Consider the following 72,089-nt stretch of genomic DNA (forward strand, 5'->3'; position numbering starts at 1 on the left):
CTAAGCGAGGCGGTCACGAGAGGAGGGTTAGCCGTAGAAGCGGCGTTACCCTAATTAGGTATAACCGTGGTTATTAGGGTTAGTATAGCCGTGTATATACTATTATTATCGGGCTTAGAGTCGCTATAAACTATAACCGTAGGGGGAGGGTCGTGATAGTCGGTTTATTACGGACCGTTATATTATTAAAGGGGGGGGTTAATCTATTATAGTAACAGGTTTAGGCAGATCAGGGGAATCAGGGTCTTTAAAAAAGAAAGGGTTAAGAAATAAGAAATAATCGTGTATTAAATCTATAAGTCTAAGGATAATTCCACTTAGCGATAAAGGGTAAGAGGAGCGCTTCTCTTAGGGGCCCTAAAGGATATAATATAAGTACTCTCCGCTAAGGCTTATAAGGGAACCTACTATGGTTAGACTAACGGAGATACCTATAAGGAATAGGATAAGGCATCGCTAGCCGTTATAGGAGCTTAGTTTAAGTCGTATCCGGGATCTACTAGCAGGTTTACCTAACCGCCGGGTCTATAAGGGCGCGGTATCTCGGGGCTCCTTAATAGGTTCTTCTAACCGTTAAGGCCTTTTATAACTAGATTTTCTTAAAATTTTCGGGGCTAAGGACTTACCGCCGTCTATATAGGCCCTTATTACCCTGATTATAGTAAGGTTAACCCTACGCCTTTATCGTTTTATACTTAGAGGGTTATAGTAAAGGACTTTTTAATATCTAGGCTCTACGGCCCCTAATAGCCTATATCCGTAGCTTTTCCTATTCTAGTAAGAGAGCGCGCCGTCTATGTCTATATCTATACTATATCCGGAATCTATTTTATAGTTAATCTATTCTTCGTTCTATTTATCGTAGCTTTTTCTTAACTATCTTTCGCTTTTCTATCCACCTCTACCTTATCGGCGGTAAGGGCCTATCTCTCCGTCTATAGCTCTTATCTTATTTTTAGTAGGGAGGATCCGTCCCCGTTTTCTGGTTATTAGGTTTTATTAAGGCCATATAGGGGGCAGGTTTCCTAGGCTATTATCGTAATCTCCGTCCTAATTTTAAATATTAATACTTTATTTTTTAATCTCGGCCTTTTAGCCGTATACTTCCCTCTCTATTTCTGTAATTAACATGCAGTTTGTTTAGGTAGGCCGGAACTCCCCTTAAGTATTTTCGGTTACCCTAATTAGACGATCAGGACTTCCTAGCCACCGAATAGATCCGCCTCCGAGCACTAATTAAAGAAAGGCGAAGCCGTTACTATACAGAACGGCTTAGGTAGTATAATCTCGGATAAATCTTTAATAATAGCAGTGGTTAAGACTATAAAGTGTATATAACTAAAACAACATATATAATAAGGAGACCTTTAGAACAGGTTCTTAGGAGTGCGCGCTGCTCTGATCAGGGTAACGTAGCTTAAACGAAGTGAGTATAATAAACGTGGCAAAACTTAGGGTTAAAAGGATAATAATTGTGTAGGATAATAAGCATCCTCTGTGTCTAGGTGGCGTCGCCACGTATATATAATATATAAGAAAAATAGAAAAAACAATGCGCGCGTCTTATAACGTCACGTGATGTCCCGACGACATAGCACTGGGTCTCCGATCCACCCCTTTATAGTCCTCTAGTTCCTTATTATTCTTATATCCTTTATCGGAGACCTTATCGTTAATAGGAGTATTCGTAGAGTCCCGGGATCGCTCTTAGCGGAAGTTCCTATTTCCGCGCGGTTAATTAGACGCGTTGTTATAGAGGGCTTGAAACTTATTATCGTAATAGCTTAGATATATATAAAGCGCCTGTACGATAAGAAACAGCGTAATATTCGGTTTAAGCCCGGTAACCGCGTATACGTCCGCCTTAGCCACGGATACTCGCTCCTAGGTCAGGCTAGCCATAAGCTTAGTGCCTAACGGATAGGCTCCTTTAAGATCCTTAAGTAAGTATCGCCGTTAGCGTACCGATTAGATCTGCCTAAGACTCTTAACGTGTATCCTATTATTAGTATTACTTAGCTCTAAATAGTTAGATTCGCGGAGATACCCGAGATTAGAGAACCCGTCGACGTGTAAGATAAAGACCGAGAGTGATAGCGGGACTTATATAAGCACTACGAGATTAAAGCTATCCTAGATAAACGGATTACTTATAAGGGAAGAAGTAAGCTATGTACCGAGTACCTTATTTAATAAAAGGACTAGCCGAACTAATAGAACGTATAGATACCGGTAGATATAGTAGCAGCTCTGGATTTAGTAGAAGAATTCGAAGAACGTTAAAAAGCTTTAAAGGTGCTTTGTTTAGTATTAAAGGGAATAAAAGAGGTTAAAAGACCCGAGCCCGGTAAGCTCTAAAGCACTAAAGGTATAAGCGGCTAGTTATAGGTTAATCGTACTAAGTAAGGCCGAATAATTATATTAGCTAGAATTAAGGAAAGGAAAGGGAAAGATCTATAAAGAGGTATATGATTTACTAGGTTTATACGAATCCGCGATAAGGGCAGCGCGAGGTCCGAGTATCGGACCTATATACTGATTAGCGGTTCCGGCCTTATACCGGAACTACACTTTTAAGGGGTTAACCTATAATATTACCCCCCTCCTCTCCCCCCCCGGGCCGTAATAACTAAGTGCTGAATCCGTTTTTACTTAAACGCATCGCGAGGGAGTCGTGTATCCTCCCTTATATCGGGTATATTCGAGTCGTGTATTATTCGTGGCGACTTCGCTCCTAAGTCGCTAGCGTTCCGCGTCACGCTAAGCGCTTACCCTTTATATTAAGGATACCCGGTTACTCCTTCTTCTTTATTTATAAACTATTATAATAAATAGCTTTATAGGCTTTTATCGCATTCCGTAGTTCGATATCGTAGTATAAGCATAGCTTCGCCCGGCTTTTTATTCGTAATTAATTCTTCCTTTATAAGCCTATAATATCGTTTTAGTAGTAAGCTCCGTTATCCGTTCCGTGCTAGGAGCTATACTATTCCTTACTAACTCGCGGCGTAGTTACTCTATACTTATAACTTTTTATTAATTTCCTAAATCTCGCCTTCTAACTATTATAAGTCTCCCGATAAGTCCTTGCGCTAATCTAGTTAGGTGTAATGAAAGGAAAGTCCGTAGACTTTAGTTAAGGGAAAGATATTATAGAAAAGGCTTGATAGCTTAGTATCGTAGAGTGACTGTAGTATATTCGTTAACTAAGCGCTGGCTTTAAACTAAGCCTTTAACTTAAGGGATTAAACTGATCCCTTAACGCACGTTTAGAGATAGGTTCGGATTGGTGGTCCGTGCGCGATTATCAGTCCGACTGTATGCCGATGGGTCTGTGATTATCTTATTATACAGCCCCCCCCCTGATTAGTCTGGTCCTATAGACTTATATTATCGTGATGCCTTTGACTACGCGCTTATCGCGATTAATTATCTCTTTTTATTTGGTTCTATACGAGCCCTTATTAAAAACCCGTAGGAAAAAAGAGTAGCAGCTCCTTTATTTACCTGCTTGTCGGCGTTTTATCGCCGACCCCGTGCCTTATGATTTATCCGAATATTATTATAGAAACTCTGCGATGCTTGTTATTACCTATGGTTATCTAACCTTTCGCGGATATTATGCCTAGCCTTAGGCAACCGTTCGGCGATGAGTATATAGTTCCTTATGTAATTTTCTTTATAGCTTTTAATTCTCCTCCTATAACTATCTTTAGTTATTATTATAATCGCCGACTATATATGCTTATTTTATTCTTTTATTATTATTAATATTATTCTTATTAACTGCCGACTAATCGTTATTATATCGTCTGTTAATTTATAAGTTACTATAGCTTTTCGCGAGCTATAGTATAATACCGATAATAGATAGGAATCGGTTATTAGGGATAAGGCTCCCTATTTGTTTTGTGTTTCCTGGCTAGATTTAAATATTAGTATTAACTGCCTTGATAAAGCCGGTGATAGCATAGGGGCTAGTTATTATGTTGCTTACGCCCGGGGTTATTAATAATATATCGTTATAAGTCCGCCGACCTCTTAGTGTTTTCCTATACTAATTAGTTATTAGATTCCTGATTTCTTATTAGGCGCTGCTTAGTTACTATGGAATAGTAGTAAGAGCATCTATATAATAGATAATAACCTAACGCCGATGGCTTGGCGCCGCGCCTATGAGCGTATTTCTAAGGCCTATAAGTGGTTTTATATAGTTATGGACCGCGGTAAGAAGAAGCTTACTGTTAAGGATATGAGTTCTTTTTCTTATCGCTAAGCGTTCGGCTATATTCTTAATAGTTAGTAGTCGTAGATACTGGTTTTAGACGAGATCTTATCCTTACGTTCTATAATAACGGCTAACTTTATGCACCGTTTTACTTATATTAATAATGCCGAGGCGTTAGTGTTATTAGATTAGACTCGTCCTTTTTAGGAGGGCGACCTCCGTGACGTCAAGTCGCTTATTTTATTTATTAAGGATTTAGCGATAAACGGCTACCGCCTATTTGATTATGAGGACCGTCTATATAGCCTCGAGGCCTTCCCCTTACTGGATAGGCTTACCGACCTATTAGCGATAGCTAATAACCCTCGCTGTTTTACCCTAGCGCGTTATTTTGTTAGTCGCTTAGCGGCTACTCGCTATGGTCACGCCTTTACTAATAGCGATAATCCTTTTATTAATAGTTCTGATAGGGCTATCGCGCCTATCCCTTATCCTATTACGACTTATCCTCGCTATCCCACTCGCCGAGCCTCTGCCGCTTTATTAGCTACCCCGGCGCCTCCTAAAGACGCCGAGTATACGCCGCTTATTTTCGCGTCCTCTAATAACGAAGACGTCCCTTATCGCCGTATCCGCACTCCTTATTACTGTGCCCCCGTTATAGAGCTGGCTTTTAACGACGATAATACCGCCGATAATATTATTAACGAAACCGATTTCTATAGTTTTAGTGACTAATATTTTTATTGTTATTTACTAAGTAATCGCCGGTAATAATCGCCTAAAATAGTATTAAACTTTATACGGATAGTTTTATGATTTTAGGATTAGTTAGGGCTTAACTCTATTGTATTTAGTTATCGTTAAGGAAAAGGTTATTATAACCTATAATTAAGTTCTTATATTTATATCTAATACCCCTTTAGCGCTTTATACTATCTCGTAGTCGTCCTACTTTTTATATATATGCTTTTTATGCGTCTAGTACCTTTTCTGGATCCCTAGAGCGTTTTCTAGGTAGTCCTCTGGTTCCTAGGCATTATACTTTACCGGCTAGCCTGCCTACTTTATAAGATAGAACGTTTTCCTTTATTCTTCTTTATAACTAATAATATCTTTTACCTCTTATTTATCTTACTCCTCCTTTAGAAGCGGGAGATCCTTTACCGATGGCTTTACGGCTACTTGGTCTTTTTATGGTTTTAATAAGGATACCGGGAATATATTATATATCCTTATATACTATAAAGGAAGGCGAACCCTATACGCCTACTTACTAATCCTTTTAGTTATTTATACCCGAATATATCATGGTGCTAGCTTTAACCCTTACTAGAATCGGAAGTTCCTTCTAGATAGTCTAACGATATCGCCTACCTTATATTACTATGGCTGGTGGCGTTTATTATAGTGCCGAGCCTAGTGCTTTATAGTATACGCCTAGTATTCGCGGACCTTTTACTAAACCTCCGCTAGCTTTTTAATATGTTGTTAAACACCCTATACCCGGGTATCGTCCCTGGGTGGAATATACTCTACTATACGTAGATAGTATCCGTATAAGGCTTTATACGGCGAAATACTAAGCGAGGAATACTCGCTATTATTATAGGCAAACCCTGCTTCTAATAACTAAATAGGCCACTACGTTATCGCGTTACCGGCGATTATTTATAGGTCTTAATTAGGAACTAATACGTTTATTCTATCTAACTATCCGTTTATAGGTAGTATATAGTGGATAGTCGCTAAGCGTTCGCCTGTTTACGGTAGAACTCTGTCTAAAACTAACTAGTAGATAGCTTATCCTGGTAAGTTACTATACCCTTTAGGCTACCGAATCGGTATTTAATTTCCTTATATAGTAGCGCCGCTAGCTAGGGTGCTATTAGGTCCTTCCGCGTAGGGATAAACAGGGCGTACTTTATATACGAGTCGATAATTACTAGGATAGCGTTATATATTTGCCCGTCTACCCCTTTTATAGGCGGTAGACCCGTGATAAAATCTATACTAATCTCTTAGAATAGATACGTGGGTAACGGCAGCGTTTATAGTAAACTGTGCGGCTTATATCGTGGCACCTATGCTCTTTAACACGCCGAATATACGGTGACGTAATCGCGAACGTCCGTCGCTAAGTCCACCTAGTAGAACTTTCTTGAAATTAGCTTAAGCGTCTTATTCGCTCCTACGTGCCTAGCTCTAGGGTTATTATAGTGCTATCGTAGGACCTTAGCCTTTAGGGTGCCCTATATAGGTAGTACTAACCGTCCCTTAAATAGTAGTATATCCTTATCTTTAAGAGAGTACCCTGCTTTTTTTCCAGTCCTTTAGCGAATATTCTTAATTAAGGATATATAATCCGGGTTAGTAGTCTATAGCCCTTTAACTAGATTTTTTAGTTCCTTACTAATAGTACGCTAACCTGACGTTTTATTCCTAGCTAGCCTTTAGGCTATGGAACGTGTGATATACTAATCCGGTATTATAGTAACCCTAGCCTTATTAGCCTTAGGCGTTAGCGATATCTTATTAGCGACCTTTTACTAGGTAATCGCTCTACGCCCTATATCTTATATTTAGGAGCGTGTAATAGTAGCGATAATAACACGCTAGGTACCGTTAATAAGACGCAGGGGTTATAGCCCTTTTCTATCTCTATCTTTTAAGCTAGGCAGGGCCCCCTCCTATAGAGTCTATGCCTGTTTATGTTTACTAGGCCTATATTCGGGTAGCGTTACCTAAACGGCTTAAATATATACGATCTTTACTATATTACTTATTAGGGTAAGGTGGATACTCGCGATCCGTTAGCGAACGCTTATCGGCAGGTCGCTAATTAGTCGTAACCTTTATAATAGGGTAGGAAGCACGTTATTATACGGCGTCTCGTCTACTATATAATCCGGCCGTCTTAATAGGCTATCTGCCGGGTTGGTTTTGCTTAGGCGGTGCTACACCTTAAAATCGAATAACGATAATCGGTATACCCACCTAGTAAGCCTTCCGCGAAGGTCTTATGCCGGCGCGTTTAGCTCGCCTTTAAGCGCCTAATAGTCCGTTAATACTATAGACGCTTACCCCGTGCCTTTAAGATAATAACGGTAATACTTAAGGCTCTCTACTATAGCTAATAGGTCCTGCTATCCTATACTTTATCGTTACTTTATCTTAGAAAGCTTCTATAAGAAGTAAGCGACCGGTCGCTATTTAGTCTTATACTTCTAACTTAGGATCCCGGAAATAGCCTTATTCGAGGTATCCGTCTTAACCCTTATATCTAGCACTAGGTTTTAGTGCCGTAGAATAGTCGCCGATCCGAAGGCGACCTATAGTAATTTAAACGCCCGCTTAGCGTTATCCGGGAAATTAAAGGGTCCTTTTTTCTTTGCCCGCCTAGCTGCCTTTTAATAGTATAGTTAATAGCGTTATAACTCTAGAGTACCCTTTAATAAACTTTTTATAGAAATTAGTAAAACCGAGGAAAACTTAGATATCACGAAATAACTTAGGCGCTGGCTATTCGGTGATTATACGTACACGTTCCGGGTTTATCGTAATACCCTCGCGGGTTATTATAAACCCTAAGAAATCTACTCGAGTATAGTAAATTTCGTACTTTAATAGTTTCGTGTATAGCTAGGCCCTACGAAGCTAATCTAAAACCTTTTTTAGGTCCTTTATATACTATTCCTTTAATACGTAATATATAAGGATATCGTCGAGGTAAGCGATATAATATATATTTAGTAAACCGGCGAGTGCTTAGTGAATATACGCTTAGAAAGTAGCCGGAGTATTTATTAGCCTGAATAGTATAACCATATACTCGTAGTAGCCGTATCGCGTTCTAAACGCTATCTTTTAGCGGTCCTTTTTTTTTAATCCGGATTATATAATAGGTATCCCGGATATCTACCTTAGAAAAGTACTTTACCCCGGCGAGCCTATCTAGTAGCTCGCCGATTAAAGGCAGAGGGTACCTATTCTTAATCGTTATAATATTTAACCCTTAATAATCGGCGCAGAGTCGTAAGCTACTATCCTTTTTAGGTATAAATAGTACTAGTAAGCCTATAGGGCTTATTAACTATTATATACGGCCGCTTACTATCCTTTTAGCGATATACTTTTTTAGCTCCTTTAGCTAGGCTCGAGATAAGGGATATAGCGGCCTAAATAGCGGTTCCTTCCTGTCTTATAAGTTAATCGTGTATTCGGTATCCTTTAGTAAGGGCGGCTCTTTTATAGCCTGCTCCGAAAATATATCCTAGTAGCCGGCGATTTCCGGCGGTAGCTCGACGATTAGTCCGTATATCACCTTATCGTTATTTATAGACGGAATAGTTATATCCGGCGCCCCCGGTGCGATAATAGTAGCGGTAGCGATATATATAACGTACGCCTTCGCCCGCTTTTCGATAACCTCGCGCGCCTATAGCTCGGGGTCTGTAATAGAGATCGGCCCGTATATAAACGTTTAGCGGGCCGTATCGATTAGAATACCTTCCTGACTTATACTATTATTCGAGAGCAGTAATTACCCGGTACCCCTAGGTCGATCCGTATATAGGAAGACCCTTTTTAATAGGCGTGGCCGTCCCTCTGCGTCTAGTAGATAGAAAGCTAAGCCGTACGCTCCGCGAACCCTTGCAGGGCTACCGTTAAAGCCTTTAATCTCCGGGGTCTTAACCTCTAAGAGCGGTTTTAACCCTAGGCATTTTATTAACGCCGGGCTAATAATATCTATTTATATATAGGTATTTAAATCTACGCTAAACTCGATCTCCTTCCTATACGGGTTACTATCGCTATAAATCTTATTACCTTACTAACTATAATCGCTAGCCGGTTATTAGGTATAGGTTTAGCCTCCCCGTCTATACTAACTTATTTCCTAATAAATAGAGTTCCCTAACTCGAATATCGTTATTAAGGTCGTTATATATAGCGTGTATATTACTAACACGGGCATAAGCCTTCGCCGCCCCGTTATCGGTTATTCGTTATTCCTTATTACTATAATAGTCCTTAGAACGGTAACCCTTTTTGCTATAGTTATAGTACTCGCCTATAAAGGCACGCGCGCTAGGCTATATCTACGAAGGCTCGGGGCCCGAGCCCTTTTAACCTATTAGGGGCGCCCCCTTTAAGTCTGTCTTACCTGGCTTAGCGGGCGTACGCCGGCTAGTCGCCGGAGTGCTTACCCGGCTTAAATGACTGTCCGAATGCTATAAGTTCGATAAGGTCCTCTTATAACCGGTATCCGATCACTTACTACTCGTCTTCTTAATAGGGCTTATATCCTAGAATAGCTATGCCTCTTAAGCTAGCGTTATAGCCTTATTTAATTTAGTTTCTTACCTTTATATCTTATCCTTAATACGTAGGGGTAGTCGGCTAAAATAGTCGTAGGCATGCTCTTCGCTTCCGTTTATCTCCTAGCCTAATAGCCGGTATAGGTTATCCTACTATTCGAATAGTTTTATCGGTATTATATCGCCGGTTATTCGTCGCTTACGAAGTTCCTTATAATAGTAGTACCGCTATATATCCCGGGATAGATACTCTTACTAAATAAACACTGTAAGGTTATTCTAATTCGGGTTAGCGATCCTCCCGGTATAGTGCCTTTACGATATCTAGAAGGCATATTCGAGCTTTATTAAAGCCTATTCGATCTACTATAGTATTAGGGTATTAGGTCTAAACTAAGTCCTAGCCTTAATCGCTACTAACTAATCGTCGATTTCTATAACTATAGATAGCTCACTAATTAGCTTATAATTATATACCGGCGGGTTTTCGTAATCGCGCCGGGGCGCTAGTTATTTAGCGAGCTTCTTTATAATTACTCGATTAATCTCGCTTTATTACTAGAGGTGCTATTAAAATATCCAAATTAACGCCTTTTACGTTAATGTTAAGGAGCCGGCGACGGATCGCTGATTAACCTACGAACCGCTATCTTTAGGACCGAGCGTAACCGGCGTATCCGTGGTCCCCTCCTTCTTATCCAGTCCCTGCTTAGACACCGTTATTATTAATTTCGGTATAGCGGGCGCCTGCTCGGCGTCCGGCCTATTAGCTCCCCCCGGGGGGATCCTTATTCCTCGAGTCCTTCTTAGTGGTATCTTCGGCCTAACTACCTTAAAGGTATAGAAGTTAAAGAATTATAACGATAGGAAAGTCCGTAGACTTTAGTTAAGGAAAAGATATTATAAAAAAGGCTTAATAGCTTAGTATCGCAGAGTAACCGTAGTATATTCGTTAACTAAGCGCTGTCTTTAAACTAAGACTTTAACTTAAGGGATTAAACTGATCCCTTAACGCGCGTATAGAGATAGGTTCGGATCGGTGGTCCGTGCGCGACCATCGGTCCGACTATATACCGATGGGTCTGCGATCATCTCGTTATATTAGGCTATAGCTAATAGAGTGCGTCTAGATATCTATACCCCGCTATAATGCCTGCGACGCCCACGAGGGCACTATTAAAAAGTAGCCGGTTACCGGCGATATCGCGTCCCCCCCCCCCCCCGGCCTTTAATAATAAGGAACGCTATTAATCGGTTAAAAGCGTGGCTAAGGAGGCTCTTACCGTTATAGCGAATACCGGTAAGCGTCCGGCTAAAAAGGAGGTTCGTGATAAGGCCTAGCACTTTGCTATAAGGATCTTACTAACTCTCTAGTAGGCTAGTACGCCTAGTAAGTAACCGCGCGGCCTAAGCCACCCCCCCGGTCGTTATCGTAATGATTTCTACCGCCCCTACGCTAATTATATCGCGGGTATTAAAATAAAGTTTAACTAGATATATTATAACTAATCCAGGCCTAGCGCCGCCTATAAAAAGCCTAAGTACTATAAATACGCTATAAGATCTTATACTTACCGCCTAGTAAGTTTCTTATAATGTATAAGCTAAGTAGTTAAGACTAATATCTCTAGCTCCCTCTCGGCGCTACTAAGTATATCTATGCTATAGCTACCACGGGTCACGCTATACATAATAATCTAGATAACGATAATATAAGCATTCCCTGCCCCTCTTTAAGGTCGCTGCTAACTTTAGTCTAGCTCCGCGAGGCCTTCGAATTAACTCGCGGCGACTACTATACCTTATTATCTAAGGGCCTGACTAGGGAGCCTAGACGGATTGATATCCAGGCTATAAAATGAGGCTGACAGTGGATTCATGGCTGCAACTCCGAAAGCTCCAAGTACCACACCCAATTTATATATACCTAATTATAGTTTATAATATACTCATCACAACAAGGTACCTACTTCGTAGTCACACAGCGTAAGTTTATTCATAAAGATATACCTAGGTGGCCTTTCTATTTTAAGCCTGGGGCCTATAGAGCTTCGATTACTCTATATTATACGCGCCCCTAGATGTCCTGAGTTCTAATGGTCTGGGCGTCGAACTTATTCATATACAACGTACAAAGTATACTATACATACAAAGTAGGTATAGTATATACGGCTTTCAGAACTATTTTCATGTATCCACTTAACGCCTTATTTCGCCTTATTTTGTAGCCCGGATATTAATTCGTCTAGGCTCCCCAGTCAGGCCCTTATCTAAGGAACCCCCCGCCACCGCCGCTACTATTACTAACACCGCCTCCGCCTCCGCCCCCGTTAATAATAGTAAGGGTCTCCGCCACGAGGTTAAGGCCCTCCGCTAGGAGGTTTAAGACCAGGGCGCCACGATAACGCGCCTCCTAGAGGGTATTCTCGCTGCCCTCTAGGGAGGTAATAATCCTATTACCGGCGGTAATAGTAATAGTAATAAGGGCGGTTTAGGTAATAATACCGCTAACTTAAGTCCTTTACGGAGGCACTATCTGCCTTTTTAGGAACCAGCGGGGGGGCTAGTAAATTCCCCTCCTTTAATTAACTTATAACTAAAGGTTATCCTCCCCTTATATCTAGGTCCCCTTATCTTCGCGTATACTTTATAATATAGTCTTATAAAGGCCCGTTATTTATATCGGCTAGGCCGTATTTTAGTTTAAAAACGTTTAACGCCGTAGTATCCTTTATAGCGTTTAGTGGTTCCTAAATAGGCTCTATATATCCTGCCTAGTATACTAATACTTCGCGTTATACGCCGCGACCTTACCGTTTATTCCGTGTGTATAAGATACTTTTTCCCTCCTACTCTTTATTACCGTAGAGGGTATCCCGGATCGGCTCTGGCTATAGGTCGGTTACGACTTACCCAGGGAGGGGGTCGCGGCTAGCTTATTTTAGGATATCGATATAAAAGCGGGGATATATTCCCGAAGGCATATCTAACTTAACGATATAGGAGTTAATTACTTTTATTACTCTATACTTTTAATATAGCTAACTTAGCTTCTTTAGAGGCCTAGGTGTAGAGTAGTTAGCTATAAAAAGCTAGGCGAGGTCTCTTACTTCGAAGCGCTTTACCGGGAGTCGCCGCTTATTCGCGGTTTCCTTATCCTATAGTTACTTTAAGGCTATAGCTGCCTATATAAGCTCTATAGCCCCTTATAAGCGACTTAGTAGATTATAAGCGGCGGCTTCCTTTAGGTATACGGGTATAGGGTCGTGGACTTAGATAAGGTTAACGTAGAACCCGTATTCTAAGAAAAAAGGGCTGAGCTAGGTTATTAAGCCTTTCCTGCTATTAAGCGATAACTATATAGCGGGTAATAGGCGATACTAGTAGTCCTAAGAGTAGTATATAAAGGCATAGAGGTAGGCCTAGATATCTTAGTTTAGTCTTTCGGGTCCTTTATCGGTTTAAGGGTAATACGCTATACTAAGTCGCTAATTAATCCTTATAAGTTTATAAAAGTATCGCTAGAACCTCCCGGTCTAGTTTAAGCCTTAGTCGTTAATAAAAAAAAGGAGTATACCGTGGAACGTAAAGTAGTAGTTTAGGAAGCGTTTTATATAGGCCTCCGCCTTTATTATTTTTATCGCTTTTAACGTCACGGACTTTATTAGCTGGTCTATAATTACTTATAGGTATTACGCCTTATCCTTACCGGTAAATAGCAGGTCCTTTATAAAGTTTATCGTAAAGTGGCTACGGATTCGCTTTAGTATAAGTAGTGGTTTTAATAGTCTGCGCTTCGCGTTCCGCTACTAATTACCCCTATTATACGGATTATAGTTATAAACGAACTTTCGTATATCCTTATTTATACCGGGCTAAAAGAACTATTAGGCTATTATAGCGATTATATTCTCCTTACCCGGGTAGCCGCTAACAGCAGAGTTATAGATCGCCTATACTAAGCGTCCCCTTAGCGGCGAGTCTTCCCCAGAGCTTAGAACCTAAAGACGATCCCGGAAGGTTATATATCCTACGGGGTTAAGGGAATACTCCGCGATCTATAGCTATAGTCTAAGGGATAGGTCGAAGCTATAAGCTCTTGCCGTGATCGCGGCGAGGACCCCTTAGTACTAGGGGCCGGTCGCTATAGTCTTATCCTAAAGTCGCTAAAGGTCTTTATTTACTTTAAATACACGCTTAATAAATATTCTTTATATTATCGGTTAGGGGATTATCTTCGGGATCGCGGAGTTAGGTATTAGTTAAATTACCCGCCCCTATTCCCGGTTATCTAAGCTATCCTTTAGGGTATGCTATTTATAATAGAAGAGTATATCCGCCACGAAGTTTTTAGTACCTTACCGGTACTCTAGTATAAAGTTAAACTAGGCTAATTCGCCGGCCTAGCGGCTTTACCTTTTAGTAAAGAACCGTTTAGTTATAAAATACTTAAGGGCCTTATAGTCCGATAATATTATAAATTATTAATAGCTAATTAGTTCTGCCTTTTAGGCGAGAATATAGCTTATAACTACTAATATCTCCTTATTATAAATAGGGTAGTTATATTCCGCCGGGGTAAGCTTATATAAGTAATACGCGACTATATAGCGATATCCTAGCTTATTTACCTAGAATAGGATACCACCTAACGCGTAGCCTAAATAGTTAGTCTCTCATATAATCTTACGGTCTAGGTTCTATAACTATAAAACGGGTTCTATCTAGAAAAGTCGTTTTAGCTCCTTAAAGGCGGCGTCTTCCTTGGCCCCCTACCTAAAGAGCCGATCCTTCTTTATTAATGCCGAGAGGGGGGCCGTGATACCTACGAAGTCGTAGATAAATATCCGGTAATAGTTCGCGAATCCTAAGAAACTTTATACTCCCTTTACTAAGGTAGGGGCCTCCTAGTCGCGGATAGCCTTTAACTTCTCGGGGTTATATAACACTCCCTTATCCACTATAATAATAAAGCCTAGATATTTTACTATTATTACGCTAAACTTATACTTAGCCGGGTCTAGGTTTAGGCCGGCGTCTAGGGGCCTATATAGCACTAGCCGGACGCTCGCTTCGTGGTCTTTATAAGATATATTAGAGTAGATTAGGATATTATCGATATATATAGTAATAAAGTCGTTAAGGAACTCTTATAGGGTTTAGTTAATATAGTATTATAAGGTAGCGGGTACGCTGATTAGTCCGGAGGGATATACTAGCTACCTAAAGAGACCGAAGTCCGTCCTAAAAGCAGTTTTATTCTTATATCCGGGAGCTATACGGATCTTATAAAAGGCAGCGACTATATTAAGCTTCGTAAACCACTTAGCGCTAGCTAGGATATATAGGGTCTTAGTGATTAGAGGGAGGGGGTTAGCGATCTCGCTAGGTAATCGCGTTTAGAGCTTTATAGTTATAGTAAAAGCGTAGCCCGCCCCCTAGCTCCTTTATAAATAAGACCGGTACGGTAGCTGCTAAGCTGCTAGCTTATATAAATCCTTTATCTATTAGGTCGTTAAGCGTCTTTCGGAGTATTAGTAACTCTTCCCTTAATATACCGTAGAGGGGCCCTTATAGTAAGGTCGGCTTAAGTCCGTCGGGACCTTATTTTAGGGTTATTTCGTGGTTAACGCCTAGCTAGTAAGGGGGCCGGTCGTTAGCCTTATTAGGCGTAAAGAGGTCGCCGAACTCTTATAGTATATTTATAGGGACGTAGTCCTAAGGGTCTATTAGTTCCTTTTTATAAAGGACCTTATCGATATCCCGTATACTAATAGCATAGATTAAGGCGTTAAACTCGTTTCTTTCTTTTCCCTTTAACCCCCTTCTTATCCGTTATATCGTAGCTATAAATACTAATCCCGCGACTAGCCTCGCCTCGCGGATAGCTTATATATCGGCTAATTCTTCCTCGCTTACTAGTTATAGGTTAATATTAGCGACTCCGTGGTATAACCTATAATTCTTCGCGTAATATATAATATTTGTATATTCTAGCCACGGCTTCCCTAGGAATATATTCTAGTCTAATCCTTTTATTATATAGGCGAAGACTCGTTATATATGGCCGCTAATCTTAAGGTTAAACGCGGCGATCTCGGCGTTAATAGCCGGCTTAGATATATCCGAGAATCCTTATAATAGTCGTTTTCTTTTATCGACTAATAATAACTAAAGTCTTTAGGTAAAGCGTTGATTTATAATAGCATAGCAGTTATAACCCGTATCTATATAAGTATATATATATCTTTTATTTACTTATATTAATATTAGGGCTAAGTCGCCGCTAGCTAAGTACTTAAACGCCTCCTACTCCTACTATAGGGCGGCTATTAGCTTTAACGCCCGTTTTTATATTAAAGCTATTCTTTTTCCGACTCCTTATTATCCGAACTATCTAAGCTTATAGCGACGTCGCTATCCCCGGCCTAAACCTTCGCTACGCGGGCGCCCTTAGCTTTTAAGCCCTTATCCCGAGACTTATAGTTTATACGGATATATCCTTTTTTCCTATAACCCTAGCACTCCCGGGTATCGCGAGGTTAATCTATAATCGTATCGGGCCGGACCTCATTAATCCCTCCTATCGCGATATCTTTATTAGCGTTAGTCTTTTAATTCCGGGTTCGACTCGGTATATAAATATTCCGGCTAGTTAGGTATAGGCCTTCTAGCTTCTAGACGATACTTTAAACCTTAGTAACCCAGCTTAGATAATTATAGGGTAACTTCGCGGTAACTAGGGCGCTATATAGCTTCTAGCTTAGGGCTCCCTTAAGGAAGGTGATCTTCACTAAGTCTGCTTATTCGTTACTACCTACTTAGGCGATCTATTTCTTAAATATCGGTAAAAACTATATAAAGGTTTATTCCTCGCGCTATCTAAGAGAACGTGGCGCGAAGGCCGCGCGAGGCTATTTATTCTAGTCCTTATATATACGGTCTAGGTAGGTAAGGAACGACTCTAGGTCGCGGGTACCTCCCGGCCCCTAAGCGGCGTAGAAGGCTAACACTATTTACTAAGCACTCCCCTCTAGGTATAAGTTAATATAGTACTGTATTTCGGCTCGGTTATTAAATAAGTATTTATCTACTAATAGCTTATTATATATTTACTACGACTAGGTAGCGTACTCTATTCGCTTTCTACTAAACTTCGCGGGGTATAGTAGAGGCTTAGTACGTAGCGGGCGTGGTTCCTGATATAGTTTATATAGGACTTCGATTTAAGGAGGGGGAGTAAAGGTTACTAGGGTAGGAGGTCCCGTTACTAACTCTGCGGCTATATTTATAGGGGCTCCGTTTAAGGGAGGCGCGAGGTTAAAAGCAGGTTATTACGGGGCCTAAGCGTTCGCGAGGCCGTTTATAAGTTATTAAAGCAGCTCTTATTATTAAGCTATCTATTCTTATAAGGCACCGAGTATTATATTAATAGCTTCGGTAATCCTTCTATCCGTCTACTTAGCCAGCTTAGCGGGGTTCGTGGGCCCGTCGCCGCTTAATGGCGCGTTCGTATCTAAGTCTATACTAATACAGCGCGTAGTGTTCGCTAAATTCTAGCTATATAAGCGGCTAGTTATAGGTTAATCGCACTAAGTAAGGCTAAATAATTATATTAGCTAGAATTAAGGAAAGGAAAGGAAAAGATCTATAAAGAGGTGCAGGAATTACTAGGTTTATATAAATCCGCGGTAAGGGTAGCGCGAGGTCCGAGCGTCGGACCTATATGCTAAGAGTACCGGTATCCCGGAGAACTCTGTCTAGTATCTGGCATAGGCCTTACCTGTTTTAGATAGGTTGCTAAGGCATATTTACGGACACGAAATTAGACTCTGGGCATAAGGTCCTGGTATATCGTAGAGTCGCGAAACAGGGACGGAAGGGGTTATTCCGTACCGAGATCAGATACGGTTAAGAGCAGAGTTTTTCCCGAACTTCTAGCAGATCAGATCCTTCTTCTACAGAGTCAATTAAATCAATAGAGTCAATTAAATCAATAGAGTTAATTAAATTAACAGATCTCCTGCTAATTTTATATACGCTGTTAATACGATAGGTACTTACTATCCGGCGCCTGCTATGTCCCTGGAGGTATGTTATATATACTAGGTAACCGACCACTATATTTAGCTAGGAGGATACCCGAGAGATACTTAAAAATAGAGGCAGGATATTCCGACTATACCACTTGGATATTCCGACTATAGTTCCGGTGGATCCACTTTTCCGACTAATTAACTTTTACGTCCTAGACCACACACACACACACACACACACACACACACACAAAGTTACGATCGCCAATTCAACCCATTAACCCATTATCACGCGCAACCTCAATCTGCTTCAATCAACAACGCGATTACGCTTCTACTACCTATTTCCTTGCCTTAGAACAACAACAACAACAATAACAATAAGGTGATATCCGTGGGCGTGGGCGTGGGCGTGGGCGTGGGCGTGGGCGTGGGCGTGGGCGTGGGCGTGGGCGTGGGCGTGGGCGTGGAAGAGGTCGTGGAAGAGGTCGTGGAGCTGTTATTACTAGCGGAGGTCGCGGAGCTATTTCTTCTACGATCGGCTTCAATCGAGCAGTCAAAAAAAATCATTTCAGTTACTGCCTTCAATTGATCTGAGCGATCAAATTGATTTAAGTCAAAAGGCGTCAAAAGGCGTCAAAAGGCGTTGGAGTGGTTTGCGACCGTAGTTATGTCTGTCATTCCGAAATAGGAAGAAAATGGGCCCATGTCACAACTACAGTCGGAATATCCAAATGGTATAGTCGGAATATCCTGCCTTAATAATAAACACTCCTTTAGAAAGTATAACCGGTATAATAAGAATAGCACTATCTAATCTTAAACTAATAAGAATAAAAGCCCTACCGACTATATAGCCCTAGTATATACGTAAATTAGCACGGCTAGCTTAAAAATAAAAGGATTTCCTTAGCCGCCTATACCTATATTATTTTCCTTTATCCTTTAACTATATTTAAGAGCTTACGATTATAGATCTGGCTATATTCCCGCTTAGCTATTCCTATACCTAATAATTATATATCCATTATGCTTTATTCTGTTACTATATTCCGATCCCGGATTAGGAAACGCTCCTATCCTTTATTTACTATTATACCCACTAACTCTTTATAATCTTACTAACTGGCCCTATTATAACCCTATACCTCTTATCGTAAACTTTTATATTATTACCTATCCTACCGATATTTATAGATCTACGGACTAAGAACTCCGAGAGGAGTTTATATATTAGTTTAGAAAGGGTCGAGACGGGTCGGGTCTAATATTCGAAGGATATTTTAGGGCTATTACCCTGTTTAGGGATAAGAACTATATATCCTATTATCTGACTACCGCCGGACCCGTGGTTAAGTAGTGGCGTACTAACTATAAAAATATCGTTAAGCGATACTATAAGAAAGTATCCGATGCCGGCTACGATAACTCCCAGAATAGGCGTCTAGACCGTATAGTCTTTGCACTAGAGGATCTTGCGAATAGGTGTACTATAAAGGCTTAAGCTAAGGATATCGTGCTGGAATTTCCCTAGCTATAGTTCCTGCTAGATAACGCTAGCACTATTGCTTACTAGCCGTAGTGCGACCGGTTTCTTAAAGAGTATCTCGCTATAGCCCGTTATAATACCCCCCGCCACCTTAACAGCTAATTCTTATATAAATCGGCCCGCCGGGCTAATAGGCTTATGGTGATAGAAGCCGGCTCTTTAATACGTGTAACTAACACGCTAAATACCCGCTAGAGCCTAGCCTTCCGTAGTACTAGTATATCCGTAGAGATAATTAATAAGATTAACGAGACAAGTAGTATTAGTCTTACCTTAGCGGATACTATAGATAAACTTAGGGACGGAGAAATTAATTTACAGCTATTTATTATAGTAACTAAAGAACACTACGAATATATATAATAATACGCTGTAGCTATTAAGAGTCAGTTATAAGCGCTTAGGGAATAGCCTATACCCACTATTCGCTCCGTTATAGATATTCTGATATAAACGAGTTTATAGATATCTCCGGTAATTACTAAAGCTTCTATACTAGGCACTATAACGGGCACTAAGCGACCGCTTAAGGAGGCGGGATCGGCCCTAGCGGCTAAGCGACTCTTATTCACTATTCGTGGGGAAGATAAGATATAGATTCAGGCGACGAAGGCCTTCGCTGGCTGCCTTAGAGACACTAACGCTTAAATTATAAGATAAGACTTCGAATATAAGGGTTATAAGTTGGCTATCGTGACTTAGCGCTAGCACGCTATCGTGACACTATTGCCTAAAGCCAAATTCATAATAGACTTTATTAACAAGCATGTCGTTAATAACGATGTCTAGTAAGCCGTGGATATACTATTCCTAGTAGTAATATAGCATATAGAGGCCCTTACCTAGGTCGCTAAGTGATATAGACTAACCGTATAGATCTCTGGCTAGCCAGTACTATAGGACCTATAAGAGGATTTAAGTTAGGTAACCTTAGGGTATAGTAAATAATATATAAATAAGATGGATTCTCTAAAGAAGAGGGCGAGGTTCCGGCTCTATATATCTATAGGGGAACCTCGGGCTATCTAAGGCTAGGCGCTATACTAGGTATAGTGCTAGGACGGTGGTAGTACCGGTCTAGCGCTATACTAGTTAAGTGCTAGTATAGGGCTAGCACTAATCTAGCGCTATACTAGTTTAATGCCCGTATAATACTAGCATTAATCCGGAGCTATATAATTTTAGGTCCTGGTATAGTGCTGGATAGTGGTGCGTAGTATATACCCCGGGAGAGATAAAGCCCTGCGTCCCGCGGGCTTCCCCGTCTCTTAAAGTCTACGACGTGTAGCTTAGACTCGGCGTGGCCGATTATTATACTAGTAATAAATAGTAGGCGTAGGCATAGTTCTTTATTCTTAGCTACGGCTAAATAGATAAGAAAAGAAAAGAAAACTATAGTATATAATAGCGCTTTATAGCGTAGTTCCCTAACTCCGTTAGGCTCTATCTATAGCACTAGTAACTATACCTGGCCGCCCGCCCCCTCTTATATACTTACTAACCTAGGACCTAATATAAATAAAAGAAAATAAAACTCCTAAAAAAAGAATACAGCGGTAAATAAGCTAAACTCTTCTGGTATTACTCTATTATAGAATCTTGACCTTAGGAGCCTCGGGCTCTATATTAGGTAATCCCTATTCCTTAATAGGTAATTCTAGGATATTCACCGCGTCGTTAAGTTCTAGTCCCTCGCGACGCTATTAGAGTTCTGCGCCGACTAGGTTATATAATAAGAGAAGGCCTTTACGGCTATTAGCTTTATAAAAGTTATTAATAACCGCGGCGTGGTGGATAGAGTGTATTGTAAGCTAGGCGTTAGTGGTCAATCGGCGGGCTATAGTACTACGCTTTACTTTATCTAAACTATTATCGTCTTCTAGCTTAGCAACTTAGATATGGTTTTCTAATCGCTATATAGCGATAAGGAATAGTAAGTCCGCGGTATACTACACGTCGTTACCAATAACGTAAGCGTTAAGAAAGTCTATAGCAAACTTAGCGACGGGGATAGGTGTAACGATACTATACTATCCCTAAGTAATAATAACGAGTATCTATCCGCTCTTAGTGAATATTATACGTGCCGACGTTAAGCTAGTGTCTTTAAGTCGCTATATAAAGCTTTTAGCTGCTTATACCTAAATCTTATTCTCGCCGGGTATAGTAAAGAGTAGCCGCTTAGCGGCCTAGCCGGATCCTATACCGTTATAAGCCCGTTTTCCGAGTATATTAGTGCGGGGCGTGGCTACCTATATTCCCGAGGGGGATAGTTCTAAGCTAGCCTAGAATAGTATATCTATTACTAAGCGAATAGCTAGTATAGATCGCTCTCTTAGGCCTTGTAGTTAGGCTTTAATAATGGGTACGTGCTGCTTAATATAGTCCCTATACTCCTAGGTGGCTATAATAATGTCGGCGGGCTCGACTTCGTTATTACCGAGCTTATCTACTATATCAGCGAGGGCCAGGCTAATAGTAATAGCCTTATCTACTCGAGCAAGTATATCCGCTATAATACTGCTATTACGGAAAGCGGGGCGCTGCTAGTTATTTAGTATATAGGCCACGCGTATCGGTAAGCCCATTTTAGTCACTATAATCCTGCTAGCCCTACGGGCCGAACTATATAAAGATTAACCGTCTAGTCTACGCGGGGCGTTATGCTATGCTATAACAAGGTACTATTCGAACGTCTACGTATACTAGGGCCACTAGGCGATAGTTTAGTTATTATCTAATAGGAATTATAGCTACGGGTACTCTAAAGTAATCTCTTTAGCTCTAGCGGCGCTAATACACTTATTAGCAATTAGCTTTAGGGCGAATATAGTGCGCTCTAACTTCCTATTCTAGGGGTCGTCGTATCCTAGCTTAGTTAAATAATAGCGGTAGCGTTTAGTAATAGCCTTATACTCTATAACCTACTACTTAAACGCTGGTCTAGCCGTGGTAAGATAGTAAGCGATGCCGTTTTTATCACCGAATAGTATAACGGCCCTAAAATATCCTTTGAAGGTTAAGCCGGATCCATCCTGGCCGTTACTAAACTAATATATGAACTCCTCCCGGAGCTTTTAATCCTTTAATCTATAAACGTCGGTTAGGTAAGCGATAATATAAAATATTACGTTAAGGGGTATAAGGTTATAATAGAGCGTATAACTAACCGTTAGGGAATAGCCTAGGAGTAATAGTATACGACGGGGTAGTTAGCTAATTATAAAAGATTATAATAGGGGTGGATCGGTTCAGGCACTAGTACCCCATATAAAGATATATATATAAGAGCGTGGACGAAAATATAGCTAAGATTATTATTATAATCGTTTAGCTATAGGTAAAGGATAAAGGGAAATAGTAAGGCTATAGGCGGCTAAGGAAATCTTTTATTTTTAAGCTAGCCGTGCTGATTTACGTATACGCTAGGGCTATATAGCCGGTAAGGCTTCTATTCTTATTAGTTCGAGATTGGATAGTGTTATTCTTACGATATCGGTTATGCCTTCTAAAGGAGTATTTATTATTAAGGGGGATAGTTCTTTAGCTTTAGCCTAGTTCCGCCGCGAGGCTAAATAGGTCCTTTTAGTTCTTTAAAGCTCGCCGGGCTTAGGTCTTTTAACCTTTTTTATTCCCTTTAATACTAAATAAAGCACTTCTAAAGCTTTTTAATATCCTTCGAATTCCTTTACTAAGTCCGGAGCTTCTATTATATCTATTAGTATCTAGACGTTCCACTAGTCCGGCTAGTCCCTTTATCGAATATAGTACTCAGTATATAGCTAGCCTCTTCCCCTATCAATTATCCGTTTATCTAGGATAGCTTTAATCTTATAGTGCTTATATAGGTCCCGCTATTACTCTTAGTCCCTATCTTATATATCGACGGGTCCTTTAGTCTTAGGTATCTCCGCGAACCTAACTACTTAGAGTTAAGTAATACTAATAACGGGGTGTATATTAAGAGTCTTAGACAGATCTAATTAGTACGCTAACGGCGATACTTACTTAAGGACCTTAAAGGGGCCTATCCGTTAAGCACTAAGTTTAGGGCTAGCCTTACCTAGAAGTAATTACCCGCGGCTAAGGCGGATATATACGCGGTCGCTAGGCTTAAACCGAATATTCCGCTATTTCTTATCGTATAGGCGCTTTATGTATATCTATGCTATTACGATAATAAGTTTTATATCCTCCTAGAATATCTTATATATAAACTTAGGGTTAATAATACCGATTAGGTTAAGCGGACTATTCGTTTTAGTGCCGTATAGTATCTTATTTATGTAACGAGATAATCGCAGACCCGTCGGCATATAGTCGGACCGATAGCCGCGCACGGACCACCGATCCGAACCTATCACTGTGTGTACGTTAAGGGATTAGTTTAATCCCTTAAGTTAAAGTCTTAGTTTAAAGTCAGCGCTTAGTTAACGAATATACTACGATCCCTCTACGATACTAAGTTATTAAGCCTTTTCTATAATATCTTTTCCTTAACTAAAGTCTACGGACTTTCCTTTCGTTATAATTCCTTAACTTCTATACCTTTAAGGTAGTTAGGCCGAAGATACCACCGAGAAGGACTCAAGGAACGAGCGTCCCCCCGGGGGGAGCTAATAAGGACGCCGAGTAGGCGCCCGTTATACCGAAATTAATAACGACGGTACCCGAGTAGGGACTAAACGAAAACAAGGGGTCTATAGATACGCCGGTTACGCTTAGTCCTAAAGATAGTGGTTTATAGGTTAATCGGCGATCTATCGCCGGCCCCTCGATATTAATATAAGAGGTATTAATTACGATATTTTCGTAATATCTTTAGTAATAAAACGAGATTAACCGAGTAATTATAAAGAAGCTCGCTAAACGACCGGCGCCCCGGCGTAATTACGAAAAACCGCCGGTATATAATTATAAGCTAATTAGAGAATTATCTATAGTTATAAAAATCGATAACTAGTTAGTAGCGATTAAAGCTAGGAATTAGTTTAGACCTGGTGCCCTAGTGCTATAATAGATCGAATAGGCTTTAATAAAGCTCGAATATACCTTTTAGATATCCTAGAGGCACTATACCCGGAAGATCACTAACCCGAATTAAAACGACTTTATAGTGTTTATTTAGCGAGAGTATTTATCCCGGGATATATAACGGTACTATTACTATAAGGAACTTTATAAGCTACGAATAACCGGCGATATAACGCCGATAAAGCTATTTAAACGGTAGGATAACCTATATCGGCTATTAGGCCAGGAGATAAGCGGAAGCGAAGAGCGTGCCTATAATTATTTTACTCGACTACCCCTACGTATTAAGGATAAGATACGAGAGCGGAAGACTAAACTAGATAAGGCTATAACGCTAGCTTAAGAGGCGTAGCTATTCTGGGATATAAGCCTTATCGAGAAGGCGAGCAGTAAGTGGTCGGATACCGGCCGTAAAAGGACCTTATCGAACTTCTAGCGTTCGGATAATCGCTCAAGCCGGGTAAGCACCCCGGCGACGGGCCGGTATACGCCCGCCGAGCCAGGTAGGGCAGACTTAAAGGGGGCGCCCTTAACGGGTTAAAAGGCCCCGGGCCCGGAGCCCTTATAAGCGTAGCCTAGCACGCGTGCCTTTATAGGCGAGTACTATAATTACGGTAAAAAGGGTTTCCGTTCTAAGGACTATTATAGTAATAAGGAATATCGTATAACCGATAACGGGGCGGCGAAGGCTTATACCTATGCTAGTAATATACACGCTATATATAACGACCTTAATAATAATATTCGGGTTAGAGAACTCTATTCGTTAGGAAATAAGTCGGCGTAGGTAATAAGGGGGCCGGACTTATACCCGATAACCGGCCGGCGATTATAGTTAGCGAGGTAGCGAGATCTATAATAATAGTAATCCGTCACGGAAAGGAGATTAAGTTTAGCGTGGACTTAGATACCTATACGTAGGTAGATATTATTAGCCTGGCGTTAGTGGAACGCCTAGGGTTAAAACCGTTTCTAGAGGTCGAGACTCTAGAGATTAAAGGCTTTAATAGTAGCCCGACAAGGGTTCGCGGAGCGTATAGCTTAGCTTTTTATCTACTAGACGTAGAAGGATAGCCACGCCTACTAAAAAGGGTCGTCCTGTATACGGATCGACCTAAGGGTACCGGATAATTACTGCTCTTAAACGATAGTATAGGTTAGGAAGGTATTATAATTAATACGGCTCGCCGAATATTCGTCTACGGGCCGATTTTAATTATAGACCCCGAGCTCTAGGCTCGCGAGGTTATTAAAAAGCGGGCGAAGGTATATATTATATATATCGCTACTATTAATATAGCTATACCAGGGACGCCGGATATAACTATCCTGTTTATAGATAACAAGGTAATATACGGGCTAGTCGTCAAACTGCCGCCGGAAATCGCTAACTACTAGGACGTGTTTTCGGAGCAGGCTATAAAGGAGCCGCCCTTACTAAAGGACGTCGAATACACGATTAACTTATAAGATAGGAAGGAACCGCTATTCGGGCCGTTATATCCCTTATCTTAAGCCCAGCTAGAGGAGCTAAAGAAGTATATCGCCGAAGGGATAGCGAGTAATCGTATTTAATAGTCGATAAGCCCTATATGCTTACCGGTGCTATTCGTGCCTAAGAAGGATAGTAGCTTACGGCTCTGCGTTAATTATTAAGGGCTAAACGCTATAACGATTAAGAATAAGTACCCTCTACCCCTAGTCGGCGAACTATTAGATAGGCTTACCGGGGTAAAGTACTTTTCTAAGGTGGATATCCGGGATACCTATTATAGTATCCGGATTAAAAAGGAAGACCGCTAGAAGACGGCGTTTAGAACGCGATACGGCTATTACGAGTATATGGTTATGCTATTCGGGCTAATAAATACTCCGGCTACTTTCTAGGCGTACGTTTACTAAGCACTCGCCGGTCTACTAGATATATATTATATCGCTTACCTCGACGATATCCTTATATATTCTATATTAAAGGAATAGTATACGAAGGACCTAAAGAAGGTTTTAGATCGGCTTCGTAGGGCCTAGCTATACACGAAACTATTAAAGTGCGAATTTTACCGTAACTAAGTAGATTTCCTAGGGTTTCTAGTAACCCGCGAGGGTATTACGATAAACCCAGGACGTGTACGTATAGTCGCTAAGTGGCCGGCGCCCGAGTTATTTCGTGATATCTAAGTTTTCCTTAGTTTTGCTAATTTCTATAGGAGGTTTATTAAAGGGTACTTTAGAGTTATAACACCGTTAACTACGCTATTAAAGGGTAGTTAGGCGGGTAAAAAGAAAGGACCTTTGGAATTCCCGGATAACGCTAAGCGGGCGTTTAAATTACTAAAGGTCGCCTTCGGATCGGCGATTATTCTACGGCACTAGAATTTAGTGCTAGATATAAGGGTCGAAACGGACGCCTCGAATAAGGCTATTTCCGGGATCCTAAGTTAAAAGTACGAGACTAGAAAGCGACCGGTCGCCTACTTCTCGTGGAAGCTTTCTAAGATAGAGTAATAATAGTGTATAGGATAATAAGAGCTATTAGCTATAATAAAAAGCCTCGAGTATTAGCGTTACTATCTTAAAGGCACGGGGTAGGCGTTTACCGTGCTAAGGGACTATTAGGCGCTTAAAGGCGTGCTAAACGCGTCGGCGCGGGACCTTCGCGGAAGGCTTACTAGATAGGTATACCGATTATTATTATTTAACTTCGAGGTTTAATACCGCCTAGGTAAGATAAACCTAGTAAACGGCCTATTAAGACGGCCGGATTATATAGTAGATAAAACGCTATACGATAATATACTTCCTACCTTATCGTAAAGGTTACGATTAGTTAGCGACCTCCTAATAAGCGTTTACTAACAGATCACGAGTATCTATCTTACCCTAATAAGTAACGCGGTAAAGATTATATATATTTAAGCCGCTCGGGTAACGCTACCCGAATATAAGCCTAGTAAACGTAAGCGGGTATAGACTCTATAGGAGGGGGCCCTGCCTAGCTTAAGAGAATACGAGGATAGAAAAGGGCTACGACCCCTATATCCTATTAACGGTACCCGGCGTATTATTATTACTGCTATTACCCGCTCCCGAATATAAGATATAGGGTATAGGGCGACTACCTAGTAAAGGGTTACTAATAAGATATCGCCGATACCTAAGGCTAACAAGGCTAGGGTTACTATAATACCGGATTAGTATATCCTATATTCTATAGCTAAAGAGCTAGCTAGGAACGAAACGGTAGGTTAGCGCACTATTAGCGAGGAACTAGAAGATCTAGTTAAAGGGCTATAGACTACTAACCCGGATTATATATCCTTAATTAAGAATATTCGCCGAGGGACCGGAAAGAGAGCGGGGTACTCTCTTAGAGATAAGGACATACTACTATTTAAGGGACGGTTAGTACTGCCTATATAGGGCGCCCTAAGGGCGGAGGTCCTACGATAGCACTATAATAACCCCCGAGCCGGGTATATAGGAGCGAATAAGATACTTAAGCTAATTGTAAGAAAGTTCTATTAGGTGGACTTAACGGCGGATATTCGCGATTACGTCGCTATATATTAGGTGTGTTAAGGGGTATAGGTGCTATAATATAAGCTATACGGTTAGCTATAGACACTACTATTACTTATATATCCGTTCTAAGAGATTAGTATAGATTTCGTTACGGGTCTGCCGCCTATAAAAGGGGCTAACGGGTAAACGTATAATACTATTTTAGTGGTTATTAACCGGTATATAAAGTATACCCTATTTATTCCTACACGGAAGGACCTAATAGCACTCTAGCTAGCGGCGTTACTATATAGGGAGGTTAAGTGCCGATTCGGTAGCCCGGAGGGTATAGTAATAAACCGGGATAAGCTATTTACTAGTTAGTTTTAGATAGAGTTTTACCGTAAACGGGCGAACGCTTAGCGACTATCCACCGTATACTACCTATAAATAGATAGTTAGACGGAATAAATATATTAGTTCCTAATTAAGTGCCTATAAACGATTACTAGCGATATAATAATATAATAGCCTATTTAGTTATTAGAAGCGGGGTTCGCCTAAAATAACAGCGAGTATTCTTTACTTAGTATTTCGCTATATAAAGCGTTATACAGGTACTATCTATATATAGTGGAATATATCCGCCTTAAGGATAATACCCGGGTATAAGGCGTTCGAGAATATATTAAGAAGCTAGCGGAAGTTCGGCGAAAGGTCCGCGAATACTAGGCGCGTGCCACGGAGCACTAGGCTTAGCACTATAATAAACGCTACTAGCCGTAGTAATATAAGGTAGGCGATATTATTAGGCTATCTATAAGGAACTTCCGATTCTAGTAAGGGTCGAAGCTAGCACCGCGATATATTTAGGTATAGGTAACCAAGAGGATCGGCGAGTAGGCGTATAGGGTTCGCCTTCCGTTATAGTACGCGAGGATATATAATATATTCCCGGTATCCTTATTAGAAACGTGGAAAGACCGAGTAGCTATAAAGCCTTCGGCGAAGGATCTCCTGTTTCTAGAGGAGGAGTAAGATAAATAGGAGGTAAAAGATATTATTAGTTATAAAGAAGAATAAAGGAAAATATTCTATCTTATAAAGTAGGCAGGCTAGCCGGTAGAGTATAATACCTAGGAACTAAAGGACTACCTAGAAAACGCTCTAGGGATCCGGAAAAGGTACTAGAAGTATAAAAAGCATATATATAAAAAGTAGGACGACTACGAGATAGTATAAGGCGCTAAAAGGTAATCGGATATAAAAATAAAAACTTAATTATAAGTTATAATAACCTTTTTCCCCTTAATAAAAACTAGATAAAATAAGGTTAAGCCCTAACTAATCCTAAAATTATAAAACTATCCGTATAAAGTTTAACGCTATTTTAGGCGATTATTACCGGCAAATACTTAGCGAATATAAAAAATTATTAGTCGTCGAAACTATAGAAAGAATCATTAAAGTTACCGGATAACAAAGCGCTAGATATATAATACTGGCTATTAGGCTGGATAGGACCGGGGATACCCTCGGTATCGGTGTTATCGATAGCCGTAAAGGATAAGGTAGCGGATACGCGGCGGCGAGGAGGACGAATAGGTCTATTAATCGACGCCGGCTCGATAGCAGGGAGTTAGTGGATAGGGCGGGGAGTATAAGTACGATAAGTAGCCGCGGAGCGCCCGGCAAAATAATATCTAAGAAGGGGACGGCGAGGCTTATCGATAGCCGCTAATAGGGCGGCGAGACTAGGTAAGGCGGGGAAGGCCTTAATACCCTCTCAGTTATCCTTATCGGGATAGGCGCGACGATATATAGTATATAAGTCGGCGAGGTAACGCTAAAGGGATATAATATCCCGTAAATCGTCCTTATAAGGCGGACGAATCTAGTCTAGGAGGACCGTACCGTTATTATCGGTGACACGGCTAAGGCGGTATATAAATTCTAACGTTATAACCAAACGCAGAGAAGTAACCTTATCCAGGAGAAGCTACTAATTCTACTAATAATTAGTATAAGGCCGCCGAACGCTTAGGGAAAATAGGAACTTATAGCTTTAACAGGAAGCTCACGATCGCCTTATAGGATAACCGCCCGAAACTATTTATAGGTATTAGAAATTCATGCATAGGCACGCTAACGCTATATCGGCGTTAGATCGTCGTTTTTATTAAGTATACGCTTACTATAGTTCTAGAGTAGCTAAGCAGCGCCTATTAAAAACTCCAGGATTTAATAAAAAAAATTAGTATAAAGTAATAGGAAACGCCGAAAGATCGTCGAATATACGGCGGTATACTATTACTAGTTATAAGCATAAGTAACGTAACGGCTAGCGGCTACTTAGCTAATAGATATATTAAAGTATTTAACTTCGATATAGCTACTTAAGCGAGTAATATAGCGCTAGCACGGCGCCTTATCGATAGCGCTAAACTACCCCTAATCCTTATTAAACGGCCTTTCGCTTATAGCGATAACCACCTATAAGGAAATATCGGATATAATAATAGAATAGCGAACGGTCAGCGAAAGTACGAAGGTAATTAATAGAAAGGTAATAGGAAAATATCGCTAAACGATCGGCGTTTATAATAAGAGAAAGATAGTTATGGAAGGGAAATTAAATGCTACGAGGAAAATTACATAACGGGACTATATACTCGTCGCCGAACGGTTACCTAAGGCTAGGTATAATATCCGCGAAGAGTTAGATAACTATAAGTAATAATAATAAGTATCGTAGAGTTTTTATAGTAATATTCGGATAAATCACGAGGTATATAGTCGGCGATAGAACGCCGACGAATAGGTAAATAAAGGAGCGGCCACTCTTTTCCCTACGGGTTTTAACAAGGGCTTATATAGAACTAGATGGATATAATTAATCGCGATAAACGCGTAATTAAAGGTATCACGATACTACGAGTCTATGGGACTAGACTTATTAGGGGGGGGGAGTGTAACGAGATAATCGTAGACCCGTCGGTATATAGTCGGACCGATAGCCGCGCACGGACCACCGATCCGAACCTATTACTATGCGTACGTTAAGGGATCAGTTTAATCCCTTAAGTTGAAGTCTTGGTTTGAAGTTAGCGCTTGGTTGACGAATATACTGCGATCTCTCTGCGATACTAAGCTATCGAGCCTTTTCTGTGATATCTTTTCCTTGACTGAAATCTACGGACTTTCCTTTCGTTATAATTTAGTATATAGCCGAGCGTCTTATTAAAGGCGTTATTTAGGTTAAACTATAAAGGTATAATTACCTTCGGCTATAGGGCGTTCGGGTTATCCGCTAGGTATATACGTATTCTAATCTTAACGGTTTAGTTCTTACTCTCGGAAATACTATCGGTTTAGGGATACTAAGCCGTTAAGAACTTTAGCTTAGTTCAGGCTACCTTCCATAGAGTTATCTAGAAGTCTAATAAGAATTTAGCATTATAATATAAGATAATAGTGCGGGGGATACCTTAGTTACTTATCTAAAGGGCTTAAAAAAGCACGGACGCCTAGTCCTTTACGGTATAGGTGCTATAGCCAGGGATAAGCAGGGAAGCCTTTAAGAACTTATCCGTGACGGTTAGGAGGGTATTAAATAAAAGGAAGCCTTCGCGATACTAAGCTATCCCTACGGAGGCCACTTCGGGTAGTCTAATAATAAAGTCTATAGCGATAGTATAAAAAGGGATTAGGGGCGTTAGGATAGGCTATATTTCGCTAAGGGGAGCCTGCGGATCCGTTTAATAGGTGCTATATATCTTATATTAAGCGATATATAAGTTAACCTCCTTATAAAGTTATAGGATTATAAAGCAGCTAACTAAATTATACTATATCTATTTAGCTCCGAAATAATACCGGTTATTATAAGCGGCTTAGAGGAATTTCTTATATAAAGAGAAGGGGATATAAAGACGTTTTCTTTTATTTAGATACACTTAGTATAGGAGACTATTATCTACCTTAAAAGAGATCTTAACTAATAAGTTATAGTCAGTGGTTTAGGTAAGGATAGGTGCCTACTTCGAATCGTTAGCGTATCCTTTAATAATCCTTTATCGTATAGTATTCTTTATTTAGATCTTATTAATATAGTATACAGCCTAGTCTTCCTAAATCCGGTCTAATTCGCCTAGACCTTCGGCCAGGGGGCTATTAGTAGTAGGCAGCTAAGATAAAGCGTCGGCTACTATATTCGTCTTACCGGGAATATATTTATAAACTAATTAGAATTAGCTAAGAAACTCGGAGGAGAGGATAAGCTTTATATTTAGCCTAGTCTTATTAGTGCTAGATAGGACGCTCGACTTTATAATACTAATAGTGGCTGCGTAGTCTATAAGGACTATAGTCGGGTTACGATAAGCGGACGAAATAATAATACGGGTCTTATAAATAGCCTATACTAGGCAGGCGACCTTAAGTTCTATAAGCTAGTATTTCTTTTTAGCGGTATTAAGCCCTTTACTAATATAAAGCACTAATCGAATATCGGTTTTCTTAAAGGTTCCCTTAATAAGCTATTTAGTTTTATAGACTAACTAAAAGAGTATAGCGGAGAACCCGTGCTCCTTAAAGGCGTCTAGCTAAATAAAAAGGATCTTAGTAGGGATATAGTAGAATAGGTAAGCGTTTAAGGTAAGAGCGCCGGTGATATTATATAACGCGGCTAACTCTTTAGTAGTGGCCTTAAATATTATATGTTTAGTATACGCCTACCGGGTCCATCCCTTATCTTTCCCGATTTAACGAGCCTCGGCGAGAAGGGTCGTCTTTTATTACTAAAACGGAGCGATTCGATAAGAGAATCAGGGAATAAGATAGCGAAGCTATCCTATTATCCCGATCTAACGTTCTTAGGACTAAAGAGTAGTCGGAGCGCGAATCTTTTATAGACCCTCGGTACGCTTTTTAGTATTCGATAACCAGAGGGCGTTAACCTAGAATCCTAGTAGTTAGACTAACGGATATCTAATAAAGGACTTATTATAATAGATACTAATGCTTTTATTACTAAATAGGCAGAGTATTATATTTAAGTGCTTAGTATAATTATCTTTAGTATCTAATATAATAATGATATTATCGATAAAGGCGGAGATAAAGTCCTAGTACGGGTAAAGGAGCTAGTTTATATAGTATTAGATATACGCGGGCGAGTTACAGAAGTTTATTAAGGCGACCTTTAGTCGTTCTTATACCTATTAGGAAATAATAGTAAACTACTCGCGGTACGGTTTATATATAGAGCACTAGTAAAAGAAAGCTTAGGCGTCGATAACAGAGATAAACTTCTTCCCTCGGAGTCGCTTAATAACCTTATTCTAAAGCGGTATTAGGTATATATCTAGGATAGTAACCTTTTTTAGGGCGCGAAGGTCGATTACTATACGGCCTTTACGTTTACCTTTTACCTTACGCTATATAATAAAAACCGGAGTATTAAAGGGCGTTAATACTAACGTCTATTCTAGATGGTCCTAGTCGTAGAGCCCGTCTAAAATCTAGTCTAAAAAGGCTTAGCCCTCTTAGCTAAGTAGATATAGCTTCTAGCTTATCCTTTAGGTATATTATCCGATAATTAGGGGAACACGTATATAGTCCTTTTTATTTATATTAATAACGCCTTAGTCTGTCTAAACCTTAGGATAGTTACCGATAATCCTAGTAAAGCGCTATATAAAGCGGGCTCCGTGGTTATAAATAGTTACGCCTTCTAGAGTCGCTTTAGTCAGGGTATTTAGGCTTTTAGCGATTCCGAGCTTCCCCTTAATAGGTAAATACCCTTTAAAGATATCGCCTTATCCTTCCGGACTTAGGGACCTCTTAGCGGCCTTTAGCCGTTTTATTAAAATATCGCGGGCTTTATCTTACTCTATATTAAGATATCTATCCCTATAAAAGGGATCTATATACCCTAGCTTACTACCCTAGGAAATAAGTAGCGGCCGGTTATTAGCGTTATAGATTAGGATAGATATCCTTTTATTAAGGATATAGTTTAAAAAACCTTTAATATCCGGCTAGAATTCGATAGAGTCTAAGGTTACGTTCTATTCCTTAAATAGGACGAATCTATACTAATAAGGCAGAATAATAACTTTCTTAGCGGCTTTTAATCGGCGTCTAACTAATAGACGTTTAGCGACGATACACGCCGGGATAATAAGACCTTCGTAGTACCTAATGTGGATAATATCCCGCGAGTTAAGGATATCGACCTTATTCGGATTGTTAGATTCCTATCTAAGGAGTAGACCGGCTTCTAGCTTAGGGACCACCTAAGCTTTTACGTGTAGCTATCAGACTTATGGCTAGTCGTCTATTATGCCTCGTACTAGTAGGGTAAATAAAGCCTATCCGATAGTATCTAAGGTACCCACGCTATAAAGTATAGATCTCTTAGACGTATCGACTTCTATATCGGGGAGGTAAAGGAGGAGGTGCTAGCTTATAATATATTATAAGGTACCTGAATTAATATAAGCTTCGAAAAGAGCGCTATCTAGAGTTACTTAGACTTAGACTCTTATATATATATAACCGTATAGGCCCGCTATAGTGTTTATTACTTCTTATAAAGCGCCTTTAATTAGCGGGGAGTCCTAACCGCCTTATTCCTTTATCGGGAATAGTTAGGAATAGAATGTCTTATAGTTAAGGGCCTCGTTATTAGATATTATCGGCTATCTATACCTAATATACTATTATTATACCTAATAGAGATCACGGTACTTAGGCGCGAATCCGGGTTTATTAGCGACCTAGTATAGTTAATAACTGCCTTTATTAGTCTTACCTTTATTACCTATAAGGTCCTTAGAACTATTAGACTCCTCTTTAAAATAGTATAGGTCCTTTAGCTCCTTATTATTCTTATATCCTTTATCGGAGACCTTATCGCTAATAGTAGTATTCACGGGGTCCCGGGATTATTGCCGGCGAAAGTTCCGGTTACTATGCGCTAGTTAATCGGACGTATTATTAGTTAAGAGCCGTTAGCCGTGTTTATTTATATAGCAATTTAGCGTTCCTAGGGCTACTAGGACGCGGTTATTCCGGCGAAATTATCCTAGTCCTAGTAAGCGACGTTCCGGTAATAGTAAACGACGATCCGGCGCTAGGGAATATCGTTTAGGCTATAGTAAGCGGCGTTAAGCCGGGCTACTATATCGATCCGGGTACTAGGGAAAAAGAGAGTATACCTAGGAGGATTAGTTTAATATTAATATCCGTTTAATCTATAGCACGGTTTATCGGGTAATAAATACCTTTTAGGCTCTATTAGTATAATTCCGGTATTATCCTAGTATTATACTAGCCAGGCTATTTATAAAGTCAGTTATTATAGTTTCCGGTCCGGGACAGGGAATAGTGTTTGCTAGGTTAGCGTCTAAGCGATCCTATATAAGAGCTAAATACTTACCTCTAGGTTTATTAGCCGCCTTCACTAATCGGATTACCTTATCTATAAAGACACGGATATTATAGCGGGTAACTATATCGTGTAGGGTATATCGCTCGCGTCTTAGCTTATACTCGGCTTCCATTAAAGGTAGTTAGAACCTTTCCTATATAGCGGTCTTCTATTCCGTAACGGTGGCTATTATTATACGGTATAAATATCGTCCCTTATTAAGGCTTATAAACTATACGGAGGCCTCGCCTAATAGATAGCGGGCTAGTCTACGGGGAAGGTACTCGCGGTACTAAGCGCTTAGGCCGGTATATTAGTCTATTATATCGGTAAAGCGGGAAACCTTTATATAGATTAGTTTAGTTCCTTTGGTCTTAAGATCCCAGTCGGAAATAAAATATAAAGGAGGCTTAAAGTAGCCTAGGTTATTAGCCTTAAATAGGTGCGTCCGATTATTATGCTAGCCGAGGATAGTAAGTAAATCCGACTATTATATATATAGGTATAGTTCCAGGTAGCTAGCGCCCGGTATATTCCCTAGGGGAGGACTTATACCGGGAGGGTTATATCCGGCGGAACTATTACCCGGAGGGGCTACTCGCTATTAGCGTTCCGGATTTCTATTATTCCCGGATCTAATATCCTCCGTCTTATTATAAGAGTAGTATATAATATCGGAGGGCGTGGGGCTTATACGCTTATTACGGTGGCTTATAGTATCAGCTTCTTAATTTTGCTGGTCGGAGAATAGTGTATGGTTACTAGGTATTAGGGTATAGTCGGGCGTTCCTTTAAAAGGTTTAGCGTACTTTAGAGAAAGGCTTTTCGCTATATCTTCGGGGAAACTTCCGACTAGCTATTCGACTAAACTTATAGCGGGGCGGAATGAAAGCGATTCTATTCTCTTAACCTTAGTCTTTAGTTCTGCTAGCGGAGAATCGTGGCTAGCGGTAAAGGGGGCTGGCTCCTTTCCCTGAGCTATACTCTGGGTGTAACTATAGACTTATAAAGGTCGATATATTCGGGCTCCTTTTTTAGCTAATTATAGAATACTTTTATAAAGGAGTTATAATAGGTAACTTACTTAGTAGGATAGGTTAGCTAAGGGGGCAGGATAGCTTTAGAGACTCTTTTTTCAGAGGTTATAGTATAACTAGCTCCGCTAATACTAGGGAGGTTCCCTGTATACTCGGCTATAAAGAGGAATAGCTAATACTCGGGTAAAAGAACCTTTTTAGCTATATCTAGATAGGCGTTCGTTATTACGGCGAGGGGATATACGCGTTTTAGATCCCTTAGTATTAGGGGAGAGTCTAGGAGAACGGGGTAAGGAGTGTTAGTTATTATTTAGCGGGTTCTATAATAATACTATTTAGTATTCGATAAGTCGTTTTAGATACGGGCCTATTAGATAACTAGTACTTATAGACTCTTATACTTATCGTTTACTCGCTTAGTCCTAATAAAGGGGAGGCGCTTTACTTAGTAGACTATAGGTAACCGTTACCGCTTTAGCTACGTGTCCGCTTAGGGCGCTATATATAGCTATTTAAGTAATCAGGGGTTTTAGTATATAGACCTTTATACTTTACGCTCAAGGGCTAGTAAACGTAATAAGAGGCGTGTAGGTAAGTAGTTCCTTATCGGCGCTATTAGGCTATAGCTTAATAGTCGCTGCTTATCGCCTAATTCTATTTAAGGGGAGGCACTTTATTAATAACGGATAGTTACTTACCCTAGGATCGTGTAACTAGAATAGTCTCTATAGTCGTTTAATTGGATCGGTATACGAACCTTACTAAGATCGAATAATCTTATTCTAGTTACTACTATTTACCATATACTAACCGTATATATCTCTAGCTAGCCAGTACTATAGGATCTATAAGAGGATTTAAGTTAGGTAACCTTAGGGTGTAGTAAATAATATATAAATAGGATAGATTCTCTAAAAAAAGCGCGAGGTTCCGGGTCTATATATCTACAGGGGAACCTCGGGCTATCTAGGGCTAGGCGCTATACTGGTTTAGTGCTAGTATAGGGCTAGCACTAATCCAGCGCTATACTAGTTTAATGCCCGTATAGTGCTGGCACTAATCCGGAGCTATATAGTTTTAGGTCCTGGTATAGTGCTGGATAGTGGTGCATAGCACTAAGCTTAAGGAGGATAGAACTTAGATAATAATAAGCGTATCCCTATAGTAAATAGACTAATAAGCGATGCCTGGCTAATTATAGACACTATCTACTATATAGCGGTTACATATAACCACTATAAGAATAACTAATATAAAAGATTACTAGTATTATACGACTTACTTAGCGGTAACCTTAAACACTATAAGGATAATATCTAGCCTAGAGACGCGGAAGTAATCATCTAGATGCCCTTAGAGGAATAGGGTCTGCCGGACCTAGAGCCGGGAGCCCTAGACCTTAAGGTCCTATAACGGAGCGGAACTAGGCGATACCGATAATTTTACCTTTTATTTTCCCTTTATATATATTAAGTCCCGGGTTAGTAATTATATAACAGGGGGAAACGCGGCCAGGTATAGTTACTAGTATTATAGATAGTGCCTAACGGAGTTAGGGAACTACGCTATAAAAACGCTATTATATACTATAGTTATCCTTGGCTTTAATTATCTAGCCTCGGCTAAGAATAAAGAGCTATGTCTACGCCTACCACTTATTATAAGTGTAATAATCGGCCACGCCGAGTCTAAGTTAGATATCGTAGACTTTAAGAGACGGCGAAGCCCGTAGGATATAGGGCTTTATCTTTCCCGGGGTATATACTACACACCGCTATCCGGTACTATACTAGGACCTAACACTATATAGCTCTAGATTAATGCTAGTATTATACGGGCACTAAACCTGTATAGCGCTGGATTAGTGCTAGCCCTATACTAGCACTAAACCAGTATAGCGCTAGACCGGTGCTACCACCGTCCTAGCACTATACCTAGTATAGCGCCTAGCCCTAGATAGCCTAAGGTTCCCCTATAGATATATCTAGCCGGAACCTCGCCCTCTCTTTTAGAGAAAATATCCTATTTATATATTATTTACTATGCCCTAAGGTTACCTAACATAAATCCTCCTATAGGCCCTATAGGACTGGCTGGCTAGAGATATATACGGTTAGTATATATTATTATATACCTTAACCCGAAAAATCATACCTATTTTAACGATATTTATATCGACTTTAAGTTATAAAAACTTATTATAGCCTTCCCTTCTCCGAAGCCGACTAAGCCCTTAAGTGTACCTATACACGAAGAGCTGCTCTAGTCCGTTAAGGTCTCCTATTATAGCCTCGGGTTCTGCGTTGTTATAAAGTAAACGCTTAAGTAGCTAACCGGAGAAGCCTATCGCGTGCTCCTCCAGTATACTCGCGGCGGCCATAAGCGAGTATTAAGAGCCACTATTAGAAGCCGTCTAATAACTAAAATCGGATACCGTTAGGTTACCGAGATAAGGTAATTCGGGGACTCGTGGCAGTTTATCTTTAATAAAGACTATAGCTGCTATAACCACACCCCTCTTAAGGTGGCAGCTGCTTCGGCAACAGCGAGGCTGGATTCCTATAGATCCGCCGGTATATTAAGGATTAAGCATATGGTTCTAAATCCCTTTAGGACTAGTAGGCTAATAGCCTTCGAAATTACTTGGTAAATATAGTAAAGGTTAGACGTTAAACCGCAAAATATGCTCTGGATTAGTAAGCAGGATATCTGGAATAATTAAAAGCAATTAAAAAAATAAGAAGTACGGTTCCCTTTCTATTGCGTAGTATTTCCTCGAAAAGTCATAGGCAGAGCGATCTAGCGCCTATTATCTATAGTATCACGTTATTTCGGAGATAGAGCGGATCGATATAATATTCTAGACCTCTTAAGACTATATCTAATAGTAATAACAACATCCGGAGTTATTAATAATAGATTTATAGACGGCTAGTTATAAGTTATTTAAAGAGTAAGGCCAAATAATTGATTTATCTAAAGCTAAGGAGAAAAGAAGGAAAAGGGGAAAACGTTATAGGTGCTTACGACCTAAATATAATATCGCGGCGACCCGCGAGGCACACACTATGATTAGTCGGAAGATCCGGTGCTTTACTGGATTATCTCTCCGGAGTTAACCCGTAATATTACCTCACTCCCCCCTCGGTAAGCCGTTAACCTTCGGTATATGTTTATAAAGCGTTATTATTCGATTAAATAATACTTTTTTATTAATTAAATAACGACCCCTAGCAGCTCTTCTACTCTAAATAACCTGTCTATTTATTAAATAGCGCTTAAGGCAAGCCTTTATAGTTATATAATTAACTCACGTTTCGTCTAGGGATATAGTTATTATTCGTAGTCGGATTATAGAGTCGTTCCTGCTATATAAGGAGCCCCGGTGGCGTACCTTCCCTAACTAAGTAACTTACTTATACTAATAAGACTAACTTCCCTATTACCTCTATAGATCTGTTTTTCTTCCTTTCTTTAATGTTATCTTTTAATGAATTAGACTACGAGTAGTAGGCTGTAGCGCGGAAGAGAGGAAAATCAAGCAAATAGCTGTTGAATTCGTAGATCTGTAGGATTACTGCTTATTACGCAAACGCGTAGTTATATGTAAAGAACTGACTCCTGGGATTCCTTCCTGGATCCGGGGCCGGCAAAAGACCGTGAAAGATTGGGTGGCGACGGTTACGTTAACAGCCTACGCGACGGTGATCACGCCACGTTATTAGCTTAAGTAATAACCAAGATATTGTATTTACGGTACCTAGTGTATTTATATAATATATATTATAAGCTAAGTATATATACATGTATAATACGTATAGTATTATAGTATAGGTTAAGCTAGCTATAAAGTAAACGTCTAGTTATATAGCTATAACTATATACTGTTTATTCTAACTTAGATATTATACTTATTATTATTATAATTATGACTTATTATAAGTATAATATCAATACCCCCTCGTAAGCTGACTCTTATATAATAAGTATAACTTAGTCAGGTTATAGTTATGGTTATGCTATAGCGTAGTAATTCTAGTCTATTTAAGACTAGAATACATAGAGAAAAAATTCAAGAAAATCTCTTCTTTTTAATTTAAGGCAAAATTTAAAAACCCTTCTTATTATTATAGTATATTATAGAAACGAAAGTTTAGAAAAACATTTAATATCTAGGAAAACCCGAAGGCAAAAAACCTAGTTATATCCCCTTTATAAGCGGCTAGTAATAGGTTAGTTATACTAAGTAAGGCCGAATAATTATATTAGCTAGAATTAAGGAAAGGAAAGGAAAAGGTCTATAAAGAGGCATAGGATTTACTAGGTTTATATGAATCTGCAGTAAGGGCAGCGCGAGGTCCGAGTATCGGATCTACGTGCTAATTAGTGGTTCCGGCCTTATACCGGAACTATACTTTCGAGAGGTTAACCCGTGATATTACCCCCTTCCCCCCCTCCAGGGCCGTAATAACTAAGCGCCGAATCTATTTTTACCTAAACGCGTCGTGAGGGAGGCGTGGATCCTCCCTTATATCGGATATACCTAAGTCGCGCGGCGTTCGCGATAACTTCGCTTCTAACTCGCTAGCGTTCCGCGTTACGCCGAGTGCTTACTCTTTATATTAAAAACGCCTAGTTACTCCTTCTTCTTTATTTATAAACTATTATAATAAATAGCTTTATAGGCTTTTATTATATTCTATAGGTTAATATCGTAGTATAAGCGTAGCTTTGCCCGGTTTTTTATTTATAGTTAATTCTTCTTTTATAAGCCTATAACGGTATTTTTAGTAGTAAGCTCCGTCGCTTATTCCGTGCTAAGAGCCGTGTCGTTCTTTACTAACTTATAGCGTAATCGCTTTATACTTATAGCTATTTTATTAATTTAATAAAAACGCTATTTTAATTATTTAATCCACTATTATAAGTCTCCCGATAAGTCCTCTCGCTAATCCGGTTAGATTATAGCTAACGGAGTGCATCTAGATATCCGTACCCTGCTATAACGCCCGATCCGCCTATAAGGGTATTACCGAAGAGCCTCCCGCTACTAGCGATATCGCCGCCTCCGCCTTTATCCCCTCCTCCCCCTCCGTTAAGAAAATAGCCGATAAGGCCTTCGCTAAGATAGCGAACTCCGGTAAGCGTCCGGGTAAAGAAGAGGTATACGATCAGAGTCTATACTTTGCTACGAGGGCCTTATTAACGCTCCGGTAGCCTACTACGCCTAATAAGCCGTAGCGCGGTCTAAGCCACCCCCCCGGTTATTACCATAACGACTTCTACCGCCTATACCTTAATCGTATCGCGCGTATTAAAATAAAATTTAATTAAATATATTATAACTAGTCCGGGCTTAGCGCCGCCCGTAAAAAGCCTAAGTGCTATAAGTACGCTATAGAATCCTACGCCTACCGCCTACTAAGTTCCTTATAATCTATAAGCTAAGTAGTCGTAACTAACTTCTTTAGCTTCTTCCCGGCGCCGCTAAGTTTATCCGTCCTATAGCTATTACGGGTCGCGCTATACGCGATAATCTAAATAACGATAATATAAGTGTTCCCGATCCTTTTTTAAGGTCGCTACTAACTCTAGTCTAGTTCCGCGAGGCCTTCGAATTAGCTCGCGGCGACTATTATACCTTATTATCTAAGGAGCCCCCCGCTACTGCCGCTACTACTATTAACGCCGCCTCCGCCTCCGCCCCCGCCCCCGTTAATAATAGCGAGGGTCTCCGCCGCGAGGTAAAGGCCCTCCGCTAAGAGGTTTAAGGCCAGGGCGCTACGATAACGCGCCTCCTAGACGGTATTCTCGCCGCCCTTTAGGGAGGTGGTCATCCTACTACCGGTAATAGCAGTAATAGTAATAAAGGCGGTTCGGGTAATAATACCGCTAACTAAAATCCTTTACGGAGGCACTATCTACCTCTTTAGGAACTAGTGGGGGGCTGCTAAATTCCCCCCCTTTAATTAACTTACGACTAAAGGTTATCCTCCCCTTATATCTAGGTCTCCTGATTTTCGCGTATTCCTTATAGTATAGTCTTATAAAGGCCTATTATTTCTATTAGCGGGGCCGTATTTTACTTTAAAAACGTTTAACGCTATAGTATCCTTTATAGTATTTAGTGGTTCCTAAGTAGGTTCTGCGTATCCTGCCTAGTATACTAATACCCTATATTATACGCCGTGACCTTACCGCTTATTCTATGCGTATAGAATACTTTCCACCTCCTACTCTTTGTTACTATAAAAGGCGTTCCGGATCGGTTCGGGCTAGGGGTTAGTCACGACTTATCCGGGGAGGCGGTTATAGCTAGCTCGCTTTAGGATATCGACGTGGAAATAAGGATATATTCCCGAGGGTATATCTAACTCGATAATATAGGAGTTAATTACTTTTATTACTCTATACTTCTAGTATAGCTAGCCTAGCTTCTCTAAAGGCCTAGGCGTAGAGTAGCCAGCTATAGAAAACTAGGCGAGGTTTCCTACTTTAAAGCGCTTTACCGGAAGTCGCCGCTTATTCGCGGTTTCCTTATTTTATAATTACTTTAAGGCTATAGCTGCCTATATAAACTCTGTAGCCCCTTATAAGCGACTTAGTAGATTATAAGCGGCGGCTTCCTTTAGGTATAAGGGTATAGAGTTATAGAATTTAGATAGGGTCGATATAAAACCCGTGTTCTAGGAAAAAAGGGCTAAGCTAGGTTATTAAACTCTTTTTACTATTAAGCGATAACTATATAGCGGGTAATAAGCGACCCTAGTTATCCTAAAAATAGTATATAAAGGCATAAAGGTAGGCCTAAATATCTTAGTTTAGTCTTTCGGGTCCTTTATCGGTTTAAGGGTAGTAGCCTATACTAAGTCGCTACTCGATCTTTACGAGTTTATAGAAGTATCGCTAAAACCTGCTAGTTTAATTTAAGCCTTAGTTACTAATAATTGATAGGGGTATACTATAGAACCTAAAGTAGTAGTTTAGGAAGCGTTCCGCGTAGGCCTCCGCTTTTATTATTTTTATTACTTTTAATATTATTAACGTTATTAGCCGGTCTATAATTACCTATAAGAACTACGCCTTACCCTTATTAGTAAGTAGTGGGTCCGTTATAAAGTTTATCGCGAAGTGGCTACGGATTCGCTTTAGTATAGGTAGTGGTTTTAATAATCCGCGCTTTATATTCCGTTATTAATTACTCCCGTTACACGGATTATAATTATAGATAAACTTCTGTATATCTTTATTTATACTAGGCTAAAAGAACTATTAGGCTATTATAGTGATTATATTCTCCTTACCCGAGTAGCCGCCGATAATAGAATCGTGGATTATCTATACTAAGCGTCCCCTTAACGGCGAGTCTTCTCCGGAGCTCGGAACCCAGAGACGATCCCGGAAGGTGAGGTATCCTACGGGATTAAGGGAATATTCCGCGATCTATAGCTATAGTCTAAGGGATAGGTTAAAGCTACGAGCTTTTATAGTGATTATAGTAAGGACCTCTTAGTACTAGGAGTTAGTCGTTATAGTCTTATCCTAAAGCCGTTAAAGGTCTTTGTTTACTTTAAATACACGCTTAACGGATATCTTTTATATTATTAGCTTAAAGATTGTTTTAGGGATCGCGGAGTTAGGTATTAATTAAATTACCCGTCCCTTTTCCTAGTCGTCTAAGCTATCCTTTAGGGCGTCCTATTTATAACGGGAGAGGGTATCCGCCGCGAAGTTCTTAGTACCTCGCCGGCACTCTAGTATAAAGTTAAACTAGGCTAATTCGCTAGCCTAACGGCTTTACCTTTTAGTAAAGGACTATTTAGTTATAAAGTACTTAAAAGTCTTATAGTCCGATAGTATCGTGAATTATTCGTACCTAGTTAGTTTTGCTTTTTAGGCGAGTGTATAGCTTATAATTACTAATATCTCTTTATCGTGGATAGGGTAGTTATACTCTGCCGGGGTAAGCTTATATAAGTAATATATCACTATATAGCGACGTCCTAGCCTATCCACCTAGGATAGGATACTACTTAACGTATAGCCCGAGGAGTTAGTTTTTAATATAGTCTTATAGTCTAGGTTCTTTAACTATAAGAAAGGCTTTATCTAGAAAAGTCGTTTTAGTTCCTTAAAGGCGGCGTCTTCTTCGGCCCCCCACTTTAAAAGCTGGCCCTTTTTTATTAATACTATAAGGTGGGCCGTGATACCTATTAAGTCGTAGATAAATATCCGGTAATAGTTCGCGAATCCTAAGAAGCTTCGTACTCCCCTTACGGAGGTAGGAGCCTCTTAGTCGCGGATAGCCTTTAACTTCTTAGGGTTATAGGACACTCCCTTATCCACTATAATAATAAAGCCTAGGTATTTTACTATTATTATACTAAACTCGTACTTAGCTAGGTCTAGGTTTAGGGCGGTATCTATAAGCCTATATAGTACTAGTCGGACCTTCCCCTTATAGTCCTTATAAGATTTACTCAAGTAGATTAAGATATTATCGATATAGGCCGTAATATAATCATTAAGGAACTCCTATAGGGTCTAGTTAATATAGCGTTAAAAGGTAGCGGGTACGCCGCTTAGTCCGAAGGAGTATACTAGCCACTTAAAAAGACTAAAGCGCGTTCTAAAGGCCGTTTTACTTTTATACCTAGGGGCTATATAGATCTTATAGAAGGCGGCGACTATATCGAGCTTCGTGAACTACTTAGCGCTAGCCAGGTTATATAGGGTCTTAGTGATTAGGGGGAGGGGTTAGCGATCCCGCTAGGTAATCGCGTTTAGGGCTTTATAATTATAGTAAAAGCATAGCCCGCCCCCTGGCTTTTTTATAAATAAGACTAATACGGTAGCCGCCGAGCTACTAGGTTAAATAAATCCCTTATCTATTAGGTCGTTAAGCGTCTTCCGGAACACTAGTAACTCTTTCGTTAATATACTATAGAGGGGCCCCTATAGTAGGGTCGGCTTAAGTCTATTAGAACCTCGCTTTAGGGTGATTTCGTGGTTAACGCCTAGTCGGTGGGGGGGTAAGTCGTTAGCCTTATTAGGTATAAAAAGGTCGCCGAACTTTTATAATATATTTATAAGGATATAGTCCCGAGGTGTTACGGGTTAACCCCTCGAAAGTATAGTTCCGGTATAAGACCGGAACCGCTAACTAGCACGCAGAACCGATACTCGGACCTTACGCTGCCCTTACCGCGGATTCGTATAAACCTAGTAAATCCTGCGCTCTCTATAGACCTTTTTCCTTTCCTTTCCTTAATTCTAGCTAATATAATTATTCGGCCTTACTTAGTGCGACTAACCTATAACTAGCCGCTTATATAGCTAGAATTTAGCGAACCCCACGCGCTATATTAGTATAAAGCTAGATATAAACGCGCTATTAGGCGGCGGTGGTCCTATAAACCCCGCTAAGCTAGCTAAGTGGACGGATAAAAGGATTACCGAAGCTATTAATATAACGCTTAGTCTCTTATAAGAATAGATAGCTTAATAATAAGAGCTACTTTAACGACTTATAAACGGCCTCGCGAATATCCAGGCCCCGTAATAACCTACCCCTAACCTCGCGCCCCCCTTAGAGGGAGTCCCTATAAACACGCCTACTAAGTTAGTAGTAGGTCCTCCGACCCCGATAACCTTTGCTCCCCCCTAGATTATAGTCCTATAGGAACTAAGCGAACTATGCCCGCTACGCATTAAACCCCTACTATACCCCGCGAAGTTTAGTAAAAGATAAATAAAGTACGCTACCTAGTTGTAGTAGATACACGATAAGCTCCTACTAGATAAGCACTTATTTAATAACCGAGCCGAAATATAGTATTATATTAACTTATACTTAGAAGGGAGTGTTTAGTAAGTGGTATTAGCCTTTTACGCCGCTAGGGGGCCGGGAGGTACCCGCGACCCAGAGTCGTTCCTTACCTACCTAGACCGTATATATAAGGACCAGAACGAATAGCCTCGCGCGGCCCTCGCGCTATATTCCCTTAGATAACGCGAGGAGTAAACCTTTTTATAGTTCTTACTAAAATTCGAAAAATAGATCGCCTAAGTAGGTAATAGCGAGTAGGTAGACTCGGCGAAGATTACCTTCCTAGAGGGAGCCCTAAGCTAGAAGCTACGTAGCGCCTTAGTTACCGCGAAGTTACCCTATAACTATATAAGCTAGGTTATTAAGGTCTAGAGTATTACCTAGAAGCTAAAAGGTCTACGCCTAACTAGCCGGAATACTTATATACCGAACTAAAACCGGAACTAAGGGACCGACGCCGATAAAGACGTTACGATAAGCGGGATTAATTAGGTCCGGCCCGACACGACTATAGACCGACCTCGCGATAACCGGGAGTACTAGGGTTATAGGAAGAAGGGATATATCCGTATAAACTATAAGTCCCGAGATAAGGGCTCGAAGACTAAAGGCGCCCGTATAGCGAAGGTCTAAGCCGAAAATAGCGACGTCGCTATAAGTTCGGATAGTTTAGATAACGAAGAGTCGGGAAAAGAATAGCTTTAACACGAAAATAGGCGTTAGAGCCGATAGCCGCCCTATAGCAGGAGTAGGAGGCGTTTAAACACCTAGGTAGCGGCGACTTAGCCCTAATATTAACGCGAGTAAATAGAAGATATATATATACTCTTATAGATACGGGTTATAACTACTATGCTGCTATAAACGAACGCTTTGCCTAAAGACTTTAGTTACTATTAGTTGATAAGAGAAAGCGACTACTAAAAGGATTCTTAGATATATCTAAGCCGGCTATTAACGCCAGGATCGCCGCGTTTAAGCTTAAGATTAGCGGCTATATATAATAAGTCTTCGCCTATATAGTAAAAGGACTAGACTAGGACGTGTTCCTAGGAAAACCGTGGCTAAAGTATAATAATATTATATATTACGCGAAGAATTATAGACTATACTATAGAGTCGCCGATATTAACCTACGACTAGTAGGCGAGGAAGAACTAGCTAATATATAAGCTATCCACGAAGTAAGGCTAGTCTCGGGATTAGTGTTTACGGCCACGATATAACGGATAAGAAGGGGGTTAAAGGGAAAAGAAAGGGATAAGTTTAACGCCTCGATCTATGCTATTAGTATATAAGATATCGATAAGGCCCTTCGTAAAAAGGAACTAGTAGACCCTCGGGACTATATCCCTACGAATATACTATAAGAGTTCGGCGACCTTTTCGCGCCCGATAAGGCTAACGACTTACCCCCTTACCGACTAGGCGTTAACCATAAAATCACCCTAAAATAAGGTCCTAATAGGCTCGAGCCGACCCTGCTATAGGGGCCCCTCTACGGTATATTAAGGGAAGAGCTACTAGTGCTCCGAAAGACGCTTAATAACCTAATAGATAAGGGCTTTATATAAGCTAATAGCTCGGCTATAGCTATGCCGGTCCTATTCGTAAAGAAGCTAGGGGGCGGATTACGCTTTTATTACGACTATAAAGCCTTAAATACGATCACCTAATAAGATCGCTACCCCCTCCCTCTAATTACTAAGACCCTGCGTAACCTAGCTAGTGCTAAGTGGTTCACGAAGCTTAACGTAGTCGCCGCCTTCTATAAGATCCGTATAGCTCCCGGATATAAGAGTAGGACTGCCTTTAGGACGCGCTTCGGTCTCTTCGAGTAGCTAGTATACCCCTTCGGACTAAGCGGCGTACCCGCCACCTTCTAATATTATATTAACTAGACGCTATAGGAGTTCCTTAATAACTTCGTTACCGTATATATCGACGACGTCCTAATCTACTCTAACGGATCTTATAAGGACTATAAAACAAAGGTCCGGCTAGTATTATATAGGCTCGTAGATACCGGCCTAAACCTAGACCTAGCTAAGTACGAGTTTAGCGTAGTAATAATAAAATACCTAGGCTTTATCGTTATAGTAAATAAAAGAGTATCTTATAACCCCGAGAAGTTAAAGGCTATCCGTGACTAGAAGGCCCCTACCTCGGTAAAGGGAGTATAAAGTTTCTTAGGATTCGCGAACTATTACCGGATATTTATCTATAACTTCGTAGGCATCACGGCCCCCCTCTTAGCACTAATAAAAAAGGATCGGCTTTTTAGGTAGGGGGCCGAGGAAGACGCCGCCTTTAAGGAGCTTAAACGACTTTTCTAGATAGAACCCGTTCTATAGTTATAGAACCCAGACCGTAAGACTATATTAAAGACTAACTATTCGGGCTATATATTAGGTAGTATCCTATCCTAGGTAAACGAACTAGGACGTTATTACGTAGTCGCGTATTACTCGTATAAGCTTACCCCGGCGGAGTATAACTACCCTATTCACGATAAGGAGATATTAGTAATTATAAGCTATATACTCGCCTAAAAGGCAGAGCTAACTAGCTATAAGTAATTTATGATATTATCGGACTATAAGGCCCTTAAGTATTTTATAACTAAATAGTCCCTTACCGAAAAATAAAGCCGCTAGGCTAGTAAATTAGCCTAGTTTAACTTTATACTAAAGTACCGGTAAGGTACTAAGAACTTCGTAGTAGATACGCTCTCCCGTTATAAGCTGGATACCCCGAAGGATAGCTTAGACGACTAGGAATAGGGGCGGGTAATTTAACTAATACCCGACTCCGCGATCCCTAAAATAACCCCCGAGCCGATTATATAAAGGACGATATCTATTAAGCGTGTATTTATAGTAGACGAAGACCTTTAACGACTTTAGGATAAAACCATAGCGAATAACCCGTAGTATTAAGGTGTCCTCGCCGCGATTACTATAAGAGCTTATAGCTTTAACCTATCCCTTAGACTATAACTTTAAATAGCGGAATACTCTCTTAACCCTATAGGATACGTGACTTTCCGGGACCGTCTCTAGGTCCCGAGCTCGGGAGAAGACTCGCCGCTAAGAGGACGCTTAGTATAGGCGATCCACGACTCCGCTATTAGCGGCTACCCGGGTAAGGAGAATATAATGGTTATAGTAGCCTGATAATTCTTTTAGCCCGGGATAAATAAGGATATATAGAAGTTTATCCGTAACTATAACCCTTATAACGGAGGTAACTAATAGCGGAACGCGAAGCGCGGACTATTAAAACCACTGCCTATACCGGAGCGAATCCGTAGCCACCTCGCGATAGACTTTATAACAGACCTACCACCTACTAGTAAGAGCAGAGCGTGTTACCTATAGGTGATCATGGACCGGTTAATAAAGTTAGTAACGTTAAAAGCCATAGAAATAATAAAAGCAGAGGCCTACGCGGAACGCTTCCTAACCTATTATTTTAGGTTCTATAGTATACCCCTCTTAATCGTTAATAATAGGGGCTCGAACTAGACCGGGAGGTTCTAGCGACACTTCTATAAACTTATAAGGATTAAGTAGCGACTTAGTATAGCCTATTACCCCTAAACCGATAAAGGGCCCGAAAGGCTAAATTAAAATATCTAGGCCTACCTCCATGCCTTTATATACTATTCCTAGGACGACTACGGTCGCCTATTACCCGCCGCGTAGTTATCGCTTAATAGCAGGAAGAGCTCCACGACCTAGCTAAGCCCCTTTTTCCTAGAATACGGGTTCTATATCGACCCTATCTAAATCCATAACCCGACGCCCGTATACCTAAAGGAAGCCGCCGCTTATAACCTATTAAGTCGCTTATAAGGAGCGGTGGAGTTTATATAAGCAGCTATAGCCTCGAAGTAGCTATAGGATAAGGAGTCCGCGAATAAACGGCGACTCCTAGCTAAACGCTTTAAGGTAGGAGACCTCGCCTAGCCTTCTATAGCTAACTACTCTACGCCTAGACCTTTAAAGAAGCTAAGTTAGCTATACTAAAAGTATAGAGTAACGAAAGTAATTAATTCCTATATTATAGAATTAGATATACCTTCGGGGATATATCCCCGTTTCCACGTCGATATCCTAAAATAAGCTAGCCGTGACCCCCTCCTTAGATAAGTTATAACCGACCTATAACCCGAACTAATCCGGGACGCCCTCCACGGTAATAAAAAGTAAGAGGTAGAAAGTATCTTATACGCACGGAATAAAAGGCGAGGTCGCGGCGTACGCTATAAAGTATTAGTGCGCTAGGCAGGTTACGCAGAACCTACTTAGGAACCGCTAGACGCTATAAAAGATATTATAGCGTTAGATGTTTTTAAAGTAAAATACGGCCTAGCCGATATAAATAACAGGCCTTTATAAGACTACGTTATAAGGAACACGTAAGGATAAGGAGACCCTGGTACGAGGGGAGTATAACCTATAGCCGTAAGTTAATTAAAGGGGGGGAATTTACCGGCCCCCCTACCGGTTTCTAAGGAGATAGATAATACCTTTATAAAGGACTTTAATTAGCGGTATTACTGCCCGGACCCTCCTAGCTATTATTATTACTATTACCGGTAGCAGGACCGCTACCTCCCTAGAGGGCGGCGAGGATACCCTTTAAGAGGCGCGTTATCGCTATGCCCTATAAGCGAACCTTGCGGCGGAGGGCCGCCACCTCGTGGCGGAGACCCTTATTATCGTTAATAGAGGCGGGAGCGGGGTTAGCGGCGGGGGCGGAGGCTACCTCGGATAAAGAGGCGTAGTAGTCGCTATAAGCCAGCTTATAGGCCTCGCGGAGCTAGGCCCGAGTTAGTAGTAACCCAGAAAAGGATATAGAGGAAAAGAAGAAAATATATATATCGTTATTATCGGGGTTATCACGTATAGCATAACCCGCGTCGGCTAAAGGCTTAATAAATAGTATAGCGGCGGCGGGGAGCTATAAAGGTTAGTTATAACGACCTCGCCTATAACTTATAGGAAACTCACGGGGCGGTATAGGTAGAATCCTATAGCATATTTATAGTATTTAGGCTTATTATAGGCTATGCTAGGCCCGGATTAATTATAGTATATTTAGTTAAATTTTTAATTAATACCGGCTATATAGTCGGTATAAGGGCGATAGAAAGCGTCGCGGGGGCGGCCGGGGGGGTAAGCTAGGCTATATTAACGCTTAGAAGGCGTCGCGGCCTACTAGAGAGTTAGTAGGATCCTCGCGGCGAAGTACTAGGCCGTATCACGAACCTCCTTTTTAGCTAGACGCTTACCGGTATTCGCTATAGTAGCGAGAGCTCCCTCGGCTATACTTTTAACCGATTAACTATAACTTTCGTTATTAAAGGCGGGGGGGGGGGCGCGATATCGCTATTAACCGGCTACTCTTTAACGGTGCCCTTACGGGTATAGCGGGCGCTATAACGGAGAGGAGATATCTATACACACTTTATTAGCTCCTAGCTAGCTAGCTCGACGCGAGGGCTTATTAAGGAACTTATAATAGTTAAGAGGATAAACGAAGGTATAGATTATAGATTAACGAGATAACTATAAGTATAGAATAACTACGCTACGAGTTAGCGGAGAACGATATAGCCCTAGGCACGGAATAAGTAACGGAGCTTATTACTAAAATAAGGTTATAGGCTTATAGAAAAAGAATTAACTATAAATAAAAAACCGGGCGAAGCTACGCTTATACTATAATATCGGACTATAGAATATAATAAAAGCCTATAAAGCTATTTATTATAATAGTTTACGAATAAAGAAAAAGGAGTAACTAGGCGTTTTTAGATATAAAAGGTAAGCGCTTAGCGTAACGCGGAATACTAGCGACTTAGGAGCGAGTTCGCCGCGAACGCCGCGCGACACGAATATATCCGATATAAGGGAGGATACACGCCCCCCTCGCGACGCGTTCAGGAAATAATAGGTTCGGCGCTTAGTTATTCCGGCCCCGGAGGAGGGGGGGGAGGGGGGTAATATTACGGGTTAACCCCTCGAAAGTATAGTTCCGGTATAAGACCGGAACCGCTAACCAGCACGCAGAACCGATACTCGGACCTCGCGCTGCCCTTACCGCGGATTCGTATAAACCTAGTAAATCCTGCGCTCTCTATAGACCTTTTTCCTTTCCTTTCCTTAATTCTAGCTAATATAATTATTCGGCCTCACTTAGTGCGACCAACCTATAACTAGCCGCTTATATAAGGGTCTATTAGTTCCTTTTTACGGAGGGCCTTATCGATATCCCGTATACTAATGGCCCGGATTAAGGTATTAAAGTTATCTCTTTCTTTTCCCTTTAATCCCCTTCTTAATTATCGTATCGTGGCTATAAACACTAATCCTAAGACTAGCCTTACCTCGCGGATAGCTTGTATATCGGCTAGTTTTCTTTCGCCTACTAGTCGTAGGTTACTATCGGCGACTCTATAGTATAACCTACGATTCTTTGTGTAATATATAACGTTATTATATTCTAGCCACGGTTTTCCTCGGAATATATCCTAATTAAGTACTTTTATTATCTAGGTAGAGACCTATTATATATAGCCGCTAATCTCGAGCTTAAACGCGGCGATCCCGGCGCTAGTAGCCGGCTTAGACGTATCTAAGAATCCTTTTAATAATCGTTTTCTTTTATCGACTAATAGTAACTACAGTCTTTAGGTAAAGCATTTATTTGTAATAGTATAATAGTTATAACCCGTATCTAGAAAAGTATATATATTTTTTTTATTTACTCGCGTTAATATTAAGGCTAAGTCGCTGCTAGCTAGGTATTTAAACGCCTCCTACTCTTACCGCAGAGCGGCTATCGGCTTTAACGCCTATTTTGGCGTTAAAGCTATTGTTTTCCTAACTCTTTATTATATAAACTATTCAAACTCGTAGCGATATCGCTATCCTTGGCCTAGACCTTCGCTACGCGGGCGCCCTTAGCCTTTAAGCCCTTATCCCGGGACTTATAGTTTATACGGATATATCCCTTCTTCCTATACCCCTAGCACTCCCGGTTATCGCGAGGTCGGTTTATAGTTATATCGGGTCGAAGCTAATTAATTCCGCTTATTATAATATCTTTATCGGCATTAATCTCTTAGTTCCGGGTTCGATTTAGTATATAAGTGTTTTAGTTAGTTAGGCGTAGGCCTTTTAGCTTTTAGGCGATACCCTGGACCTTAGTAACCTAGCTTAGGTAGTCGTAGGGTAACTTTGCGGTGACTAAGGCGCTATATAGCTTTTAGCTTAGGGCTCCTTCGAGTAAAGTGATCTTCGCTAAGTCTACCTACTCGCTATTACCTACTTAGGCGATCTGTTTCTCGACTTTTAGTAAGAACTATATAAAGGTTTATTCTTTATACTATTAAAAGGAGCATAGCGTAAGGGCCGCGCGAGGCTATTCGTTCTGGTCCTTATATATACGGTCTAGATAAGTAAGGAATAATACTGGGTTATAGGTACCTCCCGGCCCCCTGGCGCCGTAAAAGGCTAATACCACTTACTAAGCACTCCTTTCTTAGTATAAGTTAATATAGTATATTTCGGCTCGGTTATTAAATAAGTATTTATTTAGCTAGAGCTTATTATATATCTGCTATAATCAGGTAGCGTACTCCGTTCGCCTTTTACTAAACTTCGCGGGGTATAGTAAAGGCTTAGTATATAGCGGATATAGCTCCTAGAGGACTTTAATCTAGGGGGTAGTAGAGGTCGCCGGGGTAGGAAGGCCTATTATTAATTCTATAAGAGTGTTTATAGGGGCTCCCTTTAAGGGGGGCGCGAGGTTAAGGGTAGGTTATTATAGGGCCTAGGCGTTTATAGGACCGTTTATAAGTTATTAGAGTAGCTTTTATTATTAAGCTATTTATTCCTTTAAGGGACCGAGCGTTATATTAAGAGCTTCGGTGATCCTTCTATCCGTTTACTTAGCTAGCTCGGCGGGGTTTATAGGACTGCCGCCGCCTAACGGCGCGTTCGTATCTAACTCTATACTAATATAGCACGTGGGGTTCGCTAAATTCTAGCTATATAAGCAGCTAGTTATAGGTTAATCGTACTAAGTAAGGCCGAATAATAATATTAGCTAGAATTAAGAAAAGGAAAGGAAAAGGTCTATAGAGAGGTGCAGGATTTACTAGGTTTATACGAATCCGCGGTAAGGGCAGCGCGAGGTCCGAGCGTCGGATCTACGTGCTAATTAGCGGTTCCGGCCTTATACTGGAACTACACTTTCGAGGGGCTAACCCGTGACACCCTTATAAAGATCTAAGAATACTAAGTATTAAAACCTAGTCTTTTAATTCTTTAATATTATTATAAGGCGGCAAATCATACTCAGGCAAGGCATCGTCTTTATAACCTAGGTTTATATAACCGCAAAGAGTGTTATAAGTCTCTTATGCTAAACCTTTAGTTAGTATATTAGCTATATTAAATTTCGTATTTATATATACAATATTTATTTTATTATTATATAGCTGTTACCTACAATAGTGATACTGCCTGTCGATGTGCTTTACCCGTTTATAAAATTCAGGGGTTTTATTAAGCTTCTTTATACTCTCACTATCCATCAGGAGAGTAGGAATCTCAAGAGCTTTATTATTATTATTATTATTATTATTATTATTATTATTATTATTATTATTATTATTATTATTATTATTATTATTATTATTATTATTATTATTATTATTATTATTATTATTATTATTATTATTATTATTATTATTATTATTATTATTATTATTATTATTATTATTATTATTATTATTATTATTATTATTATTATTATTATTATTATTATTATTATTATTATTATTATTATTATTATTAATTATAAAGATAGATTCCTTCTCTAGAAGCTTCTATAAGAGCCATATATTCGGCCTCTATTATTAATAAAGCAACGACTTTTTGTTTAGTTAAGGTCTAACTAACGGGGTTATTTACTCCCACGCAGTAACTATATCCTAAAGTCAGGGTTCTATCTTCGATTATATCTAAACGGCTAGTATCAGAATAACCGTAAATACCAAGGTCTTCTTTATTACAGTTATATAAAAGACCGATCTAAGGATATGTATTTATATAAGCCCAGATTCGATTTAACCCAGTAAAGTGGTCTTACGAGGGCTTACTCATATAGCGAGAACACTAGTTAACCGCGTACGTTATATCTAGTCTTAAATACAAGGCTAGATATAATAAAGCCCCGATATGTTCTATTAGTATTTATTTATATTATTAATTATTACTTACTCGGGATTTAGTACTAGGACCTTCTTATATATGCAAGGGGTGTTAACCCTTTTCAGACTTTATTTATTATATCTTTTAAGTATCTTATTAGTATAAGGCCACGAACTTATAGAAAGAGTCTTATTTTCTTTATTTATATTTATTATATACCCTAGAAAGGTATTTATTTTAGCTAAGTCTTTAAGTGTAATATCTTTAGACATTTCCTTAAAGAAGTAGTCGAAAGTGTTCTTAGAAGGGCTTAGAGCCACTATATCGTTAACGTGGCATAGAAGAATAGCTCGTTCTTCTATTCTAGTGTTATTATTTTTATTATATTTGTATTTATATTTATTATTATTATTATTATTATTATTATTCTCTTACTCCGCTATCCTAACTAGTCTAGGAGCCCGGCTTAGGCTATACGGTCCTTCTTAGCAGGTTATAGGGGGAGAAAACCCGCTTAAGTGGAAAAACCGCTATACTCTCCTCGATAGGATCGGTGCCCTTGCGGGGCCTTAGCGGTCCCGGCAATAACTCGATACGTATCTGAATCACACCTTTAGTCTAGTGGCTAATAGGAAGGTAGCAGGCTAGGGATTTCCGGTTAGCCTAGCGTGCGGCATACTATATAGGGGGCCGAAAGAAGTCCGCGGCGGCTCCGCTTCTGGGAATCCTCCCTGTATCGGGGTAGCCGGTTTTATTTACGCCTTCCTTTTAGGCGGGGGGTTTTAGTAGGGGCTCCTGCCTTTATTATATATGCCTACCTGATTCGGTAGCCTTTTATAGCTATAGCTAGGTTAATAGAAAATTTTAAGGGCCCTCGCCCTTCTTCTTATTTTCCCTTCTTCTACCCTCTTATCGTGATATCGTAGGTTTCCCTTTAAGCTGCCCGCCCCTCTACTCCCGTCTTTATTCCCGGCTTTATACCGTAGTTACTAATAAAGCGCTAGGTGGTTTATTAATAGATTCTTCTTAGTCGGGATCGTTAATTTATAGGTAGTAGCGCGGGTAGCAGGTTAGCGGTTTTAGAGTGGGCTAACTAGAAGGGCTATAGTTAATCGAGTAATAATAATTAAATCCATTAATAGCGGGGTCGTTAATATAAGTCCGGAGGGGTGCTATAGGGGGGCTGTGTCGGGTCTAAGTTCTATACTAATAGTTACTAAGATACCGCCTAAGAAGAAGCCGTCTAAGAAGAAAAATAATTCCCGCTATTATAAGGCTAGGACTATACGGGTACTGCTATAGGTATTCCTGGAGGTGCCCTTAGGGTACTATAGTGATACCGTTAAGTGGCCGACTCTAACTTCTAATAGATATCTTAGATATACTAAACGCCTCGGGGGCGATAAGGCCGAAGATATAGAAGTATATGCTAATACTATCGGGAAGGGAGCGGTATACTATTAGTATACTAATAGTGGGCGAACTTATAAGGATATAAGTCGGTCCCGTGGTGGTGTCTTAGTAGCACCGGAGCGGTGGTAGCGGGGTTCTAATAATTAGTGCAGGTTCCTGCTATAGCCTTAAAGCATTAGTAACGAGTCCTTAAGCGTTATAGGGAGCTTATAGCGGCTATTAGCGAGGGTAGAGACGGAACGGTTATAAGTCGTGTCCCTAGGGGTGCCGAAGCTATGCTGCGCTAACTTTAGGTAGGCTCAGGGTCGGCTAACGGCGGCGGTGGTATGCTTTTATTTATATTTATAAAAAGTAAAAAGTCCGTTATTATATTCAGAGACTCGGTAACCTAGTTTAGATCATATCTTAACTAGGTAATTGTACCAGAGTCTAGGACTTTGTTTTGACCCGTACAAAGCGTTATTAAGCTTACAGAGTATTATATTATTTTTATTTTTATTTTTATTGTTTTCTAAGCTATCTTCTTTCTCGAAGCCTATAGGTTATATAGCGTATATCAGGGTATCTATATTGGCATAAACGAACGCGTTTCTAACATCGAACTACCTTAATTTCTAGCCGTGTAATACGCCTACTATTAAAGCTAGTTTATGGCTTTCTGGCCAGCAGGTAGTTAAAAAGGTTTCTAGATAATTAAGACCTAGAACCTGATTAAACCCCTAAATAACCCACCGAGCCTTATATTAAATAGCTTCGCTAGAGCTATTATATTTGATTCTGAAGACCCAACGACCTTCTAGTACGTGGTAGTCTTCTTTTGTTTCATTATAATTATTAAGCGTATTTCTTATACTTATTATGTCCCATATCTTTCTCTTTTCAAGTTCTGATATTTCTGCTACCATCGCGTCTATCCATTTACCTTTATCTAGGCAGTTTATAGCCTGTTTATAGGTAGCTGGTTCGTTAATCGAATTAGTAGTTAAAAGAAATAGGGAAGTTTCTTAAAACTATAGGTTTCTAAGTATAGTATCTTTTATAAGGTATAGTGTAGTATTATCCGTAGATATTAAATGCTTATAGTCCGGTTTTAAAGCTTTTAAAGGTATTTAGACTTCTAGCCCGGTACTTTAGCTACTATTATTATTATTAGCGGGGCTATAGTTAATATTATTATTATTATTAGGTTCGAGTTATTCCGACTATACCACTTGGTTATTCCGACTGTAGTTCAGATATAGACCCTTCGCAACCACGGTCACAAACCACTTCGACGTCTTTTTTTATTAATTTAATCGCTCGGACTTACTAAGTAATTAACAGATAGCTTGTTCGATTGATCGAGCTAGTAGCAGTAACTCCTTCGTCTTCGTCTTCGTCTTCCTCTTCGTCTTCCACGTCCACACCCACGCCCACGCGACCGCGGCTATCTTGTTCTTACTTTATATAACGAGGTAACGGAACGTGCTGCCTGTATCTGCAGATTGACGACATAGATTGACGATGTAGATTGACGCTGTAGATTGACGATGTAGATTGATAAGGAAGATTGGTAGGAAGATTAGGGTCTAGGTCTGAACTACAGTCGGCATAACCAAGTGGTACAGTCGGAATAACTCGAACCTATTATTATTATTATCAACAGCTAGAACTTCATAGCCCGCTGTCCGTAGACAAAGACTCTTACGTCTATTATTATTATTATTATTCTCTTCTTCAGCTTGAATAGACTCAACAGAACATTTTGAAACGCGCGAAGGAATATTTTATAAAGATTAACCGGTATTTTCACTATAAGTGATTCCTTTATTATACTCAACGGGTTGATAAGGCCCGTAGTTAGAAACCTGATTATATACCTGAGTATTAATATAAGGAGGGAGGGTATTATTGTTTTTAACCGTATAGTTATTATTATAGTTATCTAAAGAAGAGTAAAGAAACTAATTTTCTAAGATATAAACGTCTCGAAACCAACCAGTCTTTCTAGTTAGTAGGTTATAAACCTTATAGTTATAGTTATTAAAACGTATTAAAGCACCTCGAAGTGCCTTTATATCTAGTTTCTTTATATTCGGGTTATTATTTTTATAATAAATAATAGAACCCTAAACCCGTATATTATTAATATTAGGTTTCTTACCTTATGAAGCTTATAGGGACTCTTATAATAAAGAGCTGAATTAGGTGATCTGTTATATATATAAATAGCTGAAAGCATAGCTTCACCCTGAAGGTATCGAGGCAGCCCTAAGTGGAAAAGAAAAGCTCGAACCTTTTCTATTATAGTTCTTATAACTCTTTTAACAGAGCCTTAAGCTTTATAAGTATACGGTGGCTTTATATTATGCTTTACACCTATAAAGAGGCGTTAAAAAGAGGGGTTATTAAATTCTTTTCCACCGTCAGTATCTACTTCTATAATAAAGAAGTGACATTTATTATTATTATTATTATTCTTATTCTCTACCTAAGCTTTCCACTCTTTTATAGCTGTTATAACCGTTGTTACAGCCTTGTCTAAGAGCAGTTATGCCTACAGAAACCGGGTGGAACGGTCTGTTGCAAACAGCGTACAACTCAATTACGTAGAATAAGCGATCGATCTGTTAATTAAAATTTTACTCTCTGGAAATCTCTGATCGTAGTGCTAAATTCCTGCCCTTATTCCTGCGGCAGATCCACTCCCACTTTCGGGCCCGGAATAACCCTTTCCGGACCTGCTTTATACCAGCCTATACAACACACCCCCCTAACTAAACGACTATACGATAGTTACTTAGTTAAAGTTATTCAGAGGCTTCTTTTATCGATATATCCCCTTCTATAACGTCCACGTAGCTTTAATCGAACTTCTCTTCCAGCTGTTCTAAATATTCTGGTAAGATCTCCTCTAGCTTATTTATATAGAGACGTCCCTGTATATCCATCACTCCCACCTATTTCTGAAAGCTTATAAACCTTTCCCTAGATAGGACCTTCGTTAATCTATTAGTAACTATATCGGCGCTTATAACGTAGCTGACTTTAATCCTTCTATACTACTACACCTCTCGTAACTAATAGTTATATATATCCACGTGCCGTAATTATGTATTTAATTAAGCGATCTCCGCTATTAGTAGGCGTATCGTTTAGCTGTTATCGTATCGTATCTTTAGTCGTGGATCGTTAAATATCATACCTATCGCCTCTAATAGTCTTTTCGTGAATATCTCTTCCTTCGCACCTTATACTAGCAAGAGTAGCTCCGCCTCTGTTATTAACGTTATGACCGTTACTTACTTATTAGCTCGCTAGGCTACTATGCCTCTAAATAGGCGTATTATAAATACCTAACTGCTCTTTTAATTAATTAAGGTATCCGTAAAGGACGTGTCGGTAAAAACCTCGATAGAGTCGCTACCACCTAGTTCTAAGGCGTAGGTTTACGTGGCTAGCAGATATCGGATTAAATAGTCGGCTACCTGGTGATACTAACGTCTTAGGTTTATATTAAATCTGCAGAGTCGTGATACTATAAAGGCGATATCGGGGCGTGTAATTACTACGGCATATAGAATAAATCCTATCTTACGTTAATAGCTTTTCATAGTAGTGGACTTCCTAGCGTACGGTTATAGCTCTGCCGGCTTTATAGGGCCTATAGGCTTATAGTTAGATACCGTTAATAACAGATATCCTACCTTTATAACATAATCGTGTTATAATAGCTATATCCTCCTTAAGGGACGGTCCCGATTAACCTTAATCCTAAGGAACCACTATAGTGGCTGCCCGCCTTATAGGGCGTAGTGTTCTTATAGACTCGCGATAGCCTATTCTATCTCTTTCCTAAAGTCTCCCTTAAAGCCGATCACGATATCGTCTGTATAGAAGAACAGAATTAGCTCACGGCGTATAAAGTAGCAGGGCTCTTATAGCACTATCTTAAACCCGTCTCTTTTTAATACTTCTATAATATACTTTTGCTATAGTAATAGAGACTCCCGTAGCCTGTATAATGCCTTCTTTAGTAATAATAATTAACCCGCCACCGCAGTCCTAGGCGGGAACAGTATATATATATTATATAGCAGGGGGGCATACATAAACGCGTTAATGATATCGTATTATATTAAGGATAGGTCGAAACGGGCGCGATCGCTATTAACGATCTAAAGGAACGACCGGCGAGTGTGGCAGTATATATATTTTCTAACGAGTCTTAATACTATTAATCTCCTCGGACCACTAATCTAGCCTTATACTTCTATAGAAAGCCGTGCTTATTAAACTTATAGGTTATTTTCTATATATAGCTAAGCACCTAATAACACTTCGCCCTATCCTTGAGCACCGTGATCCACGAGCCTATCTCTTTATAACTTTCTAGGTCATCTTATTAAGCTTATCGGAACACGATTTTATATAGGTGGTTTTTAAAGTCTCGTTAATTTCTTAAAGGGGCCGGCAGTCACTCACGGTGTATTTTACGGTAGAGGCTCTTAAGTGCTTTTTTGATTTTTAACTTTATTAGCGGCTTGCTATCTAAATTACGGACTATTAGGGTATATCTTCCTATATTAAAAGCAGAGATCTAGACTCGGTTACTGCTATAGCTTCGAAATTTAGCTCCCCCTGCTTTATAGGTATATAGCCCGTGAAAGCAGCCGCCGTGAGCCCTGTCTAAGGAGGGGTTTCTGATGGAGTTAGAAGGTGACTATCCGGGCGTTAGTGATTAATCGTGGCCGTGGAGGAGTCTTTTTCTAGCTCCGGCCTCGCAGGCTCTATAAGCTCCTCCCACTATTCCGGTCTCTCGGGCTTTATAAACGGTTTTACCCCCCCGAGCCTTAAGGCCGGCAGGCGCAGCCCTTAGGAGAGGTTTATTAACCTCGCTACCTAACTAGAGAATAGGCTCGAAGTGTGCTATTATATATATCTTAGGCGATAATGGCTCGCCTTACTTAATTACGTGTGTATCTGGTAGGCGGATCTGATTAATAATATCTGCCAGCTATTCTTCCGTTAATTAACGTAGGTCGTCCTTTAGGGCTTCGAGACTCCTATTAAAATACTCTTTTTTATTAAAGATAACGTTATATATACGAAAGATTCTATTCCTTTTAAGGCTTGGAACCTAGATACAGTAAATATTAGTTAAATCGTATCCTATAAGGTAGCCGATATAGGCCCGCGGCGCTAGCCAATTTTAAAGCTTTCAAGACCTTATTAGAGCTACTCTGGTTATAGGAAAAGCTTTATAACTAAAAGCCCGAAGGTAGCCTAGTTACGGCTTACGTTAATAGAGGACCTCGAATAGGGTCTTCTAGCTAAGGCGTTATTTAGGCGTTCTGTTTTATACGTAAGCGGTAGTAGGGACGACTTTAACCTATAAAAAATCGGGTAATGGGGAGTATATTCTTATAGCTTATACCTTCTATACTATAATAGGCCTAGGTCTTTTAGTACTACTATTCTAAGCCGGGGTCTCTGCTGAAAAAGGACTTTAGTTAGATACTAAAACCCTTGGCTAAGCCCTGTATTTTAAGCGATTATATTAGTTTGTTATTATACTTAAAGACCCGTATCGGCCGGTTAAATTAGCTCTAAACTTATCGGCTATATTGGTTTATAACTATATAGATATCGGAGGCCCTCTTTAACGTTATAACATAGCAGGCTATAAATCTGCTATATCAATCCGTAAAGAATATCATCCGTATATATCCCTTAGCGGTTAGTAAGAACTCCATGAAGTTAATCGCCTACATCTCGCCGGCGTAGCTTAGAGCTATACGGGTCCGCCGGCTAATCTATCGACTTATCTTTAATTAAGCGTAGGCGTTATACTCTACTATTCCAGGCCCCTTTAGTTTAACGCCCTATGGCTGCTCTTCTAGTTGCTTTATTATATTCCGGCCAGCGTGCCCTAAGCGGAGATGTCATAGGTTGCTATTAGCTTGGCTGGCTGCCCTCTTAATCGGTTTTCGGATTACTAGCATCGGGGCTAGAAGAGTAGCTAGGGCGTTAGTGACTAGAAAGAGCTTTATAATAGTTTAATCGTAGTGGATACTTAGCTTATAAATAATTAATCGACCACGGCGGCGTATATAATTATTCGGTGGCTCCTAATCCTATTAGTAACCGTTTTACCTTATCTTCTTATTAGAGACTAGGTTATAGATAAAGTCTTGGTAGTGGGCTATGTCCTTTAACCGGAACTTTATCGGGCCGGTCGTTCCTTCTATTATAATAATAACGTCTCTATATCCCTAGATCGGCACAGTTATAGTGCCGGCGATTATAACGTTACTAGGGCGGGCCGGTCTATAATCCGTAAATCTGCTTCTATTATAGAAAACATAGGAGGTGGCACGTAAGTCTCATATAGCGGACTACCGTAAAGGATATACGGCGGCTAAGAGGGCGGCCGCCGGAGCTTCTAGCCGGCGTGGCTCGGAACGGACGGTATTTAACGCCTTACCTTACCCTTTATAGGATGCATTTATAAGCTTTTCTAGCTTCGTGGTCTTCTTGATGTTAAAGAAGACTTTGTTATTATTATTATTAGCGGCTCTGGCCATATATAGTTACGCCTCCTCGAGGCCTTTATTATTATTATCGCCGTTACTACCGCCGCTACCGACTTTATTATTATTATCGGTCACTTTATAGTCGGTAACGGCGGTCGTCTTCTTTTTATTTTAGGACCTAATCTTCTCCATAGCGCCTTATAGGTCCCGGTCTATCCTAAGGGACTTCTCTATAAGCCTCTTAATAGAGTCGTTAGCTTAAAAGCCCTCCGGCGCTAACTCTAGAAATAGTATTTAGTAGCCCTATAGATCGTGGCCGCGCCGGTAGTATACGGGGTACTTATGTTTATAGAAAAGGGACTATCGGCGCTTAGAGCTTATATAGTTAGTTAACTTACCTTTAGGGTAGGCACTACGGCCCCGCTAGGCTCTAGTCCGCTTAGCCGTCCCGGTCTGATACGGCCTGTTATTATCGTTACCTTTACCTAGGTTTAGGGCCGGGAAGGCTATAGTTCTATGGCTTCGAGTAGGCGGCACGTTAAGGTATTCCGCCACCTTCTTCCCTTCCGCGATAAGGGTTATCGCTAATACTATTTTAAGGTCTAGCGTTACTTCCTTTATATCCACCTAGTTACCTAGGGCAGGTCGTATAGCGTTAAAGAAATCATTAATCCATATCTCCCGGCGTTCGTTATATATGCCGACGTTATAATAGTCCTAAAGCCGGTCCTACTAATCGTCTAGCTAGGCGGCCACCTTCTATAGGTTAATAGACGGCTTATTCTTATAAAGATCGTAGTTCTTTTAAGGATCTTTTATACGGGTCGCGAGATAGGGTGCAGTGTCGGCTTATACTACTATATAGATCTTTTCCGGGATTATACCCTTTATTAGGGCCTTCCGTCTCTTCGCTATAATAGACTCTTCCACCCACTTAAATATACCGTTAATACCCTTCTAATAGGTCTTATAGTCTTTACGATCTTCTTTATATCGGCGGTAGTCTTTAGTGTAGGCGGCCTTACCTATAACCGTTAGCTAGGAAATATTCGTAGGCTGCCCGTTAACGTTAGCGATGGAGGCGTAGGAGGTAAATTCGGGGCGGGTGGCTCGCTATAGCTTAGGGGCTGGATCGTCAGGGCGTAGGAAGTCCCTGACTCCGTTACTACGGGCCCTGACTTTATAGAGGCGCTTCTACAGCTCCTAGTCTTGGTGGCTCGTATAGATAGTCGTAATTAAGGTTATGGTTATAGCTATAGGCAGCTCGGCGTAAATAGCTTTAATAGGTTATTAAGTAAATAAGACTCTTAATTATTATAAATAGCGTATAACTTAATTACGTAAAATAAGCGATCGATTTATTAATTCTATTTACTCTGTCGAAATCTCTGATCGTACTGCTAAATTCCTTCCCTTATTCCTACGGCAGATCCACTCCCACTTTCGAGCCCGGAATAACCCGTTCCGAACCCGCTTTGGACCAGCCTATGCAATAGGGGGCGCGCTTAACGGGTAGAAAGGTCTTGGGTATAGGCCTAGAGGCTTTATAAGCGTATCCTAGCACGCGCGCCTTTATAGGCCAGTGCTATAACTATAGTAAAAAGGGTTATCCTTCCATGGACTATTATGGTAATAAGGAATAACGAATAACCGATAACGGGGTAGCGAAGACTCGTGCCCGTGTTAGTAACGTGTATACTATATATAACTACCCTAATAATAATATTCGGGTTAGTAAACTATATTTATCGGGAAACGAGTCGGTATAAGTAATAAGAAGACTAAACCTATACCTAATAACCGGCCGGCAATTATAGTAGGTAAGGTAACGAGATCGATAGCGATAGTGATCCGTTACGGGAAGGAGATCGAGTTTAGCGTGGACTTAGATACCTATACGTAGGTAGATATTATTAGCCTAGCGTTAGTAGAACGCCTAGGGTTAACACCGATCCTAGAGGTCGAGACTCTAAAGATTAAAGGCTTTAATAGTAGCCCGGCGAGGGTTCGCGGAGCGTACGGCTTAGCCTTTTACCTGCTAGACGTAGAGGGATAGCCATGCCTATTAAAAAGGGTCTTCCTATATACGGATCGACCTGGGGGTACCGAATAGTTTATGGCTCTTAAACGATAGTGTAGGTTAAGAAGATATTATAATTAATATGCCTCGGTGAATATTTATTTACGGGCCGATCTTTATTATAGACCCCGAGCTATAGGCTCGCGAGGCTATTAAGAAGCGGGCAAAGGCGTATATTATATATATCGCTGCCGTTACTACTATTATATCGGGGACGCCGGATATAATTACTCCGTCTATGGATGATAAGGTGATATACGGACTAGTCGTTAAGCTGCCGCCGGAAATCGCCGATTATTAGGATATGTTTTCGGAATAGGCCGTAAAGGAGCCGCCTTTACTAAAGGACGCCGAATACATAATTAACTTATAAGACGGGAAGGAACCGCTATTCGGGCCGTTATATTATTGGTCTCGAGCCTAGCTAGAGGAGCTAAAGAAGTATATCGCCGAAGGGATAGTAAGCGGTTATATCTAATAGTCGATAAGCCTTATAGGCTTACCGGTGCTATTCGTGCCTAAGAAGGACAGTAGCTTAGAGCTTTACGTCGATTATTAAGGGTTAAAGCCTATAATAATTAAGAATAGGTACTCTCTACTCCTAGTCGGCGAGCTATTAGATAGGCTTATTACGGTAAAGTACTCTTTAAAGGTGGATATCCGAGATACCTATTATAGAATCCGGATTAAGAAATAGCGCCGCTAGAAGATAGCGTTTATAATGCGATATATCTATTATAAGTATACGGTTATGCTATTCGCGCTAACGAATACTCCGGCTACTTTCTAGGCGTATATTTACTAAGCGCTCGCCGGTTTACTAGATATATATTATATCGCTTACCTTAACGATATCCTTATATATTCTATATTAGTGGAATAGTATATAAAAGACCTAAATAAGGTTTAGATCGGCTTTATAGGGCCTAGCTATGCGCGAAACGATTAAAGTATTAGTTTTACTATAAATAAGTGGACTTTTTAGGGTTTATAGTAACCCGTAAGGGTATCGCGATAAACCCGGAACGTGTATATTTAGTCGCTAAGTAGCCAGCGCCCAAGTTATTCCGCGATATCGAAATTTTCTTTAGTTTCGTTAATTTCTTAAATAGGTTTATTAAGGGATACTTTAGAGTTATAACGCCGTTAACTATACTACTAGAAGGTAGTTAAGCGAGTTAGAAGAAGGGACTTTTTAAGTTCCCGGATAGCGCTAAGTGGGCGTTTTTATTGAATAGGTATACCGATTATCGTTATTGGACTTTAAGGTTTAATACTATCTGGGTAAGACGAACCCGGTAGAAGGCTTATCGAGATAGCCGGATTATATAATAGACGAAATGCTATACGATAACTTGCTTTCTACCTTATCGTAAACAATATAACTAGTTAGCGACCTCCTAATAAGCGTTTATTAATAAATCGCGAGTATCGACCTTACCTTAATAAGTAACATAGTAAAGATGGTATACGTTTAAGCGGCTCGGGTAATGCTACGCGAATATAAGCCTAGTATATATAAGCAGGTATAGACTTTATAGGAGGGGGCCCTGCCTAGCTTAAGAGACGAGGATAGAAGAGGGCTATAACCTCTGCGTTTTATTAATAGTAATCGGTATATGATTATCGCTACTATTACCCGCTCCCGAAATTAAGATATAGGATATAGGGCGACTGCCTAATAAAGGGTCGCTAATAGGATATCGCTAATGCCCTTGGCTAATAAGGCTAGGGTTATTATAATACTAGATTAGTATATCCTATATTCTATAGCCTAAGAGCTGGCTAGGAACGAAATAGTAAGTCGCTATACTATTAGTAAGGAACTAGAATATCCAGTTAGAGGGCCATAGACTATTAATCCGGATTATATATTCTTAATTAAGAATATTCGCCGAGGGACCGGAAAGAGAGCGGGGTACGTTTTGAGAAAAAAGGACGTGCTATTATTTAAGGGACGGTTAGTACAGCCTAGGCTCGTCACGGGTCCGTATCTAGAGTTAGGGTCCTAAGAAGACGGTCGCCGGGCCTCTAGAAGGGTCGGTAGTGCTCTAATAGGGGGAACGAATATCTATAAATAGGTCGGCGGTGTTACGGGCTAACCCCGTGGAGATAATCCGGTAGAGCACCAGATCTTCCGACTAATTATATTATATTCCTAGCGGGTCGCCGCGATATTATATTTAGGTTATAAGCGCCTATAGAGCCTTCCCCTTTTCCTTTTTTCCTCCTTAGCTTTAGATAATTTAATTATTCGACCTTACTCTATAAATAACTTATAACTAGCCGCTTATATATCTAAAGGTTAGCGATACCTATACGCTACGCTAATAGAGATAGATTACTAGTTCGATCTACCTCCTAGTGCTCCGTTATGCCTAGCGGGCGAGTCGCCTAAGGCTATAGAGTGGAGGAGGGAGATTAATAACCCTTTATAGACTTAGGTCGCCACCTTAACCACCTAAATATAAGAATAATAAAGCGCTATTCATTAACTACTATAAGCGATATAAAACTAATAGCATATGACTACGCCGCGCCTAGCTACTTTATCAGAGGAGACTATATAAGGCTCCCGAATACCTGCCCCGACGCCTATGCCCGACCCGATGCCCGCTTCGAACCTATAAACTAAGGCACTCCTACGACGATAAAGGTTTAACGGTAAACGCTTAGAGTCCGTAAACTAGTTATCCGAGATATATAAGAAGCTTCCATTAGATTAACACCTTTTCTAGAGCCCTCGCGAGAAATGGTATTTTATTAACGCCTACCTAGATAACGCCCCTCGCTATATTATCGCCTCCTTTTACGCGGCGGGCAGAACCGACGGCTAATACGACCCTAAAGACTTCCTTAATTATCTTAATGGTATATATCAGGACGTTAACGAATAGCCTCGCGCGGCTAATACTCTATAAACGTTATAATAACACGAGGACTAAGAGTTTAGTAGCTTAAACCCGGTTTTAAATAATAGCTAGCTATCGCCAGCAGAGGTTAATAGGATAATATAGCAAAGATTATATTCCTGGAGAGAGCTTTTAGTAGTCGCCTCTATACCGCCCTTATTACCGCGAAACTCCCGAATAATTACTATGCTTAGGTGGTAGAGATATAGAGTATTATTTAGAGACTTAAAGCCCTTACTATAAGGCCACGTTTTAGTTAAGTACCCTATAATAGTAATAATAATAATAATCACGTCTATAATTATAACGGTAATATAAAGGTAGGAGGAGTTAATCGAGTATAGACTAGGAGAAAAGAGATAAGAGAGTGTTATAACTATAAGAAAGAGGGATACCTTAATATAAAATACCGCTTAAAGAAGAAGGACGCCGAAGATTAGAAGGAAGCCGTATAGCTAAGCTCTTAGTAACCTCGGATAATAAGATAACCTATAAGAAGTTACGGATAATAATAGAGACTCGAAAGAAAAATAGCTTTAAGATAAAAACGGGTATTAAAGCCTATTATAAAGGAATAAAGGGATTCAAAAGAGTTTATATCTTAGTCACGTAGTAGTTACTTAGCTTTTATATAACCGAGGAAAAATAAGAAGTTAATGACCGCTCGTGTAGATACTGGATATAACTATTACGTAGCTATAAGCGATCGTCTTAAAAAGTCCCTCCGTCTCCTATTAGTCTATAAGACCAGAAAACCTCTCTGAGGGTTCTCCGATACCATAGGGTCCACTAAGGGTTTTAGTATCGCTATATGCGATCTTAAGATCGGTGGATATATATAATAACTATTCGCTTATATAAGACAAGGATTAAATCACGATATATTCTTAGGGAAATGTTAGATAGAATATAACGATATCACTTACTATATAAAAAGGCGTCGCCTTTTTATATAGTAGCCCGAATAGATATCCGACTCTAAGGTACAGAAGAGCCTAATAATATTAGCATAATTCGTAGAGCTTAAATAGTGACCGGGTCGGTGTTTAATGGTAGTATACGCCGGTTACGAAGGAAATAACGGTTTAGAAAGGAAGAACACGCGCTTTACGTAGTTAATATTAAAGATATCGATGAGGCCCTTAAAGGTAACTCTTTAGTCGACCCTTAGAAGTATATCCTAAAGGAGATCCTACAATAATTTCATGAATTATTCTCCGACTCATCAATAAACCGCCTTCCTCTCTATTAGCCTAGAGTTAACTACGAAGTGAACCTTATATAAGGGCTTAATAGTAAGGAGTTAGAGCTACCCTAGGGCCTTTTTTATAATATATATAGAGAAAAGCTGCTAGTCTTATAAAAAAACCCTTACTGACCTTATTAATAAGGGGTTTATATAAGCTAGTAGCTCTGCTATTAGAGCTTTACTCCTATTCATAAAGAAGCTAGGAGATAGGCTATAGTTTTATTACAATTACCGCGCCCTAAACACGATTATATAAAGGGACTAGTACTATTTTCTACTAATAACTAAGATACTCCGAAACCTAAAGCGAGCTAAGTAGTTTACGAAACTCGATATAGTCGCTGCTTTTTATAAGATCCGAATAGCCGCTAGCTAAAAAGCGAAGATAGTATTCCGAACCCGATTTAGCTTATTTAAATAGTTAGTATACCCTTTTATAATAAATAGCGCCCCCGCGTCCTTTTAATAATATATTAATAAGATACTATAGCGCTAGCTAGACGATTTTATTACCGCCTATATTAATAATGTCCCTAATAATATAATAGGTGACGTCCTGTAAATTAATTGTTCTAAGACGGATTCGAGTCAGCCGACGCGTAACTTAAGTAAAAACGACGAAACTAATTAGAAAAGGAACCTAACTCCCTCCTTTACGCCGTGATAGCTCCGAGTAGAAGCCGTAGTGCGGACGCGGGGGCAGATACGATAACAGGGGTAGTAGCGACCGGTCTACCACCTAAAAATTCTTTAAACCGCCCTTACTAATAACAACCACTCCTTAACTCCTACCGCCTAAACTAAGGTAATCCTGTATATAATCGAACCGAGACCGACACGGGGGCTTTATGGGCCCCTAGAATAAAAATTTAATAAGTTAAGGTGTTAATCTAAAGTCTACTAGCTAATAGGAACACGATTAATTAGGTTATAGAGCTAATAAAGGGGCTTATTAAGCTACGCTATCTTAATAGCTAGAGTACCGTAATAACACCGATTATATACCTCTACGGTACCGTATAGAGTGCGATTAGGGAGGAACTCTAAAAAGGAATAAAGCCGACCTAGGCTATAATAGCTATAACGCTACCTATTATAGCACCCCTATAAGACCCGGCCCCCCCTAAAGTAATTCTAGCCCGATACTATAAAGAACTGATTATTAAATATAGAGACTAGCTAGACTAGGTACTCTAGGCCTAGTCGCTAAAGGAGATTATCTAAGCTATAAACACGGCCGCTAGTTACGATAACGCCGTAGCGGCCCGGAGACTACTTAGCGGTGATATATATCTTACCTTTATTAAAGGGGCGTAGTAGTAGTCTACCTTCGCTAACTAATAGGTTAAATAAGCCTTTAGCGCCGGAGCTAAAATAGCTACCCGGACCTACCTAATACTAATAAAAGCTATCCCTTATTCGATTCTAGGCCTACTAACTATAAGTAAGCTCCTATAGTCTTTATATATTATTAATCCCGATATAAAGATATACTAAGTAAGGACCCGGCTCCCTAAATATAGCACCGGCGAGGTAACGATACTACTTATTAAGACCTCCTTACCGGAAGGCATAGAGAGTCTTATATAGAATAGCCTCCTATTAAAGGGCGGTAGCTACAGTGAGTAAGCAAAAGTGGCGATTAGGCGACCCACATCCAAATGTTATCACGAGAACCTTATTTTGACCCTTCGAATATAAATACAAATAACTTTACGAATACTACTTCTAAAATTTCGGAAAAATCAGATTTATAAAGGGGAGTAACCGTATAAAAGGAATATCTAGTTATATCTTTTTAATACTTTATATAGCACCCCCTAGCGGCGATACAAAGCCTTAACCCTTCGCGGCATCGACTTAATTAGAGCCTATAGAAGCTCCTCTTTAAAATTGTTCCACACCTCCTCCGCGGCCCGGCAGAGTAATTCGTACGACGTTATCGTAGAGCCTATCCGTGCTAGACGAGGATTCCGTCAATAGATCCTCTCTTTTAGTATTTTCTATAGGTTTTCGATAGGATTAAGATCAGGCGAATACCGCGGCTAATCCAGGATAGTAACCTCATTCTCTAGACCCCATAGTAGTAACTAATTTTAAATAAGACGCGCCTTATATACGGCGGTGTTATCTTAAACGAATACGCTGCCCGGTTCGTATATCCTAGGAAGCGCTTCTTTAAGCGTGCGCTTAATAACGGCTGCCGTAACGCATCTACGCGGTGCAGAGGGGTCCCCGTAAAAGGCGATTAATTCGGTACGTTTATTATATAAAAAGCCGGCCTAGAATATCTGCGGATGGCGCGTAGGCTTATTATAAGGCTAAATAATATCCTGTTAAAGTCGCTTTCCCTATAAATTTATTAGTAAAGGTATAAACTCTTAATAAAGTTAACTTATAGGATAGCAGAAAACCTATTTCTACCTCTGCCCTTCTCCGCGCGCGACTATGGTTTTATCCGAAAAGATAACCCGTTTCTACTAGTCTAGGGGTTTAGAGGCGTGGCGTAGGCACCATTCTAAACGTATTTACGCGTGCCTTAGCGTCAGGGTCGGCCGGCGTAGCGCGCGGGAGTGCTAGAAGCCCTATAAACAAAGGTATCGTATAATAGTGTGTTTTAAGTAAGTAAGGCCTAGCTTAATCTTTAATTTAGTATATAATATAAAAGGGTTAAGTCCGATAGTACGTAGGATATATCTTTCTTTGTACGTATTAAGGG

General features: G+C 40.1%; 2 protein-coding genes across 2 annotated transcripts; both read right to left on the minus strand.

Moving 5' to 3' along the window:
* Nucleotides 1–17,784: 17,784 nt before the first annotated feature.
* ACRALDRAFT_208335 (uncharacterized protein) lies at nucleotides 17,785–18,294 on the minus strand (the record flags this gene model as incomplete). The annotated part of the gene is made up of 4 exons (XM_071022442.1): nucleotides 17,785–17,798; nucleotides 17,861–17,894; nucleotides 17,960–18,082; nucleotides 18,250–18,294. The coding sequence occupies 4 exons, from the start codon at nucleotides 18,292–18,294 to the stop codon at nucleotides 17,785–17,787; spliced, it is 216 nt and encodes a 71-aa protein (XP_070878251.1).
* Nucleotides 18,295–50,126: 31,832 nt separating this feature from the next.
* On the minus strand, nucleotides 50,127–54,582 carry ACRALDRAFT_1069305 (uncharacterized protein; the record flags this gene model as incomplete). Its single annotated transcript, XM_071017655.1, has 6 exons — nucleotides 50,127–50,238; nucleotides 50,281–50,297; nucleotides 50,655–50,798; nucleotides 50,990–51,009; nucleotides 51,271–51,308; nucleotides 54,494–54,582. 6 exons carry the CDS (start codon nucleotides 54,580–54,582, stop codon nucleotides 50,127–50,129), a joined length of 420 nt encoding a protein of 139 aa, XP_070878252.1.
* Between the last annotated feature and the right edge of the window lie 17,507 nt (nucleotides 54,583–72,089).

The sequence above is a fragment of the Sodiomyces alcalophilus genome, assembly GCF_042370955.1.
Source record: "Sodiomyces alcalophilus JCM 7366 unplaced genomic scaffold ACRALscaffold_2, whole genome shotgun sequence".
NCBI lineage: Eukaryota > Fungi > Ascomycota > Sordariomycetes > Glomerellales > Plectosphaerellaceae > Sodiomyces > Sodiomyces alcalophilus.